The sequence below is a fragment of the Pseudopodoces humilis genome, chromosome 3, assembly GCF_049639895.1.
Source record: "Pseudopodoces humilis isolate 2021_Gansu_Grassland_sample_001 chromosome 3, ASM4963989v1, whole genome shotgun sequence".
NCBI lineage: Eukaryota > Metazoa > Chordata > Aves > Passeriformes > Paridae > Pseudopodoces > Pseudopodoces humilis.
The window spans coordinates 109,959,431-110,031,366 of record NC_142202.1 but is presented as its reverse complement, the minus strand read 5'-3'; the positions used below and the strand labels follow the sequence as shown (position 1 = coordinate 110,031,366).

The window sequence follows — 71,936 nt, the reverse complement described above, 5'->3', positions numbered from 1 at the left end:
CACTTTTTGTATTTGCATGCTTCATCTGGCAGTGCCAAAATGCAGGCATAGGATTTAGGTGTTATCCAAGTGGTGGGAGTGTGGCCTCCTGCTCCAAGATTTTGCCTTATAGTGGCAGCAAAAGGACAGATAAAGGACAGATGATGGAGGACATTGTAGCAATATAAATAATGCTTAAAAACTTCAGGTGTACCAAAGCTTGAATAGGTTGAAGCCTTTGGCTCCTTAATAATTAGATCAGCAATCTAAAAAACGCATCTCAAACACTTCAGAAATTTATTTGTATTGAAGGAGTTAACTGCAGGAAGAGTGAATTCACCTCACCTGATTTTAACCATCAGAAAGTCAGACATCTGTCTACGCTGTTTAATCACTTCCTCTAACACCCAGTGGAGAGAGACACAAACCTCTAGAAATGGTCTAATCCATCCCAATATAAGATGAGCTGCACTCTGGAGGATCTTGTCTGCTTGCACTGGCTACTGAGAGACAATCAATAGCTTAGACAACCAGCTTGGATTAGGAACATGCCATCTAGACATGTGACATTCTGTGAGACTCATCTCCCTCCCAGATATTCAGGATTCCTTTAAAAATCTCATCAGGAGTGTTGTTGCAGAAACAAATACTGCTTTTTCATATTTATGCTTCCCAGAAGCAACTTCAGATTTCAAGTGTATCTTTTTTTCTCCAGCAATGATTCACTGCCATTCTGCTCTTCCCCTGTTCAACACACATAGATCTGCATGTGTATGCATATACACACTATCTAGATGAACTAACTGTAGCTGCGTTTTATGGTATTGGCATAAATTTATGGCATTTTATGGCATGCAGCATGCATGCATTTTTTGGCATTTTATGGCATTTGAACATTTGTCAGTGAAATCTGACAAAGCCTCCAAATTTCTGCATTGAATTCCATGGAATGGAATACTTTTTGTACTAACTATTCATGGAGTCACACAATGGTTTTAGTTGGAAAGGACATTAGAGCTCATCCAGTTGCAAATCCCCTGCCACGGGCAGCAACACCTTCCACTCCTACAGGTTGCTCAGACCTGGGCAAACAGCTGGAAATTAAAAGCCCTACCAAATTATGATTAATTTTATATGCCTGAGGGTTATTTTTAAACCACCCTCCCCTAGGTGCTGTAGTTGCCTTGTTCTGGGATACTTAAGTCTTGCAAAATTTTGAACTTCTCTCATAGTTTCTTCCAAACTAAAGTCAGCTGAAGCTTTTAAAGTTCACACTTAAAATTAACTTCTTATCTGTTGAGTCTGATAAATGTTTGAATCTATAGCTTGTGCTTCTGACCTATGGACAGTGGCTGTTAGATGCACAGTTAAAATAATCAGCTTTTATCATCATTTGAAGCCAGAAAGAAAAACAAACAAAACCAAAACAACAACAATAAAACACACAAAGACAAAAATACAACAAAACAAAACAAAAAAGAACCAAAGACAAAAAGAAAAAAAAAAAAAAGACAATACATACATAGTCTGTTTATATCCTAATAATATCAGATGAACTTTGCTTTTTTTTGCAGGAAAATAAATTACCAGATAAATAGCTTGCTTGGATACTAAACAGATTAGCCCTTCATGCCATTTACAGGGAGAAAACTACTTTGTAACAGGAAAATTATTTTTATATCTCCTATCTCACCTGGTGCATTTCCCTTCCATTCTACTGATAATCCTAACATACTTTTTATTAAGAGCAATTCCAGACCCCATTATTGTTCCAAGTTCTGACATTCACATAGGAAATGAAAAACTGCTCTAACCTTCCTTCCTGCTCATAAAGTCCTGGAAGAGGTGGATAAGACCACAGAATCTTTTGACTGAGGGTAGATTTTTTTTCTCTGCATTTGCATAAATCCTCCAGGCAGGCAGGAAGAGACAATATTTCAAACTCAATCCCAAATATTTCATTTGGAGCAGTTATCTCATAATTACAGAGCTGAAGCCAATTAGCAAAAACAGAAACTTGTGGAATAATTCTGTGCTTTAGAGATGGAGGAAGGGATGAAGCTTTTGGGCTTTAACATGCATTATATGCAGATCTACAGTCCTGGACTAAACCAGGCAGTCCCACAGAGTGACCAACAATTCCTTTGCCTGGAGGGTGCACACACCCTGGACACATTGATCCAAACACCTTTTCCTTGAGGAAAAGTTTTCTGTTGTGAGACAACATGATGATTTAATAAAACAATGAAATGTTATGGGCAATCTGAGGCACGGGCTTTATTTGCCCACCAAAAATGCACTGAGAATTTGGAGAGAATATAATTGTCTTTGGCAGGGAACTAGTGTCCACATGAGGAACCTCCCTGGAAGCCAGGTAATTGCAGGGGGGAAAAATCCTTTTCTTTAACATCGCCTGACCCTCAGAATCTGCAATAACAAGAACCCCCAGTGTTGTGTGGGCCCAGAATACAGTGAGGTGAAGATGGAACTCTGGGTTTCTGCAACTCCTGCTGGGAAACTTCCTTTGAAAACCCCTCAGACTCCTCACTCCCTCACCAGCAGATTGGACTTAGTGATTCAAGGTTATTTCTGCCTCGTGTCTTATTCTTGAAGGTTTCCAACCCACAAATTTGCTGCTCTACCACATGCTACTTCTGTTTGTAGGACACAGACTGCTCAAGTGTTTTACAGGTGGACACTGGAGGCCATGGTGAGGAGGGGATGGGGACAGAACTTCTCCATCTTCGTGATATATTCATCATTTATGAATCAGATATGTCCTGTGGTAACTCTCTAAATAGACAAACCTTATGAGCTGGACTTGATAATCCTTGTGAGTCCCAGCTCAGAACATTCTTTGATTCTAATCTCTGCAGCATTTTTTGCAAGTGAAAATTTGGGCATGTTTTTCCTCACGTTTAGATCAGACCCTGTCCCTGAGTATAAAAACAATCATAGGGTTCCCTGTGATTAATGGCCTTTTGGCCAAACAAAAGTGCAAGGGATTATCTCATGCAGTCTAAAAGGTCCCCTCGCCAGTTCCCAAGCTCAGGAATGAGGAACAGAGTCTCAAAGCACAGCTGTGTCTACAGTAGGTTGCAAGCAGAGCTGCCACAAGCACAGGATGTGTCCTGTTCTCTGTGCCATGCCAAGAGCTCCACTGCAAACCCTTTGTAGACCACTTATGAGGACTCTGGGGAGAACTTAGAGCATCTCCAGTGTCTAGAGGGGCTCCAAGAGAGCTGGAGAGAGACTTCAGACAAGGGCCTGGAGTGACAGGACAAGTGGGGCTGGTTTTCCACTGACAGAGGGCAGGGTTAGGTAAGTATAGGGAGAAATTCTTTGCTGTGAGGCTGGTGGAGCCCTGGCACAGGTTGCCCAGAGAGGCTGTGGCTGCCCCGAGATTCCTGGAAGTGCTCAAGGCCAGCCTGGATGGGGCTTGGAGCAACCTTGTCTAGTGGAAAATGTCTCTGCTCATGGCAGAGGGTTGGAATGAGATGATCTTTAAGGTCTCTTCCAACCCAAACCATCCTATGACACCATAACAAGTGTCTTGGAGTGACTTTCCTAAATCACATGCATGCAATACATAGATCCCAGCTTTGCACAGAGATTCAGTGCCAGAGGATGAGCAAATTTACCCTTCTGATTCAGCTCAAGGCCAGCTGAAAGGAACAATCCAAACTATCAACTCTTTCTGAATGAGATCCCTGATGCAGAAGTGCCATGTCACCACTGCTGGCAGTCAATCACTTGATGACCCCTTGAAATAGTCTGGATCTCTGGCTGTAGCTGGATAAGAGGTAGTCTGCAGCTCCTTGGATACTTTACAGTGTAGGACTATGGAGGTTTATTCCTGAAATGGGTGAAGATGCTGAAGATCCTGTCCAGGACAAATGTCAAAGCAAGGAGGATAAAATGCTCCTGCCCATCAGCTTTCCTTAAGTGCAGGAAGTCCACCCTTGGGTGTTGCCAGCCCTGCCTACACTGATGGTGTTTCTGCCTACTAATAAATTAGTCCTGTGTGGTTCATATCCAAATTTGACTTGGATATTTCCAAAATTTGCTCATTTTTTCCCATATATGTAGTACATATATATGTATATATACATATATATGTACTACAAGGAAAGTATGTATATATGTGTACCTCAAGGAAAGTTATTTACACAAGGCTAATAAAACCACTTGAAGGAGATCCTGTGTCATATTGGTTCTAGCCTATCTCAAATGGCATGAATGGGTGCTTTGCTATGAAAATTTAAGGAATATTCTGCGTTTCATCAAAAGGCCAAAAATGTGAATCAATTCCTTTACAGTGGACAACACTGAAAAAATTAAGGCCAGGTCCTTTTTCTGCTGAATCAATTATAATTTTGCTCTTGATTGAAATAAAAGCTGAATGAGACTTCATAACTACTTCCCTGAGTACTTTAATAGCCAACCCTGTGTCTTTATAATGCCTGTATTTATATGGCTTACTCATTTAATTACATCCTTTCCCTTTCATTTATGTTACAAATAAACAGAAACTGTTGAGCCAATGCCTAAAAAAAAAAAATATATGAATATTTGTTACAGTGACAAGTAAAAGATAGGATTCTCCTCTGGCCCTGCATTTATTATGGATAAATTGTGTCCAATCATTTTTATTAAACTCATTATAAAACAGACCACACACTAGTTTATTTTAGAAATGTTTATTCAGGGTTTTAAAATTATTAGCATAGTTCCTAGGACCTGTAGCACCTTGGGATGTACAGAGGGTACCTACCAAAGGGTCTCACCATTTCCCCTCCTGATTTGTTCCAAAAAAATACATTTACTGGTGTGATTGCAAAGATGTGGATATGGAAGCGTTGTCTGCTGCAGCCTGACACCAGAAGGTGTAATACTGTCTATTTTTGCATCAAAGTCACCCAAATGAAGAATAATCTGCCCCATATGGATACTGATATGACTCGATTGTGCCATTTGGGCCAGATGCCAAGGAAGTGGGGTCTGATAGCTCCAAGCTGTCTGCTGTGGAGGATGGACTCATAACTCCTTATGTTACAAATATTTGAGTTTCCCACTGTTTGAATCTTTTTTTTTTTCTTCTTTTTCTGAAGTCCAGGAAGGCTCACCAGAATGGACAAAACCTGGCATATTTTTCTTCTTTCTTGTGAAGCTTTTCGGATGTTCTTTCCACATCTTCAAGCAAAATGACATTTGGCGAAATGCCACCCTGGTTTTTTTAAAAAAAAATAGAATGTGAAAGAAAATAAAAAATGAAGGTGATTAAAAAAAAGGAAAAAAAAAAAAAAGGAAGAACAATGAAAATTAGGAAAATCAAGATCTAGAATAACATAATTAACAAAAAATGAGAAGATTCAGAAATTACCAGACCAGCCTGTAATTCTTTCACATTTAATTTTAAGTTAGTAGAAAGAAAGAGGAATCAAGACAGAAAATCCAAGTAATTCTTCCAACTGACCTTACTGATGTTTTTCTTCAAATCCAGGTCACACTTCAACCCTTCCTTGTGTTGTTGCTCTATACAAATGCTAAATGTTGTTGTTATCATGTGGAAACTGCTGCTCCCCGGATCCCACAAGGTGAAAAGGGAGGCTGGTGTGCCTCTGACTGGGGACACAGCCAGACCATGCTGAAGTCACTCACAAACTCTTGTGTAGGTGCTTCAGGGCCCTGCCAAAACAAGGTCTATAAATGCAATATATGGTTTCAAACCATGGATCGTGGCCAGCCCCTGGAAAACTTGCTCACGTTTCAGCCTGCAGGTTAACCAGGGAGACTCGAGGGAAAGAGGGACTTCTGTCCCCATTTCTAGCTTGGCTGCCAGAAGCTCCTGCTGCACTTTCCACCCCCAGAGACCATGGGGAAAGGAAAAAACACCTCACAGATTTTCACCTGGTGAGTGCATCAGGAAAGCCTCTCCCTCTCTCATTCACACCCAGAGTCATATTCTCTAATAACATTTCACATGGCCTGAGAAAGGCCTGGCCAGTTCCTCTCTTTTCCCCATAATAAGAAAGAGCAGAAGAAACTTTGCAGTTTATGGACGCAATAATCTCATTAAAGCTTCACCATGGCTTCCAGAAGTTTTAATAAACCAGCTGGCTAATCACAATAATCTCCCTCCCCCCCTCCACTTTATGGAAAGATCCTGCGGTCAGGAAATATAAAGCTCTCAACACGTTGACCACAGCAAGGATTACAGCCTCATGCAGTGACACTTTTCCAACTGGAGATCTTGTGTGCTGCACAAACCTCAAACAACCTCATAAACAAGTTTGAAGCAGACCTAAAGCCAGGCTTGCCAAGGAGAACATCAAGAGTGATTCTGTTAATGAGGTCTGGCTGGAGCTGAAACACCTCTCCTAAGTGTGTTATTTTTGATCAAGTCATTTCCAACAGCAACCTTTATGGGAGTGTGCACTGATTCATTCCTTAAAATTTGCACTTGAAGGCCCCAGTCTTGGGCCACTGATGTCACCAAAGGCTGTGGCAGTGGCGGGTGGATCTTGAAGCAGACACCACGCTCAGTGACTCAACACCCACAGCTCAGACTTGAATCCGTGTCCTCAGACTTGAATCTGTGTCCTCAGACTTGAATCTGTGTCCTCAGACTTGAATCCATGTCCTCAGACTTGAATCCATGTCCTCAGACTCCCATTCCTCAGAGAAAGCTGGGAGCATAATCCAAGAGCTTGCCTCTGCAACAAAGATCTCTAGTCACAAATCAGAGAACTATTGAAGGGCTGGAGCGCTTCTTTGGAGACAGGCTGGGAGAGCTGGGGTTGTTCAGCCTGGAGAAGGGAAAGCTTTGGAATTACCTCATTGCAGCCTTCCAGTACTTGAACAGGGCCTATAGGAGAGGGAGAGAGACCTTTCACATGGGCAGATAGTGGCAGGACAAGGGAGAATGGGTTTAAAACCATTATCTCTCCTAAAAGATGAAAGATGGTGTCGCTTACAGTCCATAACCACTTCTATTCAAAGTGTACCTGAACTAAGAGTTGTTTTTTCCCAGAAAAAAAGGAGATTTAAGGTTAGTGTCGTGCTCCACTTTAAAGATTTCAGGCCCATAAAGCCCCTTAAACCACCAGGCTACTTTAGGAAAAATAGAATCTCACTGCTTCATGCTTCAGTTAAGTGACTGTGAAGCCAGGAAACAGGGGAGTCTGATTTCCCTTTGGACAGCTACTGTGCCCCCCAGACCTGTCTTTGTATTACAAACAGCAGCAAGTGTTAAATGTGGAGACCACATCCAAAGACCTTCTGCTGCTGGTAGACATTGTGTGCTCCTCCTGTGGCAGCAGAGCAATGCCAAGCACCTGCAATAGTGTCAGAACAAAGTGTGACTCTAAAGATGCTCTGAAACTTGAGCTCATGTCTTGCCTATTAGGTCTCAAAAGCTGAATCAACCTAGGTCAAACAAGTTAAATCCCCTTGCACAAAAAAGCACAGCACAAGGAAGGAGAAAATTCTGCAGCAGTGATGAGACTGCTGGGAAAATGCAATTCTTTATGTCTGAAGACCTCAAAATTCTTCTCAGCATAAATTAAGTGGCAAAAATCATCTTTTTGCCACTTATCTCTGCCTAATTTAGCAACTTATCAGATACAGCCTCTTAGTTCATTGAGGGCATCACTAAGCATAAAAGGCAATTCATAACATCTCCTTTGAGTCCTCTGAGTGTCTGTAAATTCCAGAAACAAAGATGTAGAAATTATGTTCTTCCAGCCAATCTAGGTACCCAGGTCAGGGTGATGCAAGGCACCCACTGGAAGTTCTTTCTATCCATGTGGAGGAAACATTTGTAATTTTTACAGGTGTCTCCTTATAGTCAGGTAAAATCTAGTGAGATTAAGTTCAGTCCTTAGCAAACAACCAGAATACTGCTCTCTATCCCCATTTATGAACATTAGAAGTGAGGGTTAAAGCAGCTTCTCCAGTGAACCTGAGAAAATACAGCATTTTTTCCCCATTCCCGTGCCATGTCTCTCACTCAGGCACATTGTTTCTCTGAAGGTTTTCTACTCCTGGAAATTTACTATTTCTGAATAATGGTTCCCAAGTAGTCACTTAATTAAAGCCCCCATGTAGCCCGTTTTATTCCAGAATTCTGGAATAGCTATTCTGGTAAATTCTGAAGTGCCAAGAAGCCCTAAGGCAAGAGAAGAGAAGTGTGTGCCTGTCTCAATGAGAAGCTGTTAAAAGGAAGGTGAAAATAATAGGAAACTTTCGTATATTGGTAAAAAGCAATGAGTGTGTTGCTGGTAGCATCACTTTAAATCATTCTGGCACACAAACAACTGGAGCTGCACAACTAGTTTGGAGGGGAAAAGAAGGATTGAATTAATGCACCTTCTTTTTTTGATTCACACATGGTCTTCAAGGTTGGAATTTAGTCATTATCTGAATTAACATTCCAAATAATTTATTGGAGACATCTCAGTCTCAGGTCTATGAGCTGTTGATTGTATGTGTTTGATACATGAAAATCAAGCTGTGATAATTAGTTTTGATTTTACATATAGTTTATGATGTGTTAGTTCTTTGCCTTGATTGGATTAATGCAGCTCTTAGAAACACATGTTACACATGAAAAAACATTATTTTCAAGTACCTCTGACACAAATATCCTCTAACAGAATTGGAAATTCCTTGTTTGCTTAAATTTTCCTGCAGTAAACTTACAGGTTAAACTATACATTAAAAAAATATGCACTGGGAGCATGAACAGGGAAAAAAAAAAGATACATGCAGTATTTTATTTGAGCAAGAAGTCAATGTTTCAAAGACTAGCCCAGCACTGTTCACTACTGGGTTCATTAATTGCATCCACTAATTTTGTAGCCCTTGTTCCTGGCACTGAGAGTCCTCTGCTCACACACCAGCCCCATCTCACACACACACACACACTGACCTTCAGCTTCAATCATGCCCTCCTGCCTGCACTAACATGTACTCACTCAGACATTTTCACATTGGGTTACGTGCCCAACTCCTGGCACTCACATTCAGTTATGTCCAGAGTGTTACACCCACACTTAATTACAATCACACCCTCACACTCCCCATTCAGTTACACCACCAGGGCTGCCCACCTCCCCCCATGGTCAATTATCATCAGATGTGATTAAACCTGCAGTTCTGCACCTATAATCCTCCACTGGCATTCGCATCCACTTATGCTCAACAGCCCTCCCTAGGATTCACGTCTGCTCGTCACATTCGTGCACGCATGGAAACACCGACTCTCTTCCTTCGTTCTGACACTGGAGTGGGTTTTTGGTTTTTTTTAGTTTTCCTTTCTGTGGCACAAAGAACACCCACTTCTTGTTGAGGAGCAGAAAGACCTGCTGTACCTCTGGACTGTTGCTTTCTCAGTAAATCGCCTTGAATCCTTATTTTATACCTCCTGAAGAATGTATGCTGTGCTGGCTTTAATTTTAGTTCTTGGTGGGACTTTAAATCAATTTCACAAAATGCTGTGTACTTGAAACAAAAAGCAGTACCAGCACTGTAGATTCAGTCTGTATCCATCTTTCATCTGTAGACAGTGATGGAGTTTCTTTTGGAGGAATACAGTCACCTCAATCCCTTGTTGCATCTATGGAAATGTTACAAAAACAAATTCCTGACCTTCCCTGACACATGGACAAGCACCCACTGAGTAGTCTGCAAGCAGACCATACACATCCCCTCTGAGGTGATCCATACAAATAATCCCCTCTGCATGGCTGCATGGCCTTCCTGGGCAGCTGGTGATGAGCAGGTGAAATCCTTCTTCTCCCAAATTCAGCAAAAGGGTTGTTCCAGTGACCACAGACCCAGAGGTGTCCAAGGCCAGGTTGGAGGGGGCTGCCAGTGACAAGGTCTGGTGGAAGGTTCCCTGAGCATGGCAGGAGAATTGGAACATAACCTTCAAGGCTACTTCTAACCCAAACCATTCCATGATTCCTTGCTTCTCTGACTTCACCCTGAAGCCCATCATGTCTTCATGAAGACAAGACCCACCACAGAGGTGTGTGAAGCCCACACAAATGTTAAAAAGAAATCTGGGAGGCGATGGGACTGGTTTCACCAGGTGCATTCAATTCCAGGAACAGTAACCACAGCCATGAACAGTAATAAAAGATCAGTAAGAAAAGAGGATAGAAGAAAATGTTGTGTTCAGACCCTTCAGAGGCATAAAGAGAGAAGGCTCATCTGTACCAACCCATGTGCACCCATATGCCCAGACATCACATTATTTTTTTCAATATTTGAAACCACAGTCAGTCTGAAACAGACTTAAGAGGAAGCTCTGAGAATCTGAAGTAATTTCTAAAGTGTGTTTTGATTTAGGAAGATAAGGAAAAGCTCTGACTAAGGAGCCAAATTTCCAATTGTATATTTCTGACAGAAGCTTGGATCAGAGTTTTTATTAATCAGGACAAGATCCCAACAAAATTCAGCCCTAGAAGTAGTGGCAGGTGGTGGGAGAAAGGAAAAAGAAGAATAAGGAAAGAAAAATAACAAACTTAAACCAAAAAATCCAAACCTAAAAACCCCTGCAGGACAAGACAGAGTCTATGGATAAGTGCCTGCCACCACAATGGGATACACATGGCCTGATCAAAAATGCCTTTGCAGTAAGCCAGGCCACAAATAAAACAAGACATGTGGTATGAGGTTGAATTGGCCACTTTTTTATTAAATAAACAATTGATCCACATCAAGTAACTCTAAACCATTTAGGAGGTCTTTGTTGATCCTGACCAGAACTAATATGTGCAGATAACCTGGACTTGGCATTACGATCATCATTCCCTGCACGTCTACCACCCACCAGAAATCCCAATTCTGTGTGCCTCAGAGGGAAAGGAGACCAGAGGAGAGAGAAGGGAGGGAGGGACACAGAAAAAGGGAACAATCTCTTTTCATCACCCAAAAATCTTCAGGACTGTCCAAGCCTGAAGAGATGCAAACCACAGAGGTTTGCCAGTGACACACCAGTGTCGGTGTCACGGGGATGGCACTCCCATTCCACCACCTCTGTGTGTTCTGCCCAGCATTCTGTGCAGGGACTAAAATACCTTTTATGTCTGGCTGCTCCTGACATAATTCTTGGCAAAGCCAACAGAATGAGGTTAGAAAAATATGAAGTGCTGAATGCATCCTGCCATCTCCTTGTGGAAAGATTAAAAGCCAGATTTTTGCCACAACCTAATGACATTAAACATACAACAGAAATTGTAATGCAACATAGAAAAATTAGAAAGTATTTCACCACAGCACTGTCATAATCAACAAAGATCACAATGACAAGACAGAAAGAATATTTTGACCAAATGCCTTGCAAGGCTCTTGTGTTTGGAGAGGGTGAGATTCAGGTTTGGCTGCTGTGAATATTCCAGGTTCACTCCTGTGATTGGTGTGGCTTCAGATAAATTGTCTTGCTCCAACGTTCTTATATGACTTTTATAAGTCAGAGATATTTTGATCAACATTTTTCCAAGCTGCTGTTGGCTGCTTGCTCCTCATTCTTTTTCAGGACCCCATGTTTTAACCACCATTTCTTTAAAAGCCATGCTAAATGCCACCCCTCCATAGTCACCACATTCACTCATCCTACAGAAACAGAAGCATTTTGGAAAATCCAATATGACCCTGATGTAACTGAGATAGCACCTGTGAGCTTCTGCCATAGTCATGGCAAGGTTAGGGCCAAGGGGCAAAGATCTGGATTCAGAAGAGTGAAAAGCTTTGTGGTGACAGTAAGGGTTACAATTCAATCATTTGCTAAGAATGTGAAAAAAAATTGTAAATGTTGCTCTCTAGGAAATGTATTCTGCTTTTCAGCTGATGATCCATCATAGAGTATTTTGATTTTTCATCAAAATATGAAAAATGCCTTCAGAGTAGTATTTTTCTGGAGGCTTGATCCTCAAAGACTAGACCCAGCCCTGAGGGTCCATCAGGATCTCAGCAGAGTTTCTGTGGCACCACTGGCATCCCAGTGCTCAGTTAACTTTCTGTTGAGGTGGTTTTTTGTGGATTTGCACCCAAAATTATCCATGTCTGATGCTTGTAGTGGGCTCATTTCCTATAGAGTAAAGGAAGGGTGAAAAATCATGCAGCACAAGAATATGCCATTATTAAAACAAAAGTGATGTTTGGAATAGAGCAAAGAGAGCAACTTTGCAATGAAAAAGATCCCAATCCACATTTTGGGTTCACACCTCTCAAACAGCTTGTGGGAAAATAGTAACAGCCACAACAATAAACACAGGAGCAACAAAAATGTGGAATCCCAATGCCTGTGCCCACACTGAGAATAAAAAATGCAAAGCCTGGGCCACCTCGCCTTTAATTTCCTAACTGCTGTTTTGTAAGGCTGTGTCATGCTTCTCAGTTCAAACACGCTTTGGCTCTTTATTATTCATGGGCCTTTTTCTCAGTCAGTGGTGTTGAATAATAAAACAGCCCAGGATCAAATGGGCCAATTCTCCACGCCTGACACCAACTGCTACTGTTCGCTGGGCTCTGCCAAGCGTTGCCTCTGATAATGAGTGGGATTTGGTTAAACAGTAAATTAATGAATAATGAAATATCCAGGTTGATCAGTTAGAGAGCACGCTTGCTTTGCCCCCGGCCAAGTGCTCGGGGCAGAAATTACTCTCAAACGGCACTTGCCTGTGTGCTGGGCTGGATAACTATTTTACAGCCTATTGCTTGACAGGATGTTGGGAAGGGGGCGAGGGGAAGGGGGGAAGTCGGGGAAGCAGAGCGGGCAGGGCAATCTCCTTATCACCCTGCATGGAGGGGAGAAGGGGCTGCTTTGGGGTGTGCAGAACCCCCTAGGAAGGAGAGAGGGTTGCAGGGTTGAAGGAGGTAGTGATGAGGCTGGGAAAAGGATGGGCTCCCTCTTAGGTCTTCCTCCCTTTTCTGATGGCATCTTTTTTATTATTATATCTGTGGTGTCATTACTATTACTATTATTATTATTATTATTAATAATAATAATAATAATAATGATAATAATAATAATAATAATAATAATAATTTGTTTGTTTGTTTGTTTGTTTGTTTGTTTATTTCCTAGTCAGGATTACTGATATCACTGGGGTTAACCCAAATTTTCCCCCTTCCCCATCACTGTTAATTCTCGCTTTCCAACAGCAGCGTCCGAGCCTGTTTCAGAGCGGGGCCATCCCTCCTGGCAGGGCTTGGAGCCCAGACTGCAGAAAGAGCCACCCTGAGCTGTGTGTCAGGAGTTCTGGGCAAATAAAAGAGCCTGTGAAAGGCTCTGCCTGCACGGGAAGGGGCACAGAAATAGAGAGATGGAAAAAGCAAGTGCGGAAAGGAGAAAACAGCCCCGAACCCTTCATTTCAGTAACCCCGTACCCTTCATTTTCTGCATCGGGAGAAATAAGCAGCTGTGAAATATTTCCCGCAGGTTGGTAACACAAGCACACGTATGTACACAAACACACAGGCACGATTTTTACCGCTGGAGAAGGGCAAAAATCCCTACTTGACTCTCACACGCGGGACTGTACCCCAGCCCAGGGAGTTTATTTGGGCTGCTGATATTGCTCCACATCAGCGAGAAAACCACTACAGTTACCACCTTTTTATCCAGACGGGAAACTTTCTGTAACCAAGTTACTTCCTTTTTTTTTTTATTTTTTTTTTCCTAATGGTTATTCTTTCCAAACTTTCCAAACAAGCCCAAACTTCCAAGCCGGAGCAAGGAGGGTCAGGTAAAACAATATATACATATTAAAAATAAAAGAAGGGAGGAGAAAAAACATCTCTTTCCAAAATGCGAGTTTTCAGGTCGGGGCTCAGCTACTTTCCCTCGCCTCATGTCACACCGAAGTTAAAGTTTAGAGAAACCTGTGAAGCGTAAGGAGAAGGAGGTCCCTGCTCTGCCTCGGCCATCGCCCCGTCCTCCCCCGGCAGCTGCCGGGAGCAAGGAAAAGCCTCCAGGCTCCGGCTGGAATGGCAATGTCCCGGGAAATCAGCATTGGAGGGGTTTAACCAGAGCCTCCTTCACTCTGCCAGCCTTCACTGATGTGGCTGCACGGCGTTGTGTGAGTGTGGGGATGAACAGGCGGCTCTGGGGCAGGGTAGAGCCGGTGTTTGCTTCATTTCTCCAGCGGAGCCACCTCTCACATTTACCCCCTCGTCTTAACTTCAAAATCCAGAACTTTTCGGGTATTTCGCTCCTTTCCTTCCTGCTCTCCAATTTAAAATGCATTTTTCACTCCAGACTATTTTCGTGAAAACCGTTTACCCAAAAAAGTGGTTTCTAGCCCCTTTTGCAGTTCTTCTACCACCACCCCACACCCTCTTCCCATCACTACCAGTTATTATCCTGTGATTTTCTACACAGAGCTGGAATCAGGCTCCATTTTTCCCAGCCAAAACAGGTTCCACTCTGCACTGGAATAAAGCGGAGTTTAGGGGTGACCGAGGCTGATCTCACCCCAATCGTTGGTCAGAGTTCTTTGAGAAAACTGCAGCTTTTGGGTGAGTTACTGGGATTTACACAGGAGCAAAAAAACTGCCAGGTGATGCTTTGTGCACAAAGATAAACTATTGTTAGTGCTGATTTCATGAGGCAAAAAAAACCTTCCCTGCTATTTTGACGGATTTTTACAAGGAAAATAAATGCCCTCACGCATTTCATTCACATTGGTGTTTTAAACGAGTAAAACTACGGATATAATTGCAATTGAAGAGAATGCTCTTAGTAAATCCCAACGTGCACTGATTTATCACCTGGAAGGAGACAAAGGTTTTTGATTTAAAGGAAGTGTTCCTCCGGACCTGAGTGAAGCATCCTCCTCTCACGCTGTCAGGAGATGCAGGCGATTTCTCTGTGTATTTAACAGGACTGATAATGACCGCCACGGCACTTCCCCACGCTGGGGAGCTGTGGAGGTCCAGTGTTTGCCTTTGTATTAAAAACACCTTGCAAATGTTAGATTTGGGTGGTTTGGGGGTTATTTCGGTTGGGGAATTTTTTTATACATTTGTCCCATTCGTGGCCGGAGAGGGTAAAGCGATTCTGAAAATTCGGGTGAGAAATACATGCGCAAATACACACACACACACTTTTTTTAAATTTTAATTTTGTTTGGAGGAAGCTCCAACGTAATTGCGGTCATTTTGTAATTACGTGAGATTTTGGTTGTTTGTTTTTGTTTGGTTTTTTTTTTTCCTTCTTCACAGAAAGCAGGGAGCATAGAGACACTTTCAACTCCTAAACCCCCAGAGATTTATCCCTCCCTGCCCCTGGAAGCGCTCGAAGGCAGAGGGAGGATTTTGCTGGAAGGGTAATGGGGGCAGCCCTTCCTCCGCTGGGACAGCGGGATGTGCAGAAAGCAGCAGAGCCCTGAGGAGAGAGCTCCGGGAAGGACCGGCCCCTTGCACCGGCTGGACTCTCCTGCAAGGGTTAAATTCCGAAGGCAAAGACAAGGCGCACTTTTGTTTTTCCCTTAACTCCTAAAAGCCAATAGTGGAACCAACTCTGGAGCTACGAGCAGTTGTGACACAAAATGTAACACAAAGTCCTGGTACAGCTGTGCACAGACACAGCCACACTTCCAGCTACAGGGGCAAAATATCTGTGGATGCCTGTTTACGAGACAGACAGAGAAAACGAAGGAATTCGGTGCATATACTGGTCCTGGGGATTATTTAAGACATTTGACTAGTTCCATCATAGGGACACCAGATGTTATTTATGAGATCTCGTATAAAAGTGGGCCATACCATGCAGGTAGGGAGGGAAAACGCAGGGAAAAGAAGCCAAAGAAAAGAGTTCACCCCAAAGGGATGAAAGACAAAACTGATGTTTATAACTACATAAATCACGCTGAAGTTTTGTAATGGAAGCCAAAACTACCTGAGTTTAAAGGAAGAGAATGGGGCAGGGCAGGAGAGGCGGAGGGAGGGAAGGTCCCTGCTGGTCATGGCTGGGAAAGCAGATGAGAACCCTGGGGAAGGGAGGTGGTGCTGAGCTGGGGTACGGCTGGGCTGGCTTGGGGTCACCACGGCTACTCTGGGGTTTATCCTTTACTGGGGAAGGTGCGAGGAGGAAAACCAAAGCATAGGTAGATAGGTAGGAAGAGAGAAAGAGAGAGAGAAAGAGAAAGAGAAAGTGAGAGAGAGAGAAAGAGAGAAAGAGAGAGAGAGAAAGAGAGAAAGAGAGAAAGAGAGAAAGAGAGAAAGAGAGAAAGAGAGAGAGAAAGAAAGAGAAGAGAGAAAGAAAGAGAGAGAAAGAGAGAGAGAAAGAGAAAGAGAATGAGAGAGAAAGAGAGAAGAAGAGAGAGAGAGAGAGAGAGAGAAATAGAGAAAGAAAGAGTGAAAGAGAGAGAGAGAGAAAGAGAGAAAGAGAGAAAGAAAGAAAGAAGAGAGAAAGAGAGAGAGAAAGAAAGAAAGAGAGAAAGAAAGAAAGAAGAGAAAAGAAAGAAAGAAAGAAAGAAAGAAAGAAAGAAAGAAAGAAAGAAAGAAAGAAAGAAAGAAAAGAAAGAAAGAAAGAAAGAAAGAAAGAAAGAAAGAAAGAAAGAAAGAAAAGAAAGAAAGAAAGAAAGAAAGAAAGAAAGAAAAGAAAGAAAGAAAGAAAGAAAGAAAAGAAAAGAGAGAAAGAGAGAAAGAGAGAAAGAGAGAAAGAAAGAAAGAAAGAAAGAAAGAAAGAAAGAAAGAAAGAAAGAAAGAAAGAAAGAAAAGAAAGAGACATCAATCTGACTTGTTGAAGATCACTAGGAAAATGTAGTGAAGGAGATCAGCAGGAATATTCCTGCTTTCCTGCCACCACGTTTCCAGAGCCCAGTGCTCCAGTGTCCGAGCTGGCTGCAGGGCCCGGGAGGAGGCAGGACACAGCACTGCCTCCCGAAGCAGCGAGCTGCACTTTATTATAAACAGACACATGGATGTGCTTTGAATTTGCAACCTTGACACAGTCGCCGGGAGCCTGGGAAACTCGGTATGAGCCCTTCCTCGTTTTGTCGGGTCCCGTTTAAAAGGAAGCCCTCGGTTTCCACAAGCGGGTCCTTCTGCTGAGTTACAAGAGAGCTTTTCCAGGTGCATTTGTTTTTGTTTTGGTTTGGTTTTTTGGTTTCGTTGCTTCGGTGTTTTGGTTTTGGTTTTGTTGTTGTTGTTTTTATTTGTTTGTTTTTCTGATTTTGGTTTGGTTTTTTTTAATCCCTTTTTTACGTAACAGTTCCACAGTTCTTGAAACAGAGAAACTTCCTGATCCCTCCCTCTCCCTCCAAACAATCTCCCCCCAGACTCCGCTGGGAACGGCGAGGGCTGTTTTGGAAGGTTTCATGCAAAACATGTGCTCTACTAAAAATAATACTATCGGTGCGATTAAAACAAAAGCAAACAAAACAAACTAAAAAAGCGGGGCATGCAGCCTGGCTTTAGGGAATCAGCTCAGCTTTAGGTATTCCCAGCCCAGCGGCATCCTTACCCCCACACCTGCCCGCAGCTGCTCAGAGGGACCGAGGAGGGAGCTCTGGGGGTCCCCGCTCCCCGCCCTGCAAAGTCACGGTAAAAATTAGGAAAGGGAAAGCGGGGGATGCCCTTTGCTCTTTCTCCCGCAGCTCGGCTGCTCCCCCAGCTCGTTTTCCCCGTGCTTGGACCCCGGGCTCTGCTCTCCCCGTCCCCCACACCCACCCACCCGCCTCCTCCATCCCGGGCCCCACAAACTTGCTCCGGGCGTTTTTGCCATCACACCACGGAGAGAAAGTAGGTCACGGCTGAGTCCAAGCCTGGCTGAAGCCGAGGCAGCCGAGCCTCGAAAGGTTTCCCATAGAACACACTTTGGGCTCGTCGTTTGCAATGTTGTTTGGTTTTGGTTTTTTTATTATGATGAAGATGATGATTTATTTTGGACACCATGGGCGATCAGCTGAGCCGGCTCCCGCAGTCCAAGCTGGAAGGAGAGGGAGAAGGGAGGTAGTTTGGGAGATGGAGGTGGGGATGGATTTATTCTTTGCTATTCCCCCATCCCCTCCGAGAGAAATATTAAGTTGCAAAAACCGATCCACCGCCTGTCAGGGCTCCTGCACCTCTCCGTCTGCCCTCTCCAAACATCGACCGCTCTCTCTAGAAACCAGCAGATAAACCCCAGCCCAGGAGAGCCCTCAGACCGGCTATTTCACTGAAATAGTTCACCGCACTAAAAGGGAGCCTCTAAACCGGTTTTCCACCCTCAGGGCTCCGTTCGAGCACACGTGTGTGTTTGTTTTCAGAGTGACTGTGCGGAGGGTTAAATTGACAGTGCCTTCCAGGAAAAAAAAAATACCCGAAAAATTAAAAAAGAAAACAAAATAAAAAAATTAAAAAGAAACACGGTGGGGAGGGGTGGAGGAAAAGGTGTTTTCTATAATACCAGTAAAAAACAGTTAATTAAAAGATCCTGAGGCCCTAATCTGGTCCCGCTCCTCCTTTCCCCAGCCGCAGGGTAAACCCCGAGTCACTCCGGAGTGGCTCCGGGTTCACCCTGGGGATCCGGATCTCCCCTCAGCTCTGCGGAGATTGCAAACCTAAATTTGGGAAAGGAGGGGAAGGGAAGGGGGAAGGGGGAGAAATAAGTTTTCTTTTGAATATTTCCCTTTGCTAATTTCTGGAGCTGCAAGTGTAGACCCAAAGGTAGAAAATAAACCCGCACTGTGAATACGAACATCACTCCCGATCTCTATATAAGAGTGTATATATAAATATACATCTATTTACAGACATCCAGGTATGCAGAAGCGAAATGTACAGTTACAATAACATAGCGGTGGGAGGGAAAAAAAGTTTGCTGAGCTGCAAGCTTACATAAAATTTTCTTTTAGCGGTTCAGACTTTAGAAAGAAAAAGGTTTACTCCGAATTCAGCTGGTTAAAGCAAAATGAAACAAAAGCTCACGTTAACATGACATGAGGTTTATTATAGGTCTGCTTAGAATGAAGAGGTAAGAATGGGAAAAAATATGGACACTTTTGAGTCAGACAGAAATAAAATACCAACATTTCTGAGAAGCAATATTTATTGTCTTTTTTTTTTTTTCTTTTGTTTTTTTTTTAATGTAGAGACATGTCCTGAATTTCCCCAAAGCCTAGATTGGGAAAATAAAGACTTCTTGGCATTATAAGTAAATCCGTCTGCAGAATCGAAGCAGCACCAACATTCAAAAAAACTGAAGAGGAAAATACAACAAAACACAACAATCTCTTTTTTTTTTATTCTTATTCTTATTATTTATGTAAATCAGGTCATCACTGGACAAGAAACCAATTTCTACCCATTACCATAACAGCTTGTCTATAAAGAACAGAAAAGATTCAGATAGGATACTATCTAGTCAAGCGGGATTTTTTTTATTTTTTTCTTTCTTTTTTGTTTGTTTTTTTTTTTTTATACTTTTCGTTTTTAAATTCCCCCACCCATTCACAGAGGTATAGAGTCACAGATAAATAACCCAAAAACTACTTGCTCGCCATATTTACACATTCCCGTTAAATTAAGCATAAATAAATATATACAAACTCAATACTGAATGCCTCTCCACATGTCTTCTCAGGAAGAGTCGATAAACTGATATTTCTAACTGCATGGTCAGATTTTTCAAGAAGAGGAGGTGAAAGGGATCGTTTGGGGCATAAAAGGAGAATTTTTTATTATTTTTTCTTTCATCTTACCAGTTTCTCATTCGCTTTTTCAGAGCTTTGCGTTTGTTTGGGTCTTTTTCTTTTTTTTTTTCTTTTTTATTCTTTTTTTTGCCTTATTTCTCGCTGGCACACAGTGTTTCATCTCTCTCGAAATGTTCAGGCGTTTGCCAGTGTGTTTGGGGATGTTTTATTTTTTTTTTTTCCCTTTGTATAAGAAAATATACTATTTGTAAAAAGCCTACGGTCTCTCTCACACAGGGAAGCCGGAGGGGAGGGGGAGGTTGGCTGGGTCGATCTGGTAAATGCTTACGGCAGCTGAAACAAGCACCAAATTCTGGGAGAAATGTATTAAAGCGGAGCCGGACAGGTCTGTGTGATAAACCGGTCAGAGAGGAGCAGGGGAAGGGAAACAAGCCCTTTGGGCACAGCTAAAGGTCTTAAATCCATCCTTCCCCCGCTCCCTCCCAGCCCCAAATGCAAATCTGGGGATTCGGGGAGAGACTGGTCTGGGATGCAAAGGGACTTTAAACAGCTTCTCACAGAGAATTTCTATTAGGTGGGACAAGACACAACCCAATTTTAAAGAAACCATCGGGTTGTAAAAGGATTCCCATAAAATTGGCTTCTTGTTTCCCTCACATCTTGCGTAAATAACAACCAGGAAAAAAAAAGTCAGGGAGCATACAAAAATAAAGATCTTTCCAATGGCAATTAAGGAACTGTTATTAAAAAAAAAAAAAAAAAAAAAAAGGAGACTAAGAATAAAATAAAATTTACAGCAACCCACCTGTTTGGTTTGAAAACAAACTTTTCATGGTCTCTCCTCAAACTTTTCCCTTGAGTTACAAAGCAAGGCTGCCGTGTTAATCCTCCTGTTTATTGATTTATGATCCCGAGGAAACCAAATCTTTTAATAACTCAATTATGAGATAAACGTCTGAGGTGCTCCGCCAACGCAAGTAGTCAGGCTGGGAAAGTGGAGGGGAGCAGGAAAATGCCTTCAAGAGGGAGGCTGAGTTTAGTTTGGGGGTGACTTCTGTACTCAGCACTGAGAGGAGCCACCAAGCAATGGATAATTCCCTCTGGGACCAACACTAAGCTGGGGAGAAGGACAGAGAGCTGTGCTCCTCTCCTGTTCTCTGCCTGATTGCATTCAATCATAAACATTGTGAGTTCTGTCTCCACACTTTGGGGAGCAAATGGAGCGAGGACATCCCACTGCAGTCAATGGGAATTTGGCTTTATTCTGCCTGAGCACAGCACAGTCTGGCATTTGCAGTTTGTCTCCTCCAGGTAGAAGGCACAAGGGACAGACTGAAACTCTTGCCTCAACCTGCTCAAGGTTTAGGCGTGGTCCAGGTGACCAAACCTGTGTCTAGGGGAGATTTCAGCAGCAGCAGGATCAGGCCCTCACATACCTAAGTCTTTCCCCAAGAAGTTCCCCAAGGGTTCCCTGTCCCCATTAATCCACAGTGATGGTGGGATACCGTCGTGTGCAGCTGAACGGAGAATCCCCTACATTTCCCCAAAGACAAGGAAAGGCCATTCCCAACACGGCCCCAAAGCCTTCAGCTGCAAGCTCTGGGGTGGCAGGGGGCAGGTTCCCATGGCCCTGCACATGCAGCTGGGGATGTGGAAGACTGAGAGCTAATTTGTTCTCAGTCTAATAAAGCTCCCCACACCCAAAAGCCCCACTGGGCCGGGTGATGCTGAAGGGCTGGACCCACAGGCTCCTCATAAATCCTATTTGCAGGGGGAATGCAAGGCAACATCCAACACTTGGCTCTCTGCTCCAATAAACAGGATATTCCCATCAGGCAGAGAAGGGAACTGTGCTTCCAGGTGGGGACATTTGTTCCTCCCCAGATCCCCTCTTTCCCTTTCCCTTGCATCACGTGCCGGGCCACTGGAGCCTGAATTGTCCTTCCCCAGAAGCCTGATGGACTTTGGGGTGGTTGGCAAGGGGTAAGATTTGGAGGACTGGGGGCTGCCTGGATGTTATTTTTCAGTCTGAGGGTCCCCAGCCTGCTGGTGGGGATCTGTGATTTGACCACCACACCTCCCCTGGCGACATCCACAGGGATGTGACAATCCCCACCACAACCAAACCCAGGTTGGTTGTCCCAGCAGGGACATGCCAGGGTCTAAGGCTGCCTCCAACTCATCCCAGCAGCTCATGAAGAAGGCTGCCTGCCTCGGTTCCCCATTTTCTCACAGGAGAGCCCCCACAGCACACTGCCCCAGAAGAACCAAAGGTGAGCAAGGAGCAGCTCAGGAGGGGCCACTGCTCCTTGAGGCTGGATGATCCCTGATTTCCATTGCCACCTGTGCCCAAATCACAAGTAGAGAACAAGAGCTGAGGCCTGGCTGCATGAAAATTTGAAAAGCAGAGCAGGCCCTCAGCTGTAACCACATCTCAGAGAGCCAAGGGACAAGAGGATAGTTTGCTCTTTTGTTTTGAGAACATTTCATCAAGGGATGTTGAGAGTATTGCTGAATTATTTCTCCCTCACTATCCACTTTGGAAGGTATCTCAAAATTAAAGCAAGGCTAAGGTTTCCTCTCTCTCTCTCTTGTTTTGAGTTCAGGTGTGCCTGCTTGGGATGGTGGGGATGAGTCCTGCAGCTTTCACAGGGATCTTAGGGGGAGGCCTGACCCCACTGGAATTTTGCCAGTGGCTCCTGGAGATTTACCCACACCCAGTTCTGACATAAGCAAAAAGATGTGTTAGTGCACAAGGCCTGCCCACTGAGTAACACATGCAATTACCCGACACCACAGAATCCAAACAGAAATCCATATCCTTACACTTCAGCGTTATTTTTACCAGAGAAGACAAAGAAACATATGTTGAAAAAAGAAAAAAGAAAAAAAAAGACAGAGAGGAAAGAAATAAGACTTCCCCTTCACCCCCACCACCCCAAATCATATGCATAAGACATCCTGTCAGACACCAAACCACCAAGAAAAACATTGGAGTTAAGAAGTTTTTGCCCCCCTTACCACACCGACTTGTTCTAAAGCAAGAGTCACAAGACATTTTTTTTTTTTTTTAAAAATAAAGCTTTCTAAGAGAAACAGAGTTCCTCAGACTGAGCTCAGAAATCAGGGTATTCCCTGGCAAACCCTCCCCACTCCCATCACGAGGAGCCAGCTCACATGGCAACTCTTTCCTCCCTGGGTACAAAATCCTAGTGCCAAGCAAGTGCCGTAACATTCAACACAGCTCTTATTCTCTTTGCAACAGTACACCTCGATTTCAACTTATATTTTTATCTCATTCAAATTATTCCCTTTGAGCTTCTTTAAAGAAGTGCACCTACAGAATTCAGTAACAACTGGCTTTGATTTGAAAAAGCAAAAAAAGCAAAAAATAAAAAGTATCAGAATATCAGAATTGTGGATTTTTTTTCTCTGTACCTGATATATTGTGTAGGGATCTCTAGTCCTCTTTGAAGAAGCTCATAAGCCAAGCGGGCAAAGCTTTAGGAAACAGAAGAAAATAAAATAGTGCATACTCCTGAGAAAGAATTACATACTCATATCACTCATTTTTTGTTGTTGTTAACAGTTCTTTAAAAATGGGGGAAGAGCTCTCTCACACACACTAGTCAAGGAAATTAAGGACTGAAATATTGTCATAGTTAGGAATATAAAACTCCCTAGAGAAAAAGAGATCTCAGAAAATTAAGAAATCAGATAGCGCTGACATTGTACCAGACCTTACTTCCAAAATTTTGCAACCCATTATAGACAAGGCATTTTACCATCAAAGACAAAATTACTAAATTACAAAGGGATGTTTGCATGCATTAATATGTGTGGCTACGCACACATATTTTATATATATTTATATATATATATATATATGTATATATCCACATATATACATATATATCCACAAACACACAGGGGATACCCGCGCCCCCCTGGGGAGCCGGGTGTGCACATACACAGATGCACGCACAGAGGCACACACGCACCCAGACACACCTGTAAACGCTGCCAATCTAAACAGAGAGTCTGTCTAGACCAGGAAAAAACACAAAATAGTTCTTAAAAAATAGAGCTGGCAGATTCATCTGAGCCACGGCGACCGCGAACGTCCCTTCTGGTGGCACCGAAAGTTAAGACGCTGCCGTGAACGCAGCTGGTGTTGATGGCTTGGTGAGGGGTCTGGGAGCTCCCCTCCTTTCCTAGTCTAGACAGAACCAGGGTGGTGAGATGAGGTGGGAAGAGCTGAGGGGAATGAGGCCATGGGGGCTGCTCAGAAAAGAACATTCTGGAAGATTGTTTTAGTCTAGGTGGAGACAGGACGTTGTTCAAAACAAAACCAAACCAAAAAAAAAGAATAAAACAAAAAATAATAGCAAGACAGACCGTGCAGCTCAAGAAATCAAAGCACTGACACCAAAAATGTTTCTCCGATTTCTTCCAATAAGTTATTCATTTCTTTCTTTTATTATTATTATTAATTATTATTATATTCCCCTCCCCCCCAATCATTATTTAAAAAATGTGAAAGAACAGAAGTGGGGAAAAAAATCCTGGTAGTTGTCTTCACATGTTCCTGGCAAGAGACTCTGAACCACTGGTCTTGCGCCATTGTGCTCCTCTGATCTTAAATTATTGTCTTTCTTTTATTATTATTATTTTTATTTTTTTATTATTATTATTATTATTTTGTCCTACCTAATAGAATTCTTCCAAAGCCCAATCCAGTATTTTTAAAGCTAGAATTAAGACGGTTTTGTTTTAAAAGATTATCTCTCTCTCTTCTCCTTTTATTTATTTAACTTTTTTTTTTTTCCTTTCTTTCATTCTAATTTTTTTCCTCTCTCTCTCTCTCTCTCTCTTTCTCTCTCTCTCTCTCATTTTCTGTGTTTCTCTTCCTTGTCTCCAGTTTTACTACCTGGTCCTTCGCCAGATGTGTGCCTGTTAGCAGTGTTGTTGTTCAAGAACATCTTGTCCATGCCTTTGAGAGCTTCAGTCAGGTAGTTTTGGAGGGCCGTGAGGGCAGCGCAGATAGCGGGGGCCCCAAAGCCGTGAGTGATGAGGCTGAAGTGAGTCAAGCAGCTCTGAATGCCCGGTTCCAAAATAGGGGTGGGCCGGCTGTTTCCAATGGGCGTCCTGTCCTGGGCCAAGAGATCTGTAAATTCTTTACAAAGTTGCCTGCAGGGAAGACAGAAAGGCAAAGAGAGGGAGAGAAGAGTGGTTGTTAGGCTCATCCAACAATTCTCTGTGACAACCAAAGGGCAGGTTCAGGCCAAAAGTGATCCCAAGACATGGGATGGGACCCTTTAGCCACCATCCTTCCACCCAGCTGTTCTTGGGGACCAGCCATGGTGAGCCAGCAGCTCCCTGCTCAGACTGATGCTCTTCAGGGGATAACACCAGCTCTGGAGATTAAAATCTCTCCAGCAGTCACAAGGATGCTTCTGAAGTACTGTGAAAAGCCAGCCCTGCCTGGTGGCTTCAGGAACAACCAGGCTGAAAGGGAAATGTCTGGATCTGCCAAGCACCCATCCTCCTGGAGGCCTGAGCCTGGCTCAAAGCAGCTCCCAGAGTATTTCTATACTCTTCCTGCAGGAGAGCACAGCTGTGCACTGAGAGCTATTGGGTGGCACAGGGACCTGGAGCAGGGAAAGGCTAAAACCTCTGAGAGCCTCTCTGAGACTGCTCAGGCTGGGCCAGACTATTGAGAAAAATCAGGATTTTGGGACTCTGTGCTGGCTTATTTGTGGCATGAGAAGCCAGCACTTCCCATTTGATTCTGGGGGCATGGCACCCCAATTAACACATCAGAATTGACATCTGGCTCTTGGTTGTTTGCCTGCACCTTTGAAAAATCAGATTTGATTTTTCTAACGAATTCACACACAAACATTTTCTTTTGAATTACTCTGCTCCAAAAGACCTTCAAGTCAGCAGGTGCCTGGGCAATGCAGAAACCCTGGAGGCTGGTGGGGTTCCCACAGGAATAGTTTCTTTAAGGATACCCAAAGGAATCAGTTTTTTTAAGACAGGTGCCTACGCAGGGACTGGAGATAAAAAAGACCAGAATTTAAAAAAAAAAAAAGGAAAAAAAGAAACCCTTAAAAAAGACATTCAGCTCTCATCTTCTGAAATTCTCTGAAATTCCCAGTGGGTTAAAGGTTTCAGAGGGTGGAGAAAGATAAAGGTCTACTTCTATGTGTATTATCCATTAAGAAAGTGCAAGAGAGGAAACTTTGAATTTGGAGAACAAACAGTAATGAGTCCAACATTTTACATCTTCAAAGAGCAAAGCAGGGTCTGTGAGCAATTAAAGTTCTGGGACATTAATATCTTCTGACCCTGTGGAAAAGGGCAATCAAATTCCAATCACGTCTAAGAAACATCTGGACAAATTTGAGCAAATGATTTTTCAACCCTCCATATATTTCTTTAAATTACACTGTCATCGGAGGCAAGCCACGTCCCAGAGCATTAAATAAATGAGAGATGTTTGGGCTGGGATTTTTCTTTCTTTTCTTTATTTTTTACCCTCTTTTTTCTTCCTGGCAGATGAAGATGTGTGAACACTCAGGACCCACTGCCAAGTACCCGAGAAAACCATGAAGCACCAGGTGAGTAGCCTGGGAGGCACAGCCTGCTGTAAATCATCACACACCGAGGAAGTCCCAAGGGAGAGAGATGGGTTGGGGGGGCCCAAACAGAGAATCATTAGCAGTGCATGGTGGTGGGCTTTTTTTTTTTTTTTGCTTTTTTTTTTTTTTTTAATATATATTTTTAATTAAATCATATGGGAAAAGCACTGCAATTTGGTAGCAGACAGACAGGTGTGTGTGAGCAGCAGGAGGGACAAGCAAACACACTGTGGAAGCAAAATATAAATTTTTGGTCCACTTTGCATAAAAATTATTTAATTGGGGATGGCTTGGAAGTGATGTACAACAGCCAGGGGAGCATCACCTACAACCTCTATAGGGGCAGGGTCTGGTTGGCAGGAACCCCACTGCAAAAGGTGCAGAGGTCCTAAGGGCCATTCGAGCATCCTTCCTCCCTGCAGGGCTGCTGGAATTTAGAGCCTGGAAATTCCGTCTGCTTTCCAAACTCAGAGGAAGAGTTTGAGGGCAGGGAGGATTTTCTCCGAGGAGGGCAGAAGGGGATGAATTAACTTGGCACTCACTTTGTAGCAAGCAGCATGTTTTTCCTGGAGTGGAGGTCGCTGGGGTCCGTGTGCTGTCTGTTCAGGTACTCAGAAACAGCTTTGGCTGGGAACTCCGTTTCACAGATGTACCCAAAATCCCGAGCTAAATGAACGGCCTCACCTGGAGGGAACGAGACGGGAATTAACACCTCCGGACACCGCCGGCCCCGGGCTGGGCTGGCTGCGACCCGCCGGGACACCGGCCGGAGCCCGCGGCTCCCCTGGGGGACACCAGCTCCTTGGAGCCGTGTTTGGAAACCTCTCATCATCCCTTCCACCTCAGGGACAGGCTGCAGTTGTGTGTTTTTCCCCCAGCAGCCCTGTTGTGGGGACAGAAGTCGATGGGACAGATTTTGAGCTGAGGAGATTTGTCATTGCTGCGCTGCACTCGTGTCGGTCTGTACCCAACAGCTGCTTGTGCAGCGCCGAGGGAAGAGTTCACACGCACACCCACCACAAACACACACAAAACTTTAAAACTAACTGGATCAAAGGAAAATGCGAGAGGAAACTGGTCAAAACCTGAAAAACTAAGGACTCAAACTTCTCTAAAGAACAGAGAAACCATTTCTGTTTCAATACCTCAGAACATTGCCCAAAATTTTACAGATGCGGATATATTGTTAATATTAATGTTAATTCTTTGTGGGACGTTATAGGAACACTTTACCCACACACAGGGCACTCGCATCATTATCACAGTTATCCCACATCTGTAAAATTACGGAGATAACTGCATTTAGCCCGATGGCAATTTAACAACCTGCATTTTTAACTGACCATCATGCAACAAGAACTCCTGTCTGCCGGGTGGAAAGATAACGACTAATGGCAACTTTTTCCGTGAACAAAATAATTATTATTCTAACTCTAATTCTAATTCACTTTTCCTGCCTGCCTGGTTTCAGGTTTCTTGCCTACAGAGGTTTGTGTCATCCAACTCCTACTGATGTACTTCATGCCACAAGAAGAAGACAGTAACTGCAGAAAGGAGGAAAAGAGGAGGGGGGAAAAAAACCCTCAGACTCTAGAGGGATTCCACCAGATTATAGCTCAGCCCCTCTAGAATAAAGCGTTAAACCCTTTAAAGCATCGCCCGAGGGACGAGGGGGAAGATTTCCAGCAAGCAGGTATGTCTAATAACTCCAAGACCACGTTATTTTTAACTATCAGGAGTTGCTTTCCAACGTCATCTCCTGCTCTCCAATGCTTCTCGCTAATCATCAAACCGGTTAATGAAGGCAAGGGCAGAGCCTGGAGGGGGGTCCCGAGCAGGGCAGGGTCCTCCCAGGCAGCGTTCGGGCAACTCGGGCCGGGACCGACCGGAGCGTTCCTGCTCCTGGAGATGCAGGAGCAGCTGTGCTAAACCTGGCTGCCGGCAGGAAGGAGAGGGAAAAAAAAAATAAAAACGAAAGAAAAAAGGAGATAAAACTCCATCAGGTGCAGCTTCTTCCAAAAGGAGGGAACTCTCTGGAGGCAAACTGTTGATTTGTAAGGGAATCAGGGGAGAGGAGGGGAATGTACACCTTACTGCACGCTTGACACAGATTTTAGCATCACTACACAACCGCACCGGCTTTTGAGCCTCACAGCAGCCTCGGGGAGGGGCTGGTGCTGCTGCGAGCAGAGCGCACGGTGTTCCGCACACACCGCGGGGGTGAAGCTGCACTAACAGGGCTCTCAAGGGCACTTGTGCCCCCCGAAATGATTCACACCTTCTACAGCGAGACCCTTTACCCGGAACCCACCCTGAGCCGTGCTCTCGGCATCCCTCACATGCGGGTACCAGGCAGAGCTCAGCCCCTGTCCTTTCCCGAGCCTTCCTTCAGCTCTGCAAGCAGCGAGGTCTTGTCGCTCACATAACTCAATCCAAAGAGTTGAAAAGTTAATATCTAGCACAAATATTTATGCTCGCTTTATACGCAGAAGAGATAAGTGGATCATTTATACGCCTCTCGGTGTGCATGTGTAATGTAGACACATATAATTCATAATTGCATCCATACTATTCCAGTTAGGTTTCTTTTGGAGGAAGTCCAACTTCTCTTAACATAAACACGCACATAACCCTAAACTTATTAGTGGCTCTAACTTTTCCTTGTCGATACAGAAACCACAAATCAAAGAAACACGCTGGCCACCAAAATGACATTAGTTGACTTGAAATGACTTGAAACTTCAGTCTGACCTTCCCCTCTCTCCTTCCTTAGGAGTAGCTGGTCTCTTTTTTCAGCTCCAGCCACCTTAAAGGAAACTGAGCTCTGCTACTCTTAAATTGCCCTGCTTTTTTATCAAAAATTTAAAAAAAAAAAGAAGAAAAAGAAAAAATATTTTTAACAAATAATTTTGTGTTATTTTTTCCTCACTGAGCATCTTGTAGATGCCATAAATCAGCTCAAGAGGAGTGAATAGCTGGAGGATGGAGCAGACCTGGAGCTGGAGATCACAGGGTGGAAATTAATAGCATGAGGAATGGGATTGCCCTGCAGAGTTACACATGCACACAAGTGTTCACACATATATCCACACGTACACACACAGACACACTCACTCCTGCCACCAAGAGGGATCACTGATCCTCCAGACAGTGACTTCTTTTTAGGGAACTGTATCCTTGACAGTGATGGAGTTCCTCCTAACACACCCTGATTTTCACCTCCACAAGGTTTTCCCACCTGATCCCAAAAGTTGGTAGGGTTTTTTTTTTGTTTGTTTTCGTTCGGTTTGGTTTGTTTTGCTTTGTGACTGTCAGACAGGAGCTCAGAGCAGGCAGGGGTGTGAAGGGAGCTGCGACCCTCGGCTTACCTTCCACCAGGGAGGTGAGTAAAGTGACATTTGCGGCCTTACGCCTGCCGGCTGGTAAATTCAAACCGATTTTTTCTAGCCTTTCTCGCAAAGATCTCCCCCCGTTTTTCGATTTGGCTCTAGAATTGCAAAGAAATTAACATCGTGATTAACCCCGCAGTGTTCCTGGAAGAAACGTTTAGTCTGTGCAGTCAGCGAAGCCTGGGAGGGTTTTCACTCAACTTTAAGGACTCTGGGGGTGTTGATTTCTGCTCGGGTTTGCTGAGATTTTCTTAATTTCTCCCAGGGGTAGAAGTGGGGGTGAACCCACTTTTCTCCCGATTTTATTCAAGGGAATCAAATAACATCAAACAGCAATAATTAATGGAGAGGTTCTAATCTAGAGAGCAAGTGGGTATGATACCAGCTTGCCTTAAGATGTAGTAAAGGGATGGGCAGGAAGGTAGAAGAGGATTAAACCCTCTGTTATTCCGAGGGGATTAAGAAAACAAATAAACCTGAAAAGTTCGAAGGGTGTGTGCACGCGCCTGTGGATAAATTGAAAAGGAGGGAAATATTTATTAAACTGTTTCCCAGCCTGTGAGTGTGTTCCTGTGCGAGGAGGCGATGCTGAGAGGAAGAGCTCACCTGGGGCAGGGTGCTATAAAGAGGGAATGGATTGCCTGAGGGAAGATTGGAATATCTGTCGGAGGTTACTGATAAGGGCAATGAAAGAGTGAGTGAGCTCTACGTGGGAAATTCAGAGCTATTGCTCGAACGCCCATACATATGTAAACCCCCAGGGATGAAATCTTGACACCTGCAAAGTCAGGGAGAGTTTTGGCACCTAAAAACAAAGTCTATCCCAACATTCTCCTAATTCTTACTTAAAATTTGTTGAAGAATTAGAATTCACACTTAGGAAACCAGAAGCTACAGAGAAGCCAGGCTGGCTTTCCACTACTCTATATCGAAGTAAATAGGGCTGGATGTCAGAATTGCAAGAGAGCAGCTTTCTATATTTCATCTGCTCTAAAGCAAAATCTTGTTTAAAATTTAGATTCAAGATAGGAACTGAAGTCAGCAGCAGCCAATAATTATGGCTTGGGCCACGTCCAGAAATCTGTTAAAGTTCAATAATAATGCCTCTTTACCTTGGTAATTATATTTTCTACAGAGCATCTCTCAGATGTTCTCCCTGCTCCATTTGTAGCCTCACAGAAGGAGCAGGCAGGTTTGCATCTGTAAGTAAAAATCTCTGCTGCTCTCCCTGGCAGCTGAGCAATGATTACAGACATTCACATGGAACAGCAGCTATTTTAGGAGACCCTAATTCTCACGTGTGTATTTGGGTGACTAAACACACGTAGCAGAATTTTCCCCCTCGTCTCCAGACACGGAACCAGAGCCCTTGACGTCATCACAGAATTTTTGACGAGGGGGGAACCCCAAACATCAACTTCATTTTCAAGCACCATAGAGCCAACATATTCTAGGGGCTGCTATAGGAGTTTTCAAGATATTTCCTCCTCTAAGATTAGCAACTTTTAAATGTGATCTGTAGTTTATTCATTGTCAATTTGCATGCATCTGTCCCCGTCTAAAAGTTATGATTTTCATTCCAGTTTGGTGTCTACCTCACACACAGAAAATGACATCTTGTACCTTCTCAGCTTGAGTGTGTGAACTGGTACCTCACATCGTTACCTCATGGCTTCTCCCCTGTTTGACTGAAGATAGAGCCTGAGCTCATCTTTCTTACAGACAATTCACAGTCCCTCAGGCACTGCCAAGAAGAAAAACCCCTTTCTCCCTGGTAGCTTTTCCAGCTAATGGTCTCAGAGTTTAAATTCTTGTTGCTTCTACATAAAAGCACAGTCTCCCACTTGTTATGATGGAGAGGCAACAGGAACTCAAGGTTATTCCTTGCTCCCCACTTTCTTCAGTACCAATAATGCCAACAATTTTGAGATCTTCAGCAAAACCCACCAGGACATTAGTGGGTGATTTGCACAAATATTAAGCAGCAAAAGCCTCTAGACCAGCTGTGAGCTGTAGCATCTTTCTCGGTGTGAAACACTAAGTTTCTGGCTTTCAGAGCTCCTTGTTGGTGGGTTTTCTTAAGTCGGGTACTTGCCTACCTTACAGTTTGCCTATCAGATCCCTGCCAATTTCGTGTGTGACACCAGGTGCCATAATTGACATAATTGCCTGGTCGTTATTGCTATGCAGAGAAAGCCTCGTGGGTTTATCTAGGAAATCCCTAGAAATATATCAGGTCCTGAAATACTGGCAGTTCAGCCTGAAACATGCCCATCATGGCATTTTATCTTGTCCACTTTCTAAGAGAGAAGTGTGAGGAGGAGAAAATATAGAAAGTGTGTGTGCATGGACGAGGAGAAAGTCTTTCTGTCTCAGTTCCTTCGTTTGCGGATAAACAAGGCCAAATCTTTCTCTGCTCTCCATACATTCATCCCAATGTTTGAACACAGCATATTTTTGCCTTATCCCCAGCATTACACACACAGGCTCTGACAGTAGGATCAATGCATGTTTGAAATCATCTGTGCTGTTGACCAAGGATTTCTGGTGCATGCATGGAGGCCCAGACACACTGACACGTTTTCCCCAGCCTCTTACCTTCTAAGTACTCCTCCTAGGAGGGACGCGTTCAGACACTCTGGAGGGGAAAGGCGTCTTTGAACTTCTCCCACAGTTACTTTATACTTTGAAGTTGAGCTAAGCAAAGACAAGCGGCCAGGTACAGAGCAAAACACCTCTCCGGTATTGACTGAAATTCCACCCAGGAAGCCATCTTTATTCATCATCAAAGAAGTAACAGATTTTGGAGGAACCGGAACTGGAGAAAGAAAACGGGAGGAGGGGAGAGAGAAACCATCACGCCACGAAGGAGCACAGGATAACCACAGTCTCCCTGACATGCACAGAACAGCAAAATGAAAGGGAATTTTGAATCTCTGGCTACCTCCAGCAACCTAAAGGGTGCTGCTCCCCCAACCTCTAGGAAAGTGCTCCATGAATGATGGATGGAGAGAAGGGTGGTACAGTACAGCCTCTATGCAGGGTTTGATCATTGGGAAATAAAATACATATTGGCAAGCACCTGGCAACTTTCGGGTTTGAGCCTGTGTCTCACCCAGAGCCCCCCGATGCCTTTTGTACAACGGACAGCGCCTTTCTGGAGGGGAAAAAAAGAGGAAAATTTACTTTTTTTTGGCTAATGTTTCCATTACTGCTAAGCTGAGCCAGGAATAAATTCACTACACAAAGGGAGTTGCTGTCTTAAATAAGTATCAAGGCTGGAGGATACAGCAATGAGAAGACAGCTCTGTTATTGCTTTGTGTTTTTATTAAGTCTGGTTTATGAAATAAAATGAGTCTTTTCCTTCAGAAAGGTGAACACCAGGAAAAAAAATATCTGGTCTAACCATGGTGCTCTCCACTCTGATCATATTGTGCTGTCCGTGAATTAGAACTCTCCTGCCCCTAAATTAAACTGATTTAGTTACTGCAACATGTATTTAAAGGTAGTTAAAGGGAAAACTAAAAGGAGAATGATAAAGTGAAACTAAACTAAATAAAACCATGTTGTTCTCTCCAAGATAAAAAGAAGTATTTCTGAGAAACCAGTGAGGTTATTTTAAGAGCAACCAAGGGATTATAACAAACAAATTCCTATAATAGCAACCAGACACACTCAGAAATAAACAAAAAAAAAATTGGTTAAACTAAAACTGAGAGCAATTCCCCCATGACATGAATTTTGTTTACAAATGAACTTAAATAGCTCCCTCATAATTGTGTGTAACTGTTATGATTTACAGCAGGTGCTCTAATCAATCACCCAATCACTTTAATTTATAGGGAGCCTCGCTGCATTTTCCCAGTTGTTTCATTTCTGCAAGTAATTGATAACAAACCATACTTAAGGTATGTTTTATGCAGGAGTTAATAAGAGCTGACAGCTGCTACTGCAGCTTCCTCTCAGATCCACGGCAACATGCGTTTCCTTATAGAAAATATACGCTGGAATTGGGGTTTTTGCTGGTGAGAGAGACCTGGCTGTCCAGCGGGCATGTTTCAGAGGAGAAGACTAATTGATTACACACCCTCTTCAAGCAGATACTGCTCCACAATCTCCCTTTTCCACTCAATCAATTGCAAAACCAATTCGGCAAATAATAAGGTTCTATTATGCACATATGCCAGCTATTTAGGTAGTTATAATACATGTCAGTTAAGTCATAAAAGCCCTGTTTATTTGCAACATATCTGGAGAATCAAACCATTAGGGTTGAGCGGATATTTAAGTCGTCTGGAGTTGCTAAACAATAAGATCGGGTATCCTAATATATTACCAAGTGCTAACTACTGGGCAATTGCCAAATTTATAACCTCAGTGCATGGAATAGACACAACCGTGTTTCACTGTTTTTATTGCAGATCATTTCCTACTGCCAGACCAGACCCCCACAATAAAAGCTCTATAACAGCTAAAAACCAAAAGGCATGTCGATTTTAGATATACATATTGCTTCGTATGCCTCGTATGTAGTCTCCAGTGTAAACAAATTATTTTGAGTGGCTTGACTTCAGGGAATCGGAAAGTGAAATGGATTCCTATTTCTCTATTATTTTTAGTTAGGCACTTTATGCAGCTCATAAAGGCGGTTTCAAATAGTTTGAGAATGGCTCAGAAACAGTTATAAAAGAGTTAGAGGCCTGCTCCTGCCTTCGTTGCCATTATTAGGCTCTTTTTTTGCCATTGATTTTATAGGAAAAAACTCATCTGTATATCAGAGGCAGTACCCGCAGACCAAAAAACTACATTTGTACTTTCCCCCTCATTATATATAAATATATCTCTTATTTCATGCACAATGATCTGTTTGAGTGAGGCATCAAGAAGAAAAAAATAGAAATTAAAAAAAAAAAAAAAGAAAAAAGAAGAAAGTTGGATTGAAGCAGTGCCACCAGACAGATTTTCATGACTGTCTTTTTTTTTCTTGGGACAAACACATGGGCTCCGTGGTTTGAGTACACCTTTACCGTGGCTATATTTAGTGACCAGTTTATCAGGTCACTGTCCAGTGAACTGAGAAATTAAACAAGAGGCAGCAATTCCACGAACATCTGATCTTAGTCCAAACTCACTAAAGAGAGAAGGACCCGTGCAATGCTTAAATGTACCTCACCCCACTCGCTTTGGCCTTTTGGAGCACTCATTACATTAGTTAACCTTTGAATTATGGATTTTCACGTGCTCCGTGTTTTTTGTTGGGTTGTTTTTTTTTTCCCTTGCAAATTGCTTTTGGGAAGCAGCCTGGCACCCTTCCCTGCTATGCTAAGAGCTCCTCAGCTTCTTTTCCTAGCAGTGATTCCCTGAAAAGGATGGTATGAACAAACCCATCAGCTGGAGCCTGATAGCTCTGAGCCCATTTGAGAGGCTTGCCAGGCGGTGTAAGCATATCTATCGCAATTTCATAGCTTCAGAGAGATCTATTCTATCTAGGCTCTATATCTTCTGTAAATTACCTAATGCTGCCTCAAAAAAGTGTTTGCCATGGAATGAATTATCTCTATCTATATCATATCTATATGTTTATCATGGCTGGAGCTTTTCAGATCCAGCCCAGACATCAGCAGAGATAACAGAACGTGGAGCTTTTGTGGGTGAGGGGATCTCCACGCCCGTGAGTGCAGCTGCATGTGTCAAATCCCTGTGCGTATGTAAATAAACCCGAATGCAGAGTATATTTTTAGCCAATGTCAACTTCCCCAGTTGGTCAGGGACTGCCACAGCTGCTGAAATGACACGGAATAACACACACATATCCATGCAGTGTCCCCACCACCCCTGCTTTCACTTTATCCCATCTAGTTCTTGTCATCCCAGCCAGAAACTGTTCGATTTGCTTTCATCCCCAAACTACTTTCTGTGTGTTTGTGAGCACTCACAAATACATAATTCCCCCTTTCAAAATCTCTGCCTTCTCCCTTATACTTCTCTATTTACCTCCTTTGTCTCTCTCTTTCCCCCCTCTCCTTTTTCATCCCTTTATCTTTTTCCTTCCTCTTTTCCTTTCTTTTTTGTTTTTTTTTCCTTTTTCTCTGTGGTTGCTTCCAGCCTCTTTGTCATTTCTCCCCCTTCCATTTCTCTTCAGCTTATCAATAAACCGGGAGAGCAACAGTAGCCGCTTGATTTGTTAGTAATTATAAGCATACTGTTCCTGCAAACGGGATCTCTAGATGAGTGAGATCGCTTTAGAACGACAGCAGGAAATGGTGGGGAAATGGAGCATGGCGAAACTCAGCGTGAAGCTTTCAGTTCTTTACATGTTTACAATTTTCTGTGCATACATTAAGTCTTAGGCTTTTTCTTTCCTATTTTTTTTTTCTGGTTTTTTGGTGGTGGTTTTCTCTTGGGCTGCTCGCCACAAGAGTGTGAAAATGCGCACGAATGTGAAAGCACAAGTGGAAATAGGGTGAAAAAACATGTTTTGACTGCAGCAAAACTAAAGAAATAAGATTTATGTCCTGCAAACAGCTCTTTAATAAGGCTTTAAACCATTGATATCATTGCAATAACCCAGCTGAATAATATTGTAGTCGAACAGTCAGTCAAATAATCAATCAACAAAAACATTTCTTGTATTTCTTGCTAAAATGTCGTGGACAATTTAATTACTAATAAACTCTCAAACTACTTTGAAATTTTTTTACTCTGTCTACTAGGCTTTAAATGAGTAGAAAGTCCTTTGTCCGTGCTAACAACAGGACTTTAAATGGTGATTCCGTCTGACTCAGTAGCCAAGCCTAAAACGTCCAGGTAAAGAGTCTTAGGGGCTGAGACTAAAGGGACCCGGAGCTTATCTGAATTTTAAGGAACAAATACAAGATGTGCTCGTTCATCTCCCATTTCCTGCTGTCCCATTCATCCCCCCTCTCCTCCACCGCAGCCCCCGTTCCCTGAAAGCCGGGAATAAATTTCCAGGTGGAATGTATTCCCTCGAAACTGTTTAGCGTTTAATTAAAGGGGATCCTCAGGTTCAGTGGGTAGTCCAGGAATAAGCACGGAAATGAGTGGCATGGAAGCAGCATCTCATGAGCCCCAGATCCATCACCTGAAAAGCTGAGGCCAGAGTGGTTCTCAGTTAATGATTTATCAGCTGCTCCGAGGGGTGGGGAGGAAACTCGTCCTGGATTATTAACAGCTAAAAACAAAAGGTTAGGACACCTTCTTTCAAGTGTTTCCTTAAAAGGGGAGGAACAACGGGGCATGTTTGCAAGACCATGAATTAAGGTCTTCAAATTAAAATGGCCTTTCATGCTAAATCAGATGTGAGTGTGCAGACGATCGTCAGAAAGAGCTGAAAGTAAATAAATACATCAGAATAATTTTAAGGTCACTGACTCTGCCCCAGAGTCACAAAAAATTAACTTGGGACTCAGGCCATGTAAGGTTTTGCAGGAAGACAACTTCTTTCACCATAGAGAGTGCCAAGGAAATTTCAGATGAGCATTTGACAAGGGGACTCGATCTTTTATTCCTGACACATGGCAAACCTTCCCTTCATTTCAGAAAAAAAAGTGAGGGAAAGGCCTCAAAGTGTGCAGCCGGTAAGCTCTGAAAGCTGAGTTAAATCTGATATTAATGTTCTTGGCAATTATTATCATCTTGATGATTTATCTGGCTCCCTCCCTCCCACTTCCACCACCCAAATCTTAATGGAAGTGGGAGTTAAAGATGATTTTTTAATGTCTTGTTGGATTTTTAGACTCTTAATGTACCGCATCCTTCTCATTATTAGTTTATTGATTGTTCATTGACCAGCCCCCTTCAAATCGTATTAACCACCCTCTGCCAGTTTAGATTAGGGGAGTTTAAAAAGCACCTTTCATTATTTCAGCGCCACCACCACCACAGTGGAGTTCAGGCTTGGTAGCTTAATGCTCGCTCTAATGGGGCAGCTAAGAGACAAGGGGCCACGGTCCCTGCCTATTGCATTAATAGCTCAAAGGGGGCTAATACAGAAAATTAGCCTTAAACGAGCTCTGGAGATCTCCAAATGAAAGAGCCATTTATCACGCTGGCTACCTTCACTCCACTCGTTTGCTCTCTCTACTGGGAACAACTCATTTCCTCTTAACTAAATTACTTCAGAAATGTCAAGTAAGCTCAGATAGCAAACATAACAGGAGCCTGGGTATATGTAATCTGTTGTGTGGGATCGATACGTGAGATAAATCAATACCCGTGTATGAATCCCTATATAATTTCCTTAATATTTTGGCAAACCTTTTGCATGGAGAGGAAATTCCCTCTGCAGGCCTCAGAGTCCATAAAGGAACAGACACAGCCTGGGTGATGTAATTAAGTTTAGGTTTCGAGTCCCCATCATACTTTTCCCACTACTTTGCAATTAAAGAATTTTAGGGACTGAACAGGGATTGGGTGAAGCAGACCCCCTGTGACCCTTGTCTGCCAAATATGAGTCACAGGAGTGTTCCCCTGCACAAAAATCTGTCAGTACCTGTCTGTCTGTCTATCCACCTGTGCCATCTGCCTGCAAAAACGACTCACAGAGTTTAAATAACTTCTTCTTGTCTCAAAGTACATTGTCACGGCTACAAACTGCAGGGAACAAAACGAAATTGATACTGAACGTTCTCTGTGCTGCTCCTTCCCTCGTCCTGATTAAATATTGACTGCCACAAATGTGACCTGCTATTTATTACCCATTTCTCTTCCTCTGCACCCAGGAAACTCGCTGTGCAAAAAAAAAAAAAAAAATTAAAGAAAAAAAAAAAGGAAGAAAATATAATACAATATTCATTTATGCTGGAAAGTTTCTTGGATCTCAGCCTTACTTCTAAGGACAAAATGCTGCTACAGTGACTTTTAAACAGTAGCAAATGCATCTCAGGCTCCTTTTTGGTAACTTTATTTTGAAAGAGCATGTGTCTCCTGTTCATCATGTGTAAACTCAGAGTATCTCTTCTTCTGGCTGCAAATAGGCACAAGTAATCCCACCTAGATGGGACTGGGTCTCTTTAGGCAGCAGCTGCTCCATCTGGGGCCGCTGCAATACCCACACGCACAAAGCACACCTAAATATATGCCTAATGCATATAAAAACCTGTACCTAACACGTAATGATTGCAGGCATTCGCATTTTAGTGCTACTCGCTGTCTAATCGCACCACCCAGCACGCACAGGGAATATCTCCGCTGTCCTCGTCAGCTGAAGGAGGGACAGATACAGGCGTGTTTAAAAAAGAAATTAAAAATAAAATAAAAAAGCATTTTGGATTGTGCATTCTGCGAAATACCAGCACGGAACAACCTTAGAAAGGAGTGTCTCGACCACAAATCAAGTACCAATTAATCAAATACACCCAAGAGGGAGTGAATGAGGTGTCAAGTGGGGGTGGGGAAGAGGGAGGAGAGTGAGAAAAAAAAAGTTCAAAATGCAACCAGAAACCATCAGGTTACAGACCTTGAGTATAAATCTCACCAAACATTCAAATTGAACCAAAACAGCAGAAACATACCACCCTTTTTTTTTTCTTCTTTTTAAAGTTAAGTAACTCTCTATTTCTTAAAAAAAAAAGCCCAAAACCCAAAAAAAACAACCCCAAACCCTTCGACCTTTCAACCGATAGTCATAAATGGTGCTGTCAAATGGTCTTCAAGTTTTCATTTGTGCTCACTCAAATAACAAGACCTTGATCGCGTGTGTGAAAGAGAGCCCGTACACGGTTATTTAAATTAAAAGAAAACCAAAAACGAAAAAACACAAAAACCAACAAAACAAAAACAACAACCAACCAACAACAAAACAAGCAATAAATACACGGAAGGACCTCATGCTGCCTTCAACACATTTTAGATAAACACCCTCCCTGTTATTTTGCTTTACGTCCTAGAAAATCGTCGCTGTTAAACGATTTGTGCGCGTTTGACAATAACAAGGTCCTGGAGATAAGAGCAGTTGATAGTAAGCATAAGGGACAGCGTTTTTAAATCCCATCTCTGGTACTTAAAATTGAATCTAGAAATAGAAACTCCTTAGATAATTAAAGATAGCTTTCCCTCCATTTGCAGCGCGTGATCTGTTTAATGTCTATCAGCATAACACAACACTAATCGCCAAGCATCTTCGAGTGACTGTCAGAGAAATGTAAAAAAATTAAGCAGCTGCAATACGCCCAAAATGAGTTATTGTAATTACATTTAATTAGTTTAATTAGTTAATTATTTTGCTTACAGCTGTACGAGAGACTGCAAACATTTGTTAATATCACATTCGCTTTAACAGTATGGGGTGATTCTGCAGTTACACTAAATCATGGGCGCATATGTAGAAAGATGTAAAAAATGGGCATGGGGAAGGGGGGAATCTTGGGGGAAGGGGGGAGTCTCGGAGGGAGTGGGGAAGGGGGCTGAGTCTGCCCTTCCATGGGCATCTCCTTCTCTCCCCTCCGCCTTTGACTCGCCTGGGAAATGCATTTAAGCCCCAAAGGGAATCAACACCTTCCCCCATTGAAAACCGAGGGGTCCGCACCGAAGAGCATCGGGGGGAGAGAGGGAGGGAAGGGGGGCGGTGGAAGCTGCACTGGAGCACGGGGTGCCCCGTTAGCCTTCGTGTAATTAAACCCTTTGAAGGGAGGGGGAGGCGGGGATAGAAACTTTTCCTTTCGCGTGTCTTATCCCTTCACTCTATCTGCTGATCCAATCAACTATTCATCTTGCTGCCATGAGTGCCTGCTTCCCGGAGAAATTCATTGCCCCAAAGTCAAAATATATCATGAAGATATTGCTTTTACACAGTAAAAGTTTGTCTAGCTTGTTGGAATAATCCATACCTTTTTTAATGACAGACTGGTCCAATAAGTTCATACCGCTGTTATTGGCATCTTCAACTGACTGTGGATATAAAAACATCACTATTCAAATTGACTGGATATTAAAGAATCGCGTACATAAATCATGTCATTCCAAACTGGAGTCCCTGTTATTTCCATTTATATTAATTCACTAAGGGAGGAGGGATTTTTTTTATTGTAGGTATTATTATTATTATTGTTGTTGTTGTTATTATTATTATTTCCCCCAATCGACAAGGAAATTAAATTCTTACAAATTATATAGTCTTCTAATAAAACAAAAAAGAGGTGTGAAGCATATGGGGTGCAATACTGGTTTTGTTATCTTATAAAACATAGATATCACATAGACTTCTTTGCATTCCATAAAGCTTTATATTTCTTCCTTTGAAAATGTGGCAATTTGGCAACATCTGCAAGATCTATTGCATGACATAAATGAACACGATTAAGGACAACTTAAATGCTCCCTCCCCTTTCCTCCCCCTCCTCCTTTTTCTTTTTTGTTTTCCTTTTTTGTTTGTTTGTTTGTTTGTTTGTTTAACCCTGCTACAACTTAATAATTCAAGGGCCATTTACTTTTTATATATCATAGTTTACATTATGGACTTTTAATTAAAGCCGGAGCCTTTCGGAGCGCAGTGCAACGCCCACATCGTACAGGGGACGAGCAGAAAGAGATTTACAGCTCCCGAGGTTGCTTCCATGTCCTGAATTAGTGGGGACGGGGAGGGAGGAGCGGGAATACACATTATCAAAGTATGAACCATCAAATTGATTGCCTAGGACAAAAAAAAAAAAGTCTCCGAATTTCAAAGCCTTGTTTCCCCCCCTCTTTTTTCGCCTTTCTTTCCAGCCAGCCAAGGAGCACACCTGTTATTATGGAATTAACTTCTTTAGCAGGGAAGAGAACAAAGACGGGCATAGAGGACGCGGAAAATGTTGGGTTTCATTTCTCAAAACGAAAGTGGGAGATACAAAAAACCCACAAGCAAACCAAAATTACTGCCGAATCTGCGTTCAGCACGGTAAAGCCACCTCCGAAAAAGAAGAGGTGTCATAAGAACAATTTATTGCAGAACTCCAACAGGCTCCGTTTTTAGGGTAAATTCTGAAGAAAAGGGGGATTTGGCTTTATTATTTTATTTTTCCCATTACTATTACTAAAAGGTTTGGAGTTTTCGGTGTTATTGCATATTTGGGCAGTTGTCACGTTTTTCCTTGCTGAGCAAAGCACCTTTACAGCAAAGCAATGATTAACACTTCATTATTTTAACTTTATCTTTGCTACGAGAAGCTGAGCTTATTCGCATCCAGCTCTTCTCTCCGTCTCTGTGCTCTGCGGAGACATTCCAGATGGAATGCGGGTTAGGAGAAAATTACATCTCCCCAAAATGCGATGGAACAATATTTTCTGTGAGAGCTTTCCTTTCATTTTCCTCGAATCCACCGTCAAATGAGCTCGCACACAGAGCGGTGCCTTGTGTGCTGTGTTTGGGCATGGCTGTGTCTCTCTCTCATAATCAATAGGCTCCATACCTAAAGGGCACAAAATAAAATTACAAAGTCTTTCCCTCCTTTCCCTGAGCAGCTCCCAACGAGGGATGATGAGCAAATCCTGCAGCCTGCTGGAGTGCAGAAACCTCGATGGCACAGAAACGGAGGTAAACGTGAAACATCGTCTTCTTTTTTTTTTTTTTCCCTCGTTTTTCCTCCTTATCTCACCTTATGTCTGGAGTCGATGGTTGCGCGCACCCTTTATGCGTGTGCGTGCGCTCAGCTCGCTCCATCAGCAACGTGGGTTAGTTGTTGTAGTTAATGAGAAGACTCCTGTCTGATTTTCTATCTAATTACGCCCTCCTGCTGGGTTTTTGTACAGGATATTCGCTCAGCATGCTGGCAGTTAATAGTCACAGAGAGGATCGTAAAGATTTAATTAGGACTGCATGCGGAAACGTGGAAAAACAACTCAGACTTTTAATTACTAGACTTCTTTAGTTAAAAGTGATACCAGGGGTTACTTTATAAGAGACTTGGGTGTTTTGGTGCAACTTAACTTTCCGTGTCTCTAGCTCTAGCACGTAGTAGCAGCGTGAGTGAGGAGGAGGAGGAGCGGAGGTGTGTGTGCAGGGAGGGGAAAGGTGATGAGTTTCCAGGTATACTTGGAAAATCTGGAGAGGAAGATTCCCCTCCCTTCCCTCCTCCAATAATCTGATAGCACGAAACTTCCTAAGTACTATCTGTAACCACCTTATTCAACTTCTGTGGATACATCTGAGTGAAAACCTTAAAACTGAGCTCTGTATTTTTCTTCAAAGAGTCTAAAGAATCTGAATTTCCCCCTCCATTTTTCCTTCATCTAATCCTTTATTACTGTAACCCTACTTTTGCCCAGCCAGTGGTGTGGGGGGGGGAATATGTGGGGTTGTAATACTGGAATTTTTTTTTTTTCAGAGTCCCTATTAGGTGATGCAAATTTTTGTTCAATAAGTAGGTCTTGGCTTCTCAGTTCCCTGTCTTGAAGGTTGTAAATCGCAGATTGAAAATTCCTCTCGAGAGAGGCAGCAATAGCAATACAGTGTGTCCTGTTTACAATAACAGAGAGCTATCGTGTTACAATCACTTAATTCTAGCCCTGGACAATGGCTCACACATGGACTGGATTAGATGTTTATAAAATAACCACTGTTTCTTTCTGTCACGCACTCTCTGTCTCCTTCTCCTCAGCACAGCCCATTCTCATGGCACATATTCGATCAGACATGCATAAGTTAAGCAAAGAGAAACATCTTTATCCAACTATACATCTAGTTATCCGTTCAACCCTTTGGATTACTGAAATAAGAAAAAAACCCAGTATTTCAGACCCTTCCTGGAAATTGTATCTAGTGATGGTGGATAATGAGTATATGTCGCCTAAATAAAAAACCTGTTGCTAGAAAAGGTTCCTCGAATCTAGAATAAACCCAGATTAAATATCAAGATGGAAAACTGCCCAGCTTCATCTGTCACTAGTTGAGGGAAAAGAATAGAGAATGCTGAGCGGCAGCAGAGAGTTCTAGGCTGCTTTCCCTGCTGCCTGCGTTAACTTGCAGTGGGACACCTCTCCCTTCACGTGTTTCTCCTTGGGATACCCTCCTCTCCCTCTTCCCCTCCTCCCCCAACCTGGGAACAAACTTTCAGAAATAAGGTGTCTGTTTAATTTCCTGCTGTCTCAGCACCCCAAAACCAAGAGCCCCAGCCCTGCTGATCCACAGCCTCGCCTGTCCCATCCTATCCCCATCCCATCCTATCCCCATCCCATCCTATCCCCATCCCATCCCATCCTGTCCCCATCCCATCGCACCACCCCTTGCCCGGCCAGCCCTGGCGAGCGGGTCGCGGGTGGCCGCGGGTGGCCCCGCAGCTCTGGGACCATCGGGGACAGGCGCTTTCCGCCAGTGCAGTGTCCTTCCCGCAGAAGGGATGTTTTATTGGGAAACGGATGGAGAGCTGCTTTATTTGAGCTCCTTCTTTCCTATTTCTTCTTTCTTTCTTTCCTTCTTTATGTCTTTCTCTCTCCTTCCCTATCTTTCCCCCTCCTTTCCCTCTCTTCTCTATCTTTTCCTCTCTTGTCCTTTCAGCATTCTCCTCTCTCTTTTTATCTCCTTCCTTTCCCTTCTCTCTCCTCTGTTTTACTCCGTTTCTCACGAAAGAGCAACGATTACCGACTATTCTTTGGGGAAAGTGTAAATACCCAGGCACAAACAGTACTTAACGCCTATCGGCTGCAGAGAGAAAGGAGGGGAGCGATCTCCTTTCTGCATTCACAGAGGTAAAACTCGCCTTGACTTGCAAAGCACTTTGTCTGAGCCAGGAATGCGAGACGAGACCTGAGCATCGCACCCTTGGCGGTCAGGGGCTGCCCCCAGGTCTCAAAGCCACCTCGGAAATCAGCAGAAACCAGCGACCCGGCGGTCACTGAGCTCGGAGGCAGGAGCAAATCCAAACAGCAAAACCTTTCTTTTTCTAAGACATTCCTCCCCAGCAAAGCTCGGGAATTTTCCCGTGCAGCCCTAAGACAAGCCTCAAGCCAAAGCAATGCATCCCCTCCGCTTCCCTGCCGCTGATTCCTCTCATGTTCATCAGCATCCTTTTTCACGGCTATTTTTAAATCTTCCCAGCTCCTCTTTTCTCCTTTCTTTTCCCCTTTCTGTAACTTTGAAGTCGTTATTTCATTCAGTGGCCCATACCTTTATTTATCCCGAGACTAAATACATATACAGATATGAGATATGATAAAAAATTGGAATTAAAAAAATATATAAATAAAAAAGCATGGAGGGGAACCCCAAAAATCGCGATCAGGAGAGCCTGAGGCAGGATTTGGACCCCGGAGGTTCCAGTCCCTGCCTCGGGGGTCCCCACGGGCTGGCCATGCCCTGCTCCGGCAAGGTGCAAACCTCCCCAGCAGCGAAGCTGTTAAGGGTCCTTCTGTTTTTAGGAAATAGCACGTGATGATGAGTTTCGCGTGGGATGGAAGAAAGCTGGGAAATACTGTGCTTTGAGCTCGGCGAAACTCCTTTGTTATCCAAAGGAGGGAATGAAACTATTTAAATTCTGTGCTACCATACCAAGCACACTTCGCAAATAAGGGGGGTGGGGGGACCGACGAGGGACTTGTTCCCGATCACCAGTTATTGCATTGTTTGGGGTTTTGTTTATAATTTCCCTCCCTCCCGGATGAAAAATGTAGTAATTCGACAGTTTCATCAAAATCTCTGAACGGCAGGAAATTGGTTGGGGGGAGGAGAGGGGGGTGGAGGGGAGTGGAAGCTGAGATTGCATGGGAAATAACTGGAATTTGAAAAGCCAAGCTTGAACTCTGCCAGCTTTTGAAACACGTGGAATATTTAGAGCAGCCTTCCCCCTGCACTTTGCTGCTTGGCCACGTAGGGGAGGGTTTATAAAGCAGAGCCTGTGCGTGACGGCGAGGAAATAAATTCTCTTTTTTTTAAAAAAAAATAATAAATAAAAAAAAATAGAAAAATAGAGGGAGAGGGAGGGGGAGGGGGGAGTACCACAGTTACAAACCCGGTGTGGAAAAGGGATAGCAACCCCCAGCAATACTACTGTAAATCCCTCAGCGATCAGTCCTGACCCAGGGACGGGGGCTCCATCTGCCTTGCCCGGGAGAAAGGAACGCGGTGCCTTACCTGGACCTCCTCCATCCCTGGGTGTCCGATGCCGTGCAGAGAAAGGCTGTCCCCCATGCCGGAGTCAAGGCCATGGTGAGCTGAGTGCAGGAGGACATCTGGCCTCCGAACTGAGTGGTAGTCCCGCCTGGGGTCCAGTCCCGAGAGCTGGGGCAGGGCGGCCCGAGGCTGTGGCAGCAGTGACCCGGTTTCTGATCCCACCTCTTGCCTCTGCCTCTGTCCCCAGGGGTGCTGCTGGGGCTGATGCAAGGGGTTTAGGGAGTAGGGGTCATTGACATGGGAGTAAGGGTCCTGGCTTTGGTGGTAAGGAAGAGGCTGGTAGGGGGGTGGGAAATAAGGCGGCTGGAAATCCGAGGATGGGGTGTGAGAGAGCGGAGGAGCGCTGGAGTAGGGTCCCTGCGAGACGGATCCCAGCTGGGACAGCCTGGAACTGTGGCTGGGCACTCCATCATGCCGGTCCTACAAGCGGAATGACATACAAACCACAACAAAAAAGAGGATATTTTTTAGAAAAAAAAAAAAAAAAGTAAAAAAAAAAAAGTAAAAGGAGCACAAACCTCCCCCCCCCCTCCCCCCCGAAGTGAAATAAAACAAAATAGGATGTAAACAGCTGGAAAGTGGGATTCAGATGTGTCCCCTCTCACCGCCACTTATTAGAAATGTTTTGCACCCACATCGTGTCTATTCCCAGGAACTATCAAGGAGGGGGAAGGGGCGGGGGGTGTGAGGGAGAATTGCTAAATGTCATAATTAAAAATGTAGGACTAGTGCTCCAAATACATGTACGATCTGCGATTTCAGACCAGTAGTATAATTCCCAATCCACAGCCCCCTCAAATCAAACCAAAGGGAAAAGAACACTTTAAAAAATTAAGAGCACCAAACCAAACTATCCAGACAACCCAGCCCTTCTCCTGCCTAAAGTTTCCCAACATCTGTTTATTCCCTCTGCTCAAGTCGTGTAACTCAAAATCACCAACCCATTTTCGCGTGGAAAAGCCCAAAAAGAAAGTTGCACTTCTCGGAAGACTCCGAGACGAGAAGTTGTGTTAAAAAGGACTTGGGAAAAAGAAAAAAAAAAAAAAAAAAAGGAAAAAAAAAAGGGAGAAAAAAAAAGAAAAAAAAACTCTATGGGGAATCTTCGCTTAAAGGGAGTCTACCCCTTAAAAATTAATTTAATAAAAAATCAAATAAAATAAAGATGAAACATCGGTATTGAACAAATCCAGGCGCTATGATGTCTGCAGCAACTTCCAATGTCTTTTGTTTCCTTTTCCAATATTATATTCCAGAGAATGGGGTGGGGGTTAATTGTAATGAAAAGTCTTTGAGATGTGGGGGGGGACAGGGGGTGGGGGGAGTGTGTAGAGGCTTCAGAAAAAAGGTGGGAGAGGAGTTTTGTCCAACTCCAAGGCACTGAAGCTGCGAGGTTAAAGTAAACAAGAAAAATATCTATTCCACAAAGTGTAGCTCAAACCCCCACAAGCGATGGCACACATGATTTAAAAAAAATAAAAAAATAAAAACAACAAGGAAAAAAAGTTCTTTTTCCCCCTGGTCGCCCCCCCAGACTCCCCTAGCTCAAATCGGGAACACACAATGCAGAAAGGGAGAAGCAGCTGCAAGCCTCCTCCAATTATTGTGCTAAATTACCAAGCCAAAGGCGTTTAAAAAGACAGAGAGAGGGAGAGAGAGACACAACAGATCGAGAGAGAGAGAGAGAGAACATGCAATTCTAGTACAACATGGATCCAAACTCACCATGGCGGAATAGGTGTGGACTAACATCTGGAAATAAAAAAAGTCTTGTAATAGCTAAAAATAAAATAATGGTGATAATACTAATAATTGGAGGGAAAAATATCAAGGAGATCTGCAAAGGGACGTGTTGGACACAGGAGAACAGCTTGAGATATTTCGAAGTCTATCCATCAAAAAAAAAAAAAGGTTAAAAAAAAAAGAAAAAAAAGAAAAAAAAAAAGACCAGTGCCCCCAAAACCGAGCCTGGAAACCTCTATCTACATATATGATTTACCCCTCCCTCTCGGGGTTTTTTTTTTCCTCCTTTTTTTTTTTTTTTCTTTTTTGTTTTTGTTGGTTTTGGTTTTTGGTTTTTTGGGTTTTTTTTGCCTTTGAGCTCCCAAATACAATCCTCTTCAACCCAAGGCTAGGCTCAGACTGCTCCGCTACCCCTTCCTCCCTTTCCTTCTCTACACCGCCTCATAATAATTGATATTCATGACTATTAATATTACACGACTACTTTAAAGGGAGAATGCAGGACCAAATGGAGCGTGAAGCTGGCAGCCAGCTCGAGAGCTCCCCTACTATTGTAAATGACGTTCATTCAGTGGAGAATTACTAGATGTAATCAGACGAGGGGGGCTGGCAGAGGCAGAGTTTGGGGAGAGGGAGAGGGGGGAAAAAGTTTAGCGAGGAAGAGGCAGAACTTCAATAAACTTGAGCGGAGGAAGATGTGGAAAGTAGACACTGCTGAGCTGGATCATGGAACTGAGATGAAGCAATGCTTGAGGCGAAGAAGAAGAAAAAGAAGAAGAAAAAGAAAAAGAAGAAGAAGAGGAAGAAGAAGAAGAGAAAAGTATATTTCCTTTTTGTTTTAATACATATTTAATTATACATTTCTAATACAAGGAATTGATTGCCTCCGGTGCTTTTGTACTTGCAGTTTGTTTTTGGGGTTTTTCAGTAAATAATGAAGAAAAAGAGGCTTTTTTTTTTTTTTAGGTAATTTTTAAAGGAATGGAAGAAGAAACGCTCAGTCACTGCAATATATGTCTATTTACAGTAAAGATTAAGCCCTTCTGGCGCGTGTTACAGATCATATTTATTCACAATACCCAAATAAATACTTGAATCCGCATTGTTTGGCTCTATTTTTTTTTTGTCTGAATCCTCTTTCTACGGCTCGATATGAAAAAAAAAATATATATATATATACTTATAGAGATCTCCCGATTTCTACTCAAATGTGAAATGCATCGAGTGAATTTAGAAGGATAGTAAATTTATAGTTTTGAGGCAAAGCCAGGGGCGATATAAAACCTTTTTGATGTTGCAGGAACCCGTTCAACTGGACTGTCTGCCATTTCTGTTAAAGTTCAACTTGCGTTCCTTCCTAAACAGACTCACACTTCCCAGAGCTGCCCCCCCTGCACTCACACACACACACACACACACACACACACACACACACTTTTGTTTTAAGAACAGATTCAGTTTAAGTGGCTGACACACCTCTACCATCGTGTTAATTATAAATCAGAAAGAAGAGAGTGGGTTTTTTTTTTGTTTTGTTTTTTTTTAAACACAAATCTAGAGGGTTTCAGCTCTTAAAAGAAAAAAAAAAAAAGACAATTGTTTTCTCTCTCTCTCTCTCTTTTTATTTTTTTTTTTTTTATTTTTGCGAGGCTACACGTTACAAAATTCCCTGGAGCGCATCCCCAAGTTAGGATACATCCTGCCCGCAGCCAAATCCCACCCAACTGCTCCCCCAACTCTTCTCTCCCACGGCAATCCACGAACGCGAGTGTCCGTAAATCCACAGCGCCTTAAAAGCCCCCATCAAAAGCAGGGTGGGAAAAAAGCCCTCATCCCCGAGCTCGGCAGCCAGGGAGGGGAGATGTTTTGTCGCCTGCTGCTGCGGGCAGAGACAATGGCCGGGCTGTGCCGGGAGATGGGGAGGGAAAAGCAGCGAGGGCTCAGCGGGCTGGGGACACGCGGGGACACTCGGGGACACACTCACACACACACTCACACACACTCACACACACTCACACACTCACACACGTGTGTGACCATTCTGCTCGTTCTGCAGACTGATTTTGCCCATGGTAATTAACCTGACGGCAGCTTTAGGGAGAGGAGACATTTCTCCCGAGCGGCCGGCGGGTCCCCTCCCCGCTTCCCTCCATCCCGTCCTGTCTCCGGCCGGGGGCAGCCGGAGCTGTACCTTCCCTCGGTCCCTTTCCACGCTTTTCCCGGGAGTTTTCCCTCTGTAAGTGCCAAGGCTCTGCCGGAGGGGAGGGCTGCGGGCGGATCGGCGGGGCTGGGGGCGGGGCGGCCCCGACGGCGCTTCCCGGGGGGCTCCGGCCGCTTCCCGATCCCCAGCCCTGCCCGGCTCCTGCCCGTCCCCTTCCCAGCGCACGTCCCCTGCCCGATCCCCGGTCCCTGCCCAGCAGCCAGCCCCTCGCTCGGTATCCCCTCTCTCCTTGGCGCCCAGCCCCTGCTCGGCCCCTGCCCGGTCCTTGCCCGGTCCCCGGTCCATGCCCGGTCCCACCCCGGCTCCTGTCCGCTTCTCTGCTCTGTCTCCTGGCCCTGCTCAGTGCCCAGTCCTTTCCCGGCCTCCGTTCAGACCCCGGTCCCTGCCCTGTCGCTGGTCCCTGCTCGATCCCCAGCCCCTGCCAGCTCCCTGCCCAGCTCCTGCTCTGTCCCCGGTCCCTGCTCAGCGCACAGTCCGTCCCCGGCCCTTGTCCCTTGTGTTGTCCCCGGTCCCTTCCTTGTCCCCGGCTCCTTCCCGGTCCCCGGTCCTTGCCCGGCCGCCTCCCCACGGAGCAGCTCCAGCGCTGGAGGTGGCGGATTGAGCCCCTCTGAAAATCCCCCACGATCGCGGTGCAATTAATCCCACGTAATTAAAAAACAAAAACAATAGGAAAAAAAAAAAAAGTGATTTTGTGGAGCTCCATTCCTCACTCATCTTTCCTGTTCCTTTCTTTTCTTTTTTTTTCCCCCCATCGTTTCTGAGAAAATCCCCCGCGCTGGTTTAACTTACAAGGAATACACTGGCGGAGCCCGTTTGGGAAAGATCCGGCTCAGGAAACCGTGCAAAATTAAGAAAGGTTTCGCAGCGTTTGAGCTGTGATTTTTTTTCTTTTTTTTCCTCCCCCCTTGGTTTGCTTTTTGACCTCGAAAATAAGGTCTGGATAAAGCTCACAACTTTTCGTGCCAGCGGACTATGCGGAGCTGCCTTTGACTGTATCGGTTCGGGTGTGTGAACTCACACACGCACAAGAATGTACGTGCCGCTTAATTAATGCCGGTATATGTACACACGCACAGCTTATCTGTTGGTGTAGAGGTATTAAAAACTCGTAGAAAACGTATCCGATTGTGAAAAGCAGAAAAAGAAAAAATAAAATCCATATTCAGGTTGAGCTGAGCTTGGAATTGAAAAATAAAAAATAAAAGAAAGAAAAACATCCAGTCACTGAATACCGGATTGTGTTTCTTTTCTATTTTTTCTCTCCTTTTAAAATTTTCCTCAACATTTGTCCATATTTAATCGAATTATATATAATTGGAGGTCTAAACACTCAAACTCTTGCCTTTAAGTTGCCTCATTCCAATCCCCAGATCATTTCTTTGATGTTTTAAATCGCATCAAACAGCTTTTCCATGAAAAAAAAAAAAATAAAAAGTTCAGGACTTGGCATGCTAAATACAAACATGCAAATAAATAAGCGTTTAAGCATTTAGTCTCAGTTTCCCATCTCTATATTCGTGTGTGCTGGTGTATGTCTCTATTTCTGCCTGGATGTATATGTAGAGCTATATATGCATTATAAAGCCATGCCTGTATCTATATGCTAGATGTATATTTAAATATACATACTCTCTTACTCATATGCATATTATATACTCACCTCATAGATATCTTCATACTTGACATTTTCAACCAGTTTCCAGAGCATGATGGCAGGCTGTTCTCTAGGAGGTGAGTGCATTCATGTGAAGAGCAGATGTCTGGATTCTCAGTACTTCTCTGTCTGTAATGATCCATCTATAATTGGAAATGGGGGACAGACACCAAATCCGACGTTCCTCTTCCATCGCAACTTATATCTGTTGTCTGAAACAATAGGCTGCAGAAGCCTACCTCAATCGGATAGTAAAAAACATTATCTGTTACATAGTTACATATAGCTGCAGACATATATGTGACTAGATATAGACATATACACACATATAGAGACTTATATGCAGCCATTTAAAATACACACACACACAGCTGCACTTTCACAGATTTACACGTACAGGCACCTATACACACATTTATCACTGAAAAGGCAACTTTTCCCCATGTATAGACATATTAGTTGCCACGTTTAGATATGTAAATTGTATATATTCTTCCACATGTGGGCACATGGAGACTGCATGTTACATAGGCACATGTGCATGCAAACCTGGTCAGTTTATATAGGAGTGTATTTAAATGCATATTTGTGAATCTAGTTATGCATTTACACATATATGAGTCGGTATAGAGGGATTAAATACACCTATTATGCATTGCATATATCTGATATTTTAGTAGATGGTTGGATGGATGCATGGATAGATAGATAGATAGATAGATAGATAGATAGATAGATAGATATAGATAGACAGATGAAATTAAATTAATATATTTTAGATCCTCCCTATGATAAAATGAAGGATAAGTTGCCTCTGCACTAAGTGATTCATCATTTACAACGAGATATGATGCTTTTCCCCACATGCAATATGCTTTTATTTACATGTCCAGAAATTATCCTCTCATATGCAGTTAAACACCAAAACAGCGTCTCATCAAAGCACATTCAAGCAAATCTAAAAGGAGTAAATTTAGATCAATGATTTCCACTGGAAAGCCTTAGACTTCAGGCTTGTACTGTATATTTTATAACTTAGAAATACTTTATATGGGGAAAAAAATAAAAGAAAAATAAAAAAGGAGTTTAGCAAACCCTTCTGTGCACTCATTTAAATAGCGTTTGCTACTTTCAGAAAAATATTAAAAATAGAGTTGGGTTTGTGCATTTCCCGGGTAGCCCTCGGTTTGGAAGGGGAGAGGAGGAGTTAGACCAGTTTTAACCTTTATTTTTTTTTTTTTCCCCAGGCAAACCTTCCTTCGCATTGTCCGATTTTTTTAACACGTTGCACAGCACCGGCAGCAGAGCCCATCTCTGCCTTTGAAAGGAAACAATCGAGCTTTGCAGTAGGCTGGTGCACCAGGAGGGGAAAAAATGGGGGGGGAAAAATGAGGCACAGTGGCAGAGAGAAGAGAGAAAGAAGGTGTTTCTAAATTCAAGGTCCTGTCTCTGGAAATTTCAAGCTCTGCCTATAAGGTTCCTACAAGTCTTTGTTATTCTGCACGGGATCCTATGGGAAAGTGCACGGTGTCCTTTGTACTTTCAAAGGTCCTACAGGTAAAGATGCTTTTATATATATATATAATCTCGGAAACGAGGAGAACTTCATCAGGAGACACATTTGCTGGTGTGTGGTTGGCTGGTGGGAAGGGTGGGCTTTGCTTTTTCTGTTCACTTTGGCCTCAGTTTAAGGCAGAAAGTATAAATTCATCCTTTCCCCCCCCCAGCCTCTACACCACCCTGCCACCCCTCCCCATTTCAGTGTGCATCTTCTTCTAAAGCTTCGACCCACAAAAGGCAAGAGGCAAATAGTGGCCAGATATTACAGCAGGAGCTGGACAACGGTCTTGCTAGAAGTTATTAAAGCAGATAAAAAGCTTTTTTTTTTTTTTTCATTTTTCTCAGAACAGCCAGTGCTGCACTGAGGAGGAGCAGAAAAAGGGCACATCTCTGAGTGGGTTGGACAGATCATTTCAGCTAAGGCAATAGGGTAAAAAATGCTGTAAAAGGAGAAAGGATGAGAGCTGTTTGCATGGGGATGTGCAGAGATACCCATGCAGCCACCCTTATGCACCCATAGATCTGAATGACCCTCTTAGAAAAATACCAAGCTCATAAAGGGACAGCTTGCCATCACTTTTGTGAAAGTCTTTGAGTCATGAAGGCTGGCACAGGGCAGAGTGAATGAGCTTCGTGACGGCTAATGCTTCACAATTCCGTGGCACTCTGAATTAAATATGCTCTGCGAGCTGGGGGAGGGGAGAGGAGGGGAGTGAAAAAACGACGACTCTAAAACAGACTTGGCGTCCGCTGGTTTCTTGCTAACAAATTGATATACACGGTAAATTCTGACTTTTAAACCCCACTATTATTACATTTCTCTTGCACTTGCAAAACATGACAAGAGAACAAGTGTTCATTTGGAAAAGTAAGGTTCTTCGCATTTGATTTTTGCCCTTTTATGCCACCACCCCCTCAGCTGCCTCCAGTCTAATTCAGCAATTCCACGCAGCAACCCTTACACCGATTACGACCTTATCCCTCAAACATGCAATGAGCCCTGCGTCCAAAAAGTGACACACGTACCCAAAACTGACCACTACAACCCGTACTTTCAAAACTAAAAAACCAAAAAAAAAAACCAAAAGGGGAGAACGAGTCGTTTCCCGGCAGTTTGGGTCGCGCTTTTCCAATCTCTTCCAAGGAAAACACCGTTTGTTTTTTTTCCAGCCGTGAGCTGGGCACGGGCGCTGCAGCTGGCAGCTGCGATGGCAAAGGAACAGGTTATAATTTTTTTTTATGTATATATATATATGTATATATTATTTTTAAGGATACCTTTCCACGCAGCCCTGCCCTGGCGGAGGAAGGGCCGCTCCGCTCGGCGCTGCCCGCGGCGCTCGGAGCGCGATGAGCGGGGCGGCGGCGCCCTCTGACGGGGACTCGCTTCCCGCAGCTTCCCTCGGAGCCTGGCACGGCTCGGACTGGCACCGAGCTGACACATCGTCTCCTTCCGACCCCCCCTGCCATGGGCAGGGACACTTTCATAGCCCCGTCTAGCCTGGCCTTGGACACTTCCAGAAATGGGGAAGCCGCAGCTTCTCTGGGCAACCTGTGCCAGGGCCTCTCCATCCTCACAGGGATGAATTTCTTCCTCATATCCATTCTAAGTCTTCTCTCTTTCAGTTTAAAGCCATTCTCCCGTGTTCTGTCCCTCCAGGCCCTTGTCCCCAGTCCCTCTCCAGCTCTCCTGGAGCCCCTTTAGGCCCTGGAAGGGGATCTGAGCTCTCCCTGGATCCTTCTCTTCTCCAGGCTGAACAACACCAATTCTCTCAGCCTGCCTGCTCCAGTCCTTAGAGCATCTTTGTGTTCTACTCTGTACTTGCTCCAAGAGGTCCAGGTCCATATTTGGGAGTTGCAAACATCCAAATATTTCCTTTGCTAGAAATGATGCTGATATGATTTTTTTCCTCTTTAAGGATAAAGGTGCAGGTTCTTATTTGCACTGATTTTTTGATTAACAGACCATTCGGTGCTTGAATCTCTACCTTAAAATCAAAATAAGTCCTTTACACCCCATGTTTAATGCCGTGAGTGTTACTTACTGTAGAATACTGAGAATGCAGACTAAATTGAATATCTAATTATCCCAAAGAAATAAATATCTGTTAATAGGCCTGGAAGGGTGAACCTACAATAACAGGATGGTTACTTTGTTGAGAACTCGAAAAAAATTAATTTTAATTCAATAAATTATGCTACCTTTATTTCATACGCTTTTTCCAAAATTATTGTTTGGTTTTTGTTTCTTTTTTTAAATTTTGTTTTGTTTTGAATTTAGCCCGCCCCTAATCAAAGCCCTGTTTCAGAAATGGGCTTTAAATCCTGCTCTGCCTTTTAAATCTAGCATGGATCTCTAGAAATAAAAGTCTATCTCCCTCAGTATCCAGCACCCAACAAATCCGTATTGTTGGCTGGAGTTTAGAAGAAATCCGTTTATCCCAGCGCCCTCTGCTGCTCGCTGAGCTCATGGAAAGGCAGATTTCCCAGTTCTGGCAAAATCCAGGATTTCTGAGTGTGTTTGGTACCTTTTCCTCCAAACCAGCTCTTTTTTTCTCCTGATATTTTTCTTCTGTATGTTTTCACGTGTATTTCAGAAATCAGTATTTTTTATTGAAAAGCTTATTTTTAATTATAAAGCTTCTAATTTGCATTGCAGGTATTTCAAAATTTACTGCCAGCCTACTAATGGATTTACAAAATCATTGCTTTGGTGAGCACTTTAAAACCTTTTCTTTGTGAATAATACCAAGACTCTTCTCTTAAAAATACAACTTTCCATAATGTTTGCTGGTAAATCTGTGTTTCCTGCTACATCTCCAGACATGACCAGGGTTTTTCATAGAATCATACAATTGTAGGATGACAGAATAATTTGGATTGGAGAGGGACTTTAAAGGGCAGCTAGCTCAACTCCCTCCCATGAGCTGGGACATCTTCAACTACGTCAGGCTGCTCCAAGCCCCATCTAACCTGACCTTGAACGCTTCCAGAAATGAGGCATCCATCACCTCTCCAGGCAACCTGCACCAGTGTTCCACCATCCTCATTGAAAAATTCCCTCATTATATCTAGTCTGAATCTGGTTTTTTTTACAGTTTAAAACCCTTGCTACAGGCTCTGCTAAAATTCTCTCCCCATTATTTTACATTTTCCTGAACCCACCAGTGCTTTCTTCAGGGAAGAGCATCACCAAACCCAACAGCAAGAAAGATACCTAGAGCAACTTTTAACAAGGCAGGAAAGCTCAGCCAAATGTGTTGAACCCTTATGGACAGGTCCAAAATGTTTGTCACATTTAACACCCCCAGGTGCCTCAGTCATTCCTCACAGGACAGGTTCACTAAATCCTTAACTTCATTTCCCTACTCTGGAACCATTCCAGCACCTTTTTACTGACAGGTCCAAAACTGAAGACACTGATTTTGTCTAATTGTGATAGAAAATGAGCTCAAATGTCACTCACTTGTCTTTGGTACCCATTTAGTGATCAGTTTTTGATGTCAGGAACCCCAGCTGGTGAACCCTCACATTGATGGATCATGTCCAGTTTTTCCCAGACCAAGCCTCACACAGCCTATGGGCTCCCTGGAAAGTGGAGCCCTTCCAAGAGTTTGCTGCATTACTATTTTACTATCTCCTGTTACTGAGGAGAACTCTTGTATCCAAGATTAATTTTGTTTGCAGTCCATGTGTTTTATCCCTCTGTACTGCCTTTTTTTTAATTTTCTTTTTTCTGCCTTTTTTTCTGCCTGTACTTTCCCTGCACTGGCTTTTTTCCCTTAAGAAATCCAGGTACATGATGCCAACAAGGACCCCACAAATGTGAGGTGGGATACAGCTTTAGCATCCCCTCTTCAGAACTGTTCTACAGAGCCCAAACCCTCTGGAGCTGAAACAACAATCAGATCTCCCAGGTTAAGAATGAAGAACATTTTTTGAAGCCTTTTTTTCTTATCCCACTGTCCTTTAATTGTTATTTTGATCTGATGTGGGTACTCAGCTCAGGCTGAGTGAACTTCAGAAGTTCTTGGCCCCCTAAGACAGGGAGCTCAAATCCCTGCTCAACTTGTACTGCCCCACCAGATGAGCTTGGATTGTCCCTGTGCTTGCCTCCTGTTTCCTTGTCTTAGGACCAAAATCTCTTTGAACAGAAATACTGAGTGCCAACTTCACAGCATTCCATGACTGACAGGAAAAGCAGGAATTAGGTGATAGAGCATTAAGCTGAAGACTTTATGCATGATCACAGGATGATTTATCCACTTTATGCAGATACCATTGGATGATTTGTCCCTTGGAATAAAAGGGGAGTCTAAGAAGTCTCAAGAGCTGCTGTTGTTGATGTGTGGTTATCCTTCATCTCCACATCCACCTTTTGAAAATAATCAATCCTTTCTAAACCTTCTTCCTCCTAGAAGCCAAATAAAACACACAGAAAATTGCTGAACTCATTTCCTTGAAAATTTGGAATCAGTCGTATCAGCTTATCTTTCATTTTTCTCAGCTGGGGTATGGACAATACTGAAATTAGCTTGTGTATCTGAATAAGGCATATCCTTTTTATTTCTCTATTTTTCCCATTTCCAAACAACCCCCATATACCTAAACAGAGTCACAAAATCAAGAATGGGCAAACTGTACCCATTAAAAGGAGGTCTTAGTTTTAGTGAATATTTAAAATGTCAGGAAGTTAAGAGATTCCATTTTTATTAGCTTAATTTAGTTCAGCTATGCTTATGTGATTTAGCCAAAAAACAATATTTAAACTATACTGATGAGAGAAAATACACTTTTTCCATGTTAGGATGTAGGCAATAGAGCAAATGATATATTTAAATTTCATGGCAGGAGAGAGTTAATCAGTTTTAAGAGGAGAGAAGAAAAAGTAAGACCTGGCCCATTATCTGTTTTGAGAACATAACTTTTTTTCCTCCAGTATCACTCCCAGCCCCCTTACTTTTTAATTTCTCCACTCTCTTAACTTGCTTTCTTGCAGTAGGCACTCAGAAAACATGACCACAGGCAATGCTTTAGGGAGAGAAAAAAATCTGGGTACATGAAAGAAGACATAGCAAAGTCAGCAAACTGCATCTATAGGGGAAATGCATTTCAGGCTCCCTAAATTGCTCATGATGTGTCTGGAGTTATACCATTACCTGGATTCTCCCTTCATCTTGTGCTGAACATACTGCACTGTGGCCTTCAGGGACTTTAGCACAATTAATAGTGGGGATTTAGGTTCCCCTTCCCTTCCCTTCCCTTCCCTTCCCTTCCCTTCCCTTCCCTTCCCTTCCCTTCCCTTCCCTTCCCTTCCCTTCCCTTCCCTTCCCTTCCCTTCCCTTCCCTTCCCTTCCCTTCCCTTCCCTTCCCTTCCCTTCCCTTCCCTTCCCTTCCCTTCCCTTCCCTTCCTTCCCTTCCCTTCCCTTCCCTTCCCTTCCTTCCCTTCCCTTCCCTTCCCTTCCCTTCCCTTCCCTTCCCTTCCCTTCCTTCCCTTCCCTTCCCTTCCCTTCCCTTCCCTTCCCTTCCCTTCCCTTCCCTTTCCCTTTCCCTTCCCTTCCCTTCCCTTCCCTTCCCTTCCCTTCCCTTCCCTTCCCTTCCCCTTCCCTTCCCTTCCCTTCCCTTCCCTTCCCTTCCCTTCCCTTCCCTTCCCTTCCCTTCCTTCCCTTCCTTCCCCTTCCCTTCCCTTCCCTTCCCTTCCCTTCCCTTCCCTTCCCTTCCCTTCCCTTCCCTTCCCTTCCCTTCCCTTCCCTTCCCTTCCCTTCCCTTCCCTTCCCTCCCCTTCCCTTCCCTTCCCTTCCCTTCCCTTCCCTTCCCTTCCCTTCCCGCACCTTCCCTTCCCGCACCTTCCCTTCCCGCACCTTCCCTTCCCTTCCCTTCCCGCACCTTCCCTTCCCGCACCTTCCCTTCCCGCACCTTCCCTTCCCGCACCTTCCCGCACCTTCCCGCACCTTCCCTTCCCATCTGACAAGGAACATTTCTGGTTACCCAATTTTCCCATTCCTCAGAAGTTCACAGGATCCTGCCATGGTTTTGGCTCACATCAGGAATTTCAGGCAGCTTCCAGGCACAGTTTGGGGTGCAGGAAAGACCAGACATTATTCCCAGGAGTCTGAATCAATATGATCACCTTGATTTAGAGTCCATTCAGTCATTTAAAGTTTATTAATATGGATATAAACTACTCTGCACTAGTTAAGTAATGGCAAACAATTCAGATGTAGCCTAAAAAATTGGGCACAAACTTGTTTGATTTAGGTTAACTGCATTCTCACTGCTTTCCAGGCAATATTCATTCTAGTGATAGAACATGATATTAATATTAATATAAGCATGCAATTTAGAGTTGTAATCCTAAGGTAATTGTTTTCGTATAATCATCAGTTTCATATTATAAATGCAGAAACACAATAAAAGTCAATGTTTCCTGCCTAACAGGCATAAGAATGAGCAAGTGTAAATGAATCATTTTTAACAGTTCTGAAATTAAACATTTTGTTCTCCACTATCAAAATGAGAAACTTGAAAATCCAAATTTTAGCTTTTCTCCCACTCCTAGTTTTGAAATGAACATCTAATAATTTGATTTGGTTACCAGAAGAGAACTTACAATGCAAAAAATATGAAAATCTGCACTTTGATAAACAGATGTGTTTATGGAGTTTCAGAATACTTTTCTAAAGATATAATGACAATGCACCTTTAAAAATGCCTCTCAGAATTGCTGTTCCATTTTGACAACATTGGTCTTTGCTATTAAGGTTCATCATGGTATATTTTTTCTCTGACAAGGCAATCACAAGTTTTTTTTGGGTCCCATTTTTCTTCCAGGGGCTTTAAGCTGAGTTTTCTCACATGCTGGAACCACAAGAGCAGTGTCAGAATTCCCTGAATAACCAAACTTGATTCAGTCTATTTTTAATAAAGCACTTCTTGTAACTAGTGCTGATTATAAGTTAATGATGAATCTGTAAAACTTCAGTGGAAACATAAACTTGGTATATAGGTATTCTCCTGGTTTAGGGAAAATTTGGGAGAAAAACCTTCAATTGGGCATATTCTGGGGTATTCTGGGGTATATTCTGGTATAAACCAGAAATACTCTTAAAAGCATGTGGGGTATAAATGAAGGGACCTTAATCAGTGTAGTGGAGAGGGGGACTGGAATTTAGGAGAATGTTTCCCTTTCCCAGCCCTGCTTGGATCTCTTCTGTGTGCACTCTCCACACAAATTTCTGTACTGAAACTCCATTTTGATTACCTTATTCATTGTTAATCATCATTTAATAAATCATAGAATCCCAGAATAGTTTGGGTTGGGAGACACCTTATAAATCATCTCTTTCCAACCCCCTGCCATGGGCAGGAACACCTTCCACTATCACAGGTTGCTCCAAGCCCTGTCCAGCCTGGCCTTGGACACAATTAATCAAAACCAGCTTGATCACATCTCAGAGGCAGGAACATCAGGAAGATGCCTGGTTGACAAAAAATAAAAGGGATAAATGTTGCAGCACCAAGAACAACAGCCATGCAGGATATCTTGTGCAAATTACGGGTGCTGCTGTTTGGTCAGCTCCTCTCGTTCCCTAGGGGTTTCCATTTGTGCATCCTTTGAGTATGGAACTAGTCTAAAGTAGAGCAGCAAATCTATTTTGTGGAAGTCATGAAAATAGCCACAAGATAGACCAGGAACCATGGGATGATCACAGCTTTGTGGAAACAAAAGCTGCAATTGCTCAGTTAATGTAACTCATGCAGAACTTGGGCCAGAAAATCTGCATGGAACAACTGTTGGATGAGCTGCAGGGTTCCTGCAGGAGCACTAATAATAACACTGCCTTGGTTTTACTTTTTAAGGCCATGCACATAAAATCTTTGCCTAATTTAATAAATTTTTCCTTTCTTAATCACTACATCTGATAAAGATATAAATCTGTTTTCCATTCAGGGTTTTATTGAAACTGAATCGTTGACCAGTAAAATCTTTTGATAAGGGGTATCTGTTAACTGCTGCAGTCCCCTGTATCACCTTGCTATTAAGATGAATAAATTAAGCTTGTTTTGCCTTTTGTTATGTGGTAGATTCTCTTACACTTCACAGAATCACAGAATGGTTGAAGTTGGAAGGGACCACTGGAGGCCATCTGGTTCATCCCTGCTGCCTGGTGCCCAGGACCATGGCTAGATGACTTCTAATAGCTCCAGGGAGGGAAGTCCACAACTTTCCTGGGAAACCTGTGCCACTGCTTGGCCAACTTCACAATAAAAATGTGTTTTCTGCTGTTCAGAGGAATCTCCTGGGTATCAGTGGGTGTTCTTGACCTCTGGTCCTTTCACTGGACACCGCTGAGAGGAGCCTGGCTCTTTTCTCTTTGCATTCTCCCTTCAGGGATTTAGGTACATGGACCAAACCCTCCTTGAGCCTTCTCTTCTCAAGGCAAACCTGTCACAGCTTTCTCAGCCTTTCCCCATGAGAGGTGCTCCAGCATCTTAATCACCTCAGGGGTGCTTTGTTGGACTCTCTGCAGTCTGTCCATGTCCCTCTGGCACTGAGAAACCTTGAACTGGACACAGCTGTGAGCTCACCAGCTCTGAGGAGAGGAGAATGATCCCTCCCACCTGCTTCCAGCACCTCCAGGACACCACTTGACACCCTGGGGTGAAGGACACACTGCTGGCTCACATCCAGCTGGGTGTCCACCAGGAGCCCAGCTATTTCCTGTAAAGATTCAGACAAAGTTTTGGTGACACCAGGGATGCCACAAAGGGATGTATCAGAAATAAGCTTCATATTCCATGTGTTGTTGCTTCATACCTGTGACAGATGCAACGTGAGCTTTATGAATAAGTACATTATATCCTTTTATTTAGTCAGGCACATGACACTTGGCCTTCTGCCCTCAAGTTGAAGCTTATGCTTGGTGAATCATCCCCTACAACCAAAAATTCCCTTTCAGAGTGGCTGTTTTGCAGAGCAGATCCCACTATTTCATAGGGAAAAAAATATGTATTTTCTTCTGAGATGTAGAAATTCCTTTTTCATCTTTTATTAAGTTGATTACTAGTGTCCAGCTTGTTGAGCAATCCAGATCATGGTACATTTTTCCCTTTTTCTGCAGTCTCTCAATCAAATTACAAACATTATCATCAATGACATTATATATTCTCATCAATGAGAATATAAATTATTGTCAGGGTAGGAACTGAAAACTGAAACTCTTTTAGGAATTCACATGTTTAATCACTATTCTCTCTTTTTCATCTATTTCTGGATCAAATAGATTGGTATCTATTTATGGCATTTAGGATTTTTGTGGATTGTTATATTTGTAGTCAACATCCTTGTGGTTGCAAGTTAAATGTACTCTAGAATTTGATCATTTTGTCATGTCATTAAAAGGAAGAAAAACAAGTTTATTTGACAATATTTGTTTTCTGTAAACCCATATTGATTAGTGTTAATTATATTATTCTCCTTTAATTTTTTTATTAATTGAGTCCTCAGTCAGATAATTCATTAGTGGGAACAGAACTAATGCCAGATTGATAAGTATCTAATTATGTAGATTTTTCTGTTAATTTTTTGAAAATTTTAGCCACAAATTAGCTTCTGTGCTTCACCATGTTACAAAAAAGTAAATATTTCTTTTCCAGACAGCTGATCATTTCTCTGAAAGCTCCCCAAGTTGTCATACTGTAAGATATTGTGCAACCACAGATGAAATTATTCCTTTGTTTTTATCCATAGCATTTTTTCTTCTTTTGAGGCACTAGTTAATAATTGCTATTAATAATTGCTATGAGAGGTTACAGGACCTGCTGCTCTGGTTTGATTATTGCACTAGACTGATCCCTGCTATTAAAATCTTCCCTCCCCCTTCTTTCTCATTCTTGAAATTTCACAAACCTGGAAATAGTGGCTTTCCATAATGTCAGATGGAGTATAGAAAAATACCCCTGTGTTAAATGCAAGAAAACAAAAAATCACCTGAAAAAGCCCAAAACATTTCCACTCCTTGTGCCACACTGTCTCCTCAACATGGGTATGAACTCAGAACAATTGCTTATAATGATCTGACAGATTCTCTGCAGAGAAGAAACTGAAATGCAGGGAACAAAATAAACCCTTTGTGTGGATGGCACACACTTCTGAGCACACCGAGATAATACCCAGAAATCAGAGCAGTGATTCTGTTTGGGCTCATGAGTGTTCCTCCCAGAAGCAGGCTGAGTGCTGTTCACCTTGGCAGTGGACATGCACTGGGGCTGTAGGACAGGTTTTTAGTAGGACAGGAGATGTTTGGGAACAGCCACCTGGGTTTTAGGGACTTAAGAGAACCCAGCCGTGTTGTTGTTGTCATTTTTGAGAGTGAGAATATTGGGGAGTCATGAAGGAATAATAGAAGAGTGAACAGCTTGAGCGTTGCTCTGCCATCTCTGCTGATCTCCCATACTCTTCTAATGCTAGAAGAGCTCATGGAAAAGATTTGGTTTGGATTAACTAACAGTCTCCCAAGCATGAGGAAAAAGGGGTAGCACATATCAGAGATCTTTCCTCCTGTGCAGTCTGGATGCAACCACCTCTTTGGAAGGGGAAAAGCCATGCTGTATTACTTTTGTGAGGAATACAAGAAGCCCCATAGAATAAGGCGAAAAAATATTGCTAATAAACAGAGCTGTCTGGAATTAATCCTGGCCCTATTGAAGTCCATGGGGATTTTGTTATTGACTCAAGTAAAGGCTGAACAGGGTCATTAAGATAGCCCCAAGGTACTTGAGTACCAGAAATCAAGGATGTAGTGTGATATTGGAAAATAAAAGGAATTATCACTCTTTTGGGCTATTCTGTAACTAGGTGAAGGGAGGAAACTAGGAGGTTCTCTTTGAACTGGTATTTAGAGGATGTTGTTCTCCACAGTAAATAATAGACACACTTTATCTAATCATCTTTAAATATTATTCAGTGAATCAGACTTTTGTTTGTCATTCTAAGAATTATTAGAGTCCCACTAACATTAGAAGAAAGCTTTAGCATTTTGGGATATAAATAGACTGCCTGTATTTTTATTTTTATTTTTATTTTTATTTTTATTTTTATTTTTATTTTTATTTTTATTTTTATTTTTATTTTTATTTTTATTTTTATTTTTATTTTTATTTTTTTTATTTTTTTTATCTTTATTTCTATTTAGTTTTATTTTTATTTCTATTTCTATTTTTATTGTTATTTCTATTTTTATTTTTATTTCACAGATCACCTCCATTGACACACATTATTTTCATTTGAATAATATAGTTTATTTTGTCTGCAAGGTGTGACTTTGATCCACTCAGCAGCTACAGTCAATGCAGCCTTTCACACTGGAGGCTGGGAATGTTCACCTCAGCTGAGGTTTCCTCTGATCCTGACAAGACTCCCTGAAATGTGGGGCTGACAGATGTGGCCCAGGAGCTGCAGGAGATCCACATCATAATTCTGTAACACTTATTTCAACATTATGAAATGAAAAATGTACCTTATTCCAAAAGCTAACTTGTGATTGTCTTCTTCTGGCTTTGGCTTCATCTTTGGCTCTCTCCCCACATGGTCCTTATTGATAATTGCTGTTGTTGATAATTACAGGCACGTTTGTCTGATCTAATTTATGTGCAGATATCTTATGGAATGTTTTTAATGACCTTCCTGAGGCCAAGCTGTCTTTATTGCACTTTTCACAAAGTTCAAGATGATCTGTGTGTCAGAAGTGACTGATAGGAACATTTTACATAGTGAAACATAATCAACTACTCAAAAGAAGCAGCTAAGTGACAAGAAGCTGCTTATGCAAGCTGAGGTACAGACTCTTGAGAAAGGCTACCCAGAAGTTACTAACAGCAGCTGAGATTGCAAAGTCAAAATCTATCTTCTATCATAATTGAATAAGTATTGAATGAGATGCAGCTCACATTTTGGCAGGCAGTTAACAAAAACAAAACAAAACAAAACAAAAAAGTACAGAGCTGAAACGTACTAATAAATAAAGACTGAAATATTCAATGTCCCAAATACCTGTTTTGCTGATTGAAATAGCTGGAAGAGCACATAGATCACCCAGCCCTGCTGCCTGTGTGTCTTGCAGAGCACATCACCTATCAGGGAACTTACCACATCCTTGGTTATGGGGTGGAAACACCTTTACAACAGTCTAAGGATCCATTCCCTGTCTGATTTCCAGCTGAAATTTAATTTTACAGGTATGGCCCTGATGTGACAGTTGGCTTCAGGACCAGAGATCCATCTGTCTAGAAACATTAATGAAAAAAAACCCAAAAATGCAAAAACCACAACCAACTAATAAACCAAATTATTCAAGACTTCATCTGTGACTGGTTTCCCTCTGGTGTACTCTTTCCATGAGCTTGCTGGCTCCATGAGGATTATTCTTCTAGTGGTCATTCTTGCTTGTCTATACAGTGGACATTTTTTGAAGGTGCTGCAATTCTTTTTTTTTTTTCTCAAGACAACAAGCTTGAGTCAACTCAGCAGGTTAATAACAGCGCAGAATCTGGAGCAGAGGCTGTAACTACAAACTATCTGTAACTGGAAACTGTCCAGTCTGAGAGATGAATTGAACCTGAAAAACTGGAGGGCAGGATGGACAGCAGATAAGGTTGCTGCAACTCTTTCTTCAATGGCACCAGTTTCAGTTCTGAGCTAAGTGGTGATTAGAAGTTCTTCTCATTTAATTTTACCTGAAGGTAGGTTTAATGTGGGGTTTTTTCACTTTCTCCTTAAAAGTTAGGTGTTTAATCAAATTAAGCGTCCTGTAGAGTCAGTAGAGTTGCTCCAACCTGTCTATATTTATACCTGACTGCCTAAAATTAGAGACCTGTGCAAAGCTGTGCTTTTGTTTAGGGGTTCAGTGAAAAGCAAGTTAAATGGAGTTAAAAACTAATTGTATGGTAACAATGAAAAGGAGGAAAAGGCCAGTGGTACCTCAGTTAATTTTACTACAAAGGTATGAGTGAGTGCACAAAAGCTTCTTCCACTGCCACAGTGCACTTGGCTTGTTAATCAGGCAGGAAAGATTTTTATCTTTTTTTTACTCAAAATGGTTGGTGCCACCACAAGCGTATTTCCCTGATGTAGTTTTCCAAAGTGGTTTTGCCCCACTTTGCCCCACAGGATTTCTGTTTTCTGTTTTAATTTATAGGAATAAAGGGGGAGAAACATAAAGTTTTAATGTGATCCAAAAATCATGATTTATAAGCTGTTTTCCTCATACAGCTGTCCATAGCTCATTGTGCAATATTTTTATCTGTTTGCTCATCTTTAATTTTTATTTTCACATCATGGGCAATTTTCAAGGGAAAGTTTTCCCACTTTCAGATCCAATTTTTTACAAATTTTACAAATAAGGAGGTTATATCTAGGCATACTTCCTGCAGTTTATTCACAGAGCATCCAGTTCCACATGCTCTCTACTGGCCATTCCTAATTTTCTGTGTAGTTTTATTACTGTCTTCATACTGCATGTTAATTGGCAAAGGTTCAGTGCTTTGATAACACCTTAATTTATCTGACCATAATGATGGCCCAGAGTGCTTCATTAATATTTGTGTTAAATGCATTAATTAATAAAAAAAAAAACCCACATATGAAAACTGGATAGCTCTGTATGATAGCAGTAATGGGATCATTTTCCTGCCATCACATGCCCAGTCTGAGACTTTAGATTGCAGAATCACAGAATTGTTAAGGATGGAAAATATCACCAAGTCCAACCAGCAGCGCCATGTTCACCTCTAAACCATGTCCTCAAGTGACACTTCCACATGTTATTTTCCCCATGTCCCTGGGCAGCAGTTCCAGTGCTTTACAACACTTTCCATGATGAAAGTTTTATAAATGTCTAATCTAAATCTCCCCTGATGCAATTCTTCTCTTCCTGTCACTTGTTACCTGGGAGAAGAGACTGACAGCCACTGACTACTACCTTATTTCAGGTAAATGTAGAGACCAATAAGGTGTTCCCTCACCTTCCTTTTCTCCAGATTAAGATGGAGATTAAGGTGGGGGCCTCTGAACCAAAATATTACTACTGTGCATGTAGGCAGACAAATGCAACGTACATTTATTCTTGCTGAGGGATGATGCTCAGCACCACTTCAGGTTTCCTTGAGAATCCAAAGTATGCACGAGGGATTGACAGATAGAGTGAAGCTGTAAGACCCTGATCCTTCTAGGCAAGCAGTAGAAGTCAGACAGGGTAGACAGGACCAGCCTCCAAATCCTGACATTTTGAGTTGCTTCAGGAGCTGCATTTATATATCACTAATTCAAATATCTTTCCATTAAAAAACTCCACAACATAAACTCTGCCCAGAGCAAAATGCCCTTTCCATTAAGGCTTGAATTTCCCATTAATTTCTTATTCATGTTCTTTTATGGGAAGGTGAACCTGAACAGGAGTTAAGAGGTTAGATTTTGTGAGATTAGGCTTTTGGTCCCTGCCTAGAAACTAAACTGTACATTCCAACAAAATATAAATACCCAGCCTTTATAACAACTGAGAGCTCTGCTGCTGAAACAAGGGATAATATTATCATACATACTTGAATAACTCTCCTAATTCCTGGAGTTCAGGGCACTCAGTGTTTTACAGATTTGATCCATTTTTTGCCTGGTCACTTTGAATGCAAATTTTCCCAAGCTCTCTGTATGCAGTTTGCATATAAAATCTGACAGACTAATTTTTTTCCTATCACTTTTTTTCCTTTTCATCTTTTTTTGTCTGTGCACTGTCTACAACTTAGAGGCTACTTTTGCACATTGACTTGTACTTTGGCACTGCACCTCTGCAAATCTCAGTGGAATTGTCTCCTTTTTGTTTTAATGGATTGAGTGGTAAAATTAACACACCAAAGTGAAGAGAGATAGGAAAGGCAGCCTCTCATGTGATTGTGTTTAAAATACTGATGAATTTGTCACAGTTGCATTTCCTCTGATTTTGGAGAAGAACACATACACAATTTATTAGAGGTATTCACTGTTACAACTGGGGAATTGTATTTCCTAGAAGATTACAAGGATAATATTAATTACTGAGAGTTCATTTGCTAGGGAGCAGAGGTGATAGTTGGATAAAATTAGTTTAAATATGTGGGAACTGCCTCCCAGTGCATTTCCTTTTCTACTTGAAACTCTTCTGAAGTTTCTGCCCCTACAGCTTTGCCCTTGGTGTGCTGTCTAGAATTGCTCAGAAAGTCATTTCTGAAAGAGGTACTGAAACAACACAGAATGAAGGATTGTCATCAGGTTTCCAAACAGTTTTGAATATGTATGTCTATAAAATTGCTGTTAAAACCGCATCATTTTGCTTTCTTTTTTTTTTTTAATTTTTAGTGGAAATTTTTAGATCCATGTGTTTATGTGGTAAACCTCTGAGCTAGAGCTGCTTTAAGTCACACCTGAAAGAGGATATTGTTTACATCTAAAGACTTTTATTTGATTGTTGTTTCTGCCTGGAAAGAGTCAAACTTTGTTCCACAATATTGGAATCAAAATCTCAATTGGGAGCAGTGGAAGTTAGCCCAGACCCTTGCCTGAAGTAGAACTTGGAAATGAACTGCTGTAAATTTTCAGGGAGAAGATTAAATCATTAGTTTGAGGCTGTGGGGATAAGGATTTGATTGCCAGCACTGTCACAGCCTTTCTGCACGGTTACAGGAAAAGCACATTTGAGGGCCTCTAAATATTAAATATCAAGGGTTAGCAAGCTTTCTAGGGTTCATCCATTATAAATTTATACACATGAGGACTCCTGCTACTTTTCCTAATCTAATCTACCACTTATCTAATATAAATCATCCCAACAGTTTGGATTCCTTCTTTAGGACAATACAAATTGCCTTGCATTAGATCTTTCTCTTTACACAAAAAATTAAATCTGGTTAACAGATTTTAGACCAGATAACTATTTAACATAGTCACATTCAGGTGGGATAAATCCCAACTTTAATCTCTGTATAAACTGATTTCCTTGCTGTAATTTCAGAATATTTTTATTGTTTCTCTACTTTGTATGTCTTACCTGTTGGATGAAAGGGTCTTGTAGTGTCATAGATCTGTTTCCTGGTCAAGTTTGATAATCTTTATTCAGAGATGGAAATTATCTTTAAGCACCAGACAGATCAGGGTTAAATCAACATAGATTTTATTGCCGTGAAATGTTTGATCAAATGTGGTCATTATCTTCATAGACTCATGTAAAACAGGTAGCTTGTATAGGAAATAGAAATATAAAAGATTATGTTTTTCACCACTGAATTATAAATTAAATTAAGTGGAAGGAAAAGAACCAAACCAAAACTCCAAAGCAATAAATAGGACATTGTTTGTTGGTGACCAAGTGCGCACTCACATTTAAGTACAATCACAACAGCTGCTGTACAGAACAGAATTAATTGTACAAAATAAAGAAAAGTAAAGAATAGCAATAAAAAAGATCAGACCTCTCCAAATGACCTTCACCTGGAAAAGGAAAATTACTTTATCTTTCTCCCTCATTCCACACAGCTGTATGTGAATTCTTGTTAAACCTGTAATGAGGGCAGAGGCAAAGGATACTTTTATACAGTTCCTGTATAATTTATTGATTCTTCCTTGTGTTGCAGGCTTGTGTCTTCTACTAATGCTGTTTCTTCTTGTCCTTAGAAATAAAGAATCAGAGCAGCAGAACTATTTCTCCAAAGGATAAATGAAAGTCAAATGACCTTGGAATTCACCAGCAGCTCTTTTGGATACCTAAGACATCTAAGACCAAAATTGCTTGTTGGTGTTAGGAAACAAACAAACAAACAAAAAATAGCAGTTAGAGATTGTAAAGTTAAAACTGGCTCTTAGGACAACAAACAGCCCTCCTTGAGCCTGGCTGCAAAACTGTGAGCTGCGCCTGTGCCACTGAGTCACGTCCAAAGGAAGAGATGAATTGGGGAAATATTTACACAGAGGTCCAGGATTTGGAAGGACTATACATTGTGCCTGCTTTGTAGCAGATTTTTCTGGTTTTAGGAAAAGTCAAAGAGAAGCTTCAAAGAGCAGATTCCATGTTGATTTGGAGAGCTGAAGTCTTTTCCCAACAAATGTTGGTGTTTATCTTTAAAAAGGAAGCAAATGAAAGGTCTAAATTCACCCCTTCTGCCAGTTCTCCAAGGCAACAGAATGACACCTAGAAGGAGTTAGGGTTAAAGGTGGCAGCACAAAGGACAAAGTTCTTGACAGTCTTCAGTTGTAGGTGGCAGAGTCACCACTGCTTGTCTGTGGTTCCCTCCCCATAACAGGCCATGTGAACTCTGCTCCAGTTCCCATTATCTGATAAAACTCTGCTACATTACATGTCTGTCATGTAATGGTGATAAGTGGGGGCTGTGAGAACCGAGAACTAAATCCCAGGGCAGAGGTGAGAATGTTACTCCTACTCTGCCAGACTCACCTTCCAAGCTTAGTCAGCACAGGAACTGTTTGTACTCACAGTGAGTAACACCTTGCTCTAGAAAAATAATTTGTAGTTAGCATGTTTGCTCCATGAGTAATTTGCTAATAAATCCAAGAGTCAGAAGCTGTACTTTGTGAGTCAAATGTGTCAGGACTTAGGACAAAGAGTAAGTTTAGGGATCTACTTAAAATGTTTTGAGATTGTTGGTGAGAAAGGTGTAACTCATACTGAGCTGAGCAATGGGCTGAACAGTATCCAACTACTCAGACAGCACTTGGGTTATGAATCGATTTTTGGGGTCCAACAATCATAATGACTCATTGTCCTGGCCATGAAACTTTGGAGACTTTTCTCTACTCCTTTGATGGTTTTAACATTGAATAAACACTTCCATAAACTCTGAAAGGAAGATTTTTTTTTCTTTTCTTTTTCTGATCAGATAAATTTCCAAGTCAAAGATATACAGATACTTCATACTTCAATCTGACACCAGAGAGCACCCACTAACCTCAAATCATGAACTTCCCTCAGGTTTATCTAGGTCATTAATGTGTTTTGAGATGGCAATATTTCCACAGAGACAAGAACTAAGAAAATAATAAAACCCCCAAAACTACAATGTGGGAACATGGACATATTCCTGTGGACACCACAGGAATGCAAGTGGATGAGAGCCTAGGCTAAGATTTTAACAGGAACACCAGTGAATTCATGGCTTAAAACCTCACTGGAAGTTCCAATGTCAGAAACTAAAAAAAATGACACTAAACTGCTCAGATAGCTAGTTCAGCAAAAAAGGCAGTGATAATTATTGTTTACTCAATAAAATTATTAAGAGCAATTAAAAATAACAAATAAAGAGCCTGTCAAGTCAGCAAACTTGCAGCCACATTTAAAACAAAAAATTTTTCTTTTAAAATGTACTAGTGTACTAAGGGAAAAACCAGAACATTTGACATGGAAATAGAAACTTCTTAATGATAAGAACATATAGCAGTTCAATCAAGTTGAATCAGATCTGCATGGACTATTAACAAAAATGGACCCCAACAAGGGTCATTAAGCCAAAAACTGGAAGTTCTGGGGCTTGAAGTGTGCTCAGGTTTATTAATAATAATAGATCAAAGGGTAATCCAGGCCAAAAAAAATCTGTTGCCTGCAGAGCAGGCACTCATAGTGATTATGTAACAGCAAGAGACACAAGTCCTGAAATAAATTATTGTTGGGACCTTGGACCATATCCTGAATAGGAAAATATTTCATATAAGGCTGTATACATATTATTTCCACATTTAAGCATTTTAATTTGGTGGTAATAAAATGCTGCTTTCCCAAAGATTTATTTGCCCAAACATTTATTCCTCCTTCAAGAAGCTGATATTTTAGTGGAAAAAACTGAAAAGGATTTTAGAAACCTTTTCCTTATATTTCCCCCCCCCCCAAAAATCTAATTTATCTACATCTTGAAATAGAGGTTCAAATGAAATTGTTTTACAACACATATTTTTCAGATG

General features: G+C 42.5%; 1 protein-coding gene across 4 annotated transcripts; it reads right to left on the bottom strand.

The window, feature by feature from the left end:
* Positions 1-23,699: 23,699 nt before the first annotated feature.
* Positions 23,700-51,503, bottom strand: TFAP2B (transcription factor AP-2 beta). Of its 4 annotated transcripts, none has more exons than XM_088052731.1 (8): positions 51,389-51,503; positions 45,729-46,187; positions 40,513-40,573; positions 32,747-32,821; positions 32,263-32,482; positions 29,644-29,762; positions 26,818-26,959; positions 23,700-24,818 (listed from the first exon to the last, which is right to left on the bottom strand). In XM_088052731.1, the coding sequence occupies exons 1-8, from the start codon at positions 51,467-51,469 to the stop codon at positions 24,518-24,520; spliced, it is 1,458 nt and encodes a 485-aa protein (XP_087908857.1). In that variant the 5' UTR covers positions 51,470-51,503; the 3' UTR covers positions 23,700-24,517. The 4 variants fall into 4 exon arrangements, with proteins under 4 accessions (XP_087908857.1, XP_087908858.1, XP_005528835.1 ...); XM_088052732.1 differs by lacking the exon at positions 51,389-51,503 and adding an exon at positions 47,490-47,743; XM_005528778.2 differs by lacking the exon at positions 32,747-32,821.
* Positions 51,504-71,936: the final 20,433 nt, after the last annotated feature.

What these genes read in the sequence shown, in the direction of transcription:
- TFAP2B (XM_088052731.1), bottom strand. Translation starts at nt 51,469, where the DNA reads ATGCACTCACCTCCTAGAGAACAGCCTGCCATCATGCTCTGGAAACTG. An exon ending in CCAGTCTGTCATTAAAAAAG is followed by an intron (nt 32,822 to 40,512) that starts GTATGGATTATT and finishes TTTCCCCTCCAG; the next exon opens with AAAGGCGCTGTCCGTTGTAC. An exon ending in AACATGCTGCTTGCTACAAA is followed by an intron (nt 24,819 to 26,817) that starts GTGAGTGCCAAG and finishes TCTTCCCTGCAG; the next exon opens with GCAACTTTGTAAAGAATTTA.